Here is a 72,089-nt window from a genome sequence, read left to right as displayed (position 1 = left end):
GTACCATATGTATGTATGAATGACAGCGATGCCCAATTCTTCGTGTTCAAAAAGTTGTTGCATGTCCTCCTTTGCAATTATTTCGGAATGGGAAATTCCGAAAACACCTTCATCAAAATCTACACTACGGATGGCGCCGTGCATAATATCGGACTCTTCCACCATTTTCTCAAGACGCATCATAATTTGAGATTTTGTCCCGGACGTCGTTGGAGGAATATCGTTACCAGCTTTTTTCAACTTTTGACCGGGAACCTAAAAATTCATATAAATTAAATCATGACTTTTTGTGATGCAACAGAATCGTTGCGTATATAATTCAATGGGTATATATATTTGTACCTCTTTTTGAGATGCAACCGACTCGATGCGTCTTGAAATCCCTTTACCAGCTTTATGCGTGGGTCTTGTAGGAGTCTAACATTACCATGTAATAAGGATTGATTAAATATCATAATTGTAGCTGAATTGAAATGTGAATACTAAATATTCATAATCATTTAGAACATATATACCTCGGCATCTGGGAAAATTAGATCTGACGGCTATCCAACAAAGGATCTGACTGCTTCTCGCATCAACGTTGTCTCTGAAACAACGTCAAGTAATGGTAGAAGCGCGTCAGTATCTAATACAAGGTCAACCGAAACTTTCATATATCCCACCGGGAGGGGATTATGGTGAAGTAATTCACCCGAAGTGTTGTGCACTTTTCCCTTGCCAACCATGCGATAAGTTGGTGACGATAGATACAGCTGACAAGGTGAAATGCCCTAAACCAATAATAAATGTTATTGTTAACGTGTATATGTGTCAAGTAAAAAAGTGCTATTTTAATTTCATAATAACATATATAATTACCTCGGGAAATTTCGGTTGACAATTGATACTAGCTCGGTCACTAGTATCTTTTGCCTCGGAAGCGCACCTTTCCTCTCTATACCTTGCATTCTCGTTTTGCAGTTGGAGTACTTGTGCCCTTACCTCCGCCAAGGTCTCCATCACCTCTTTATTGGTAGGATTTTTTGTTTTTGGTTTTTTATAAAATGACGACGGAGTCACACCAAAACCCTTACCCCTCACACGACCGGAATACTCAGGAACATTTAGTACTCGACTAAGTACGCTCCTGCAATCCTGGACCTCGGTTGAAGGTAGGGTTTGGGATAAAGTCTCCTGAAATATTATTAGAGGAGATTAAAAATGAATTATATGTCTAACAAAATTTTCGATATAATTAAAGAAATAATGTTACATATACTTGCACATTCGTCATAAACATTTTGGACCGCTTCAACGACAACCTCATCCTTCCCAACCCGAGCAGCCTTCCATAATACGTGCTCCGGAAGAGATGTTGCGTCACTTTTCTCCTCGGCTAGCTACACATTGAATTAGATTATAAGATCATCAATTATAACATATTGTGACAATGTATAAGCTCATAGCATTTGAATATACTCACAATTCTTTGTTGTAACCGTGCATATCCCGTACGCCCTTTTTTGTACGGATACGCGGGTTTTGATGCCCTTTTCCGATTTTTGTCGCTTACTTCCTGGATAAAAAAGTTGAAGGCATATTAGAACCAAGTAACTTAACAATTGTATAATACCATAATTAATAGACATTACATGGAATTTTTCGTTTCTTCGTTTGGCGACAAAGTTATCCCATTCATCGGCTGAAATAATCTCGGCATACTTCATTGGCCGTTCTGCTTCAACAAATTTTCCTTCCTCATCCTTGAGAAATTTGTTGGACAAAAAGGATCGAAATCCTCGGAGTCTTTTTCCGGCCAATTGAATACAATATTTTTGCCGGCTTTCATCGATGTGAAAGGATCTCTAAAAAACATACACATGGAGTGTGTTATTATAAAATAATATTATAACAATATATGGTCAATAAATAGTCAACAAAAAAAACATATAACAATATATGGTAAGTACCTGTATCTCGGACCATATTTTTTCTTTGCCAACCTTCAAGTCCGGACTTCTCCAATTATCACATGTAATCGGAATATGTTGTCGAACAAGGAAACCAATGTAACTTGCCAACATTGAACCGTTAGGCTCAATTAGTTAGTCTTCAGCACTCCAATGTACTTCAAATTTTACACCCTTGTCTCTTGCACGAATGATTGACTTCATAACAGTCAATCCTCGTTTGATTTCTTTTTCAACATTGTTACGTGATCCATTCGCGTCATGGGTATCGTCTTGGTTAGCCATTTTATCTGTAATATAGAAATGATTCAATAAGACCCAAGTAAGACAATGACCATATTCGTGAAGCTACACAAAAAACACATTCATATACCTTCCATTTCTCTCATGTTACAACAATCTAAACTCTTTTTTTTATCATTATTGAATACAAACTCACACACACCTACTGCATGCAAAAGACCAATGCAAACTTATGGTGTTTGGAACATTAACAAACTTGCATCCATAATCATCAAACTTCCAAGCACAAGCTCAAACACACTTCAAATGATATCAGTTTTCAATCAGAAATAAAAAACTCAGTTTGCCCTAAACAACATTAATCAACATAATGCACAAAATGTAAAACTAAGTTTAGAAAATGCCCTAATCAAACACATGAAGAAAGTGAACGGTAATGGTGGAGAAGAGAAATACCTTCAAGGTGACGGTAACGATGGAGAAGAAAGTGAACAGTGACGGTGGACGCAGATAACTCAGTGAACGTGAACGCAGCAGCAGAAAAAGGCGACGGCGACGATGACGGTGAGGGAGGGAGAACGAACAGAGGACGAGAGTAATCGCAGTAGAGAGAAAGCCCAGTTACGTAAACGAAATAGCTTATAGAGAGGGAAAATAAAGAGACATGCAGTATATGTTATAATTTTAATGTTTACTAAAGGGGACCTTAGAGGGCGCTTTTGTAAAAAAAGCGCCCTCTAAAGGGGCCCTAAGAGGGCGCTTCTGAAAGCGCTCTCTAAGGCTTTCCAAAAGCGCCTTCTAAACTGGAAATGCACATGGACTTAGAGAGCGCTTTTTTAAAAGCGCCCTCTAAGGGTAACCTTATTGGGCGCTTTCACTAAAGCGCCCTCTATTGTTGTCCCTCCATTTCCTCATTATTTTTTTTTGGCTTCACTTTAGAGGGCGCTTTGTTACAAAAACGCCCTCTAAAGGGGTCCTAAGAGGGCGCTTCTAAAAGCGCTCTCTAAGGCTTTCCAAAAGCGCCTTATAAACTGGAAATGTACATGGACATAGAGAGCGCTTTTTTAAAAGCGCCCTCTAAGGTTACCCTTAGAGGGCGCTTTCAATAAAGCGTCCTCTATTGGTGTCCCTCCATTTCCTCATTATTTTTTCGCTTCACTTTAGAGTGCGCTTTGTTACAAAAGCGCCCTCTAAAGTGCGCTGTCTATTCCAATAGTATGCTCCTTATTTTTTCTCTTCACTTTAGAGTGCGCTTTTGTAATAAAGCGCCCTCTAAGGGGCGCTGTCTATTTCAGTTTTTGGCGTAGTGAGTGTTAAATGATGGCTTGCCTATAATATTTCTTCGAGTCTGTAGATGTCCGGTTATGAGTCCCTTATTTTGACTATCATTACTTGAATGTGTTGTGTAGTTTATTGGTCTAATGACAAAGTTGACTTGTGAATATAGTCATTTTGACTTCAATGTGTTTTTATATTCGTGTGAGCATCTTGGAGGATACATGACTCTTTAAGATTGTGCTTTGATATTTGTTTTTTTATCACGTTATTGACATCTCAACATTTATGAGAGTAAGTGACCAACCATAAAGTAAATGTTTTTTGTCCTTTTCAAATGTGGAATCCTCAAATCGAGGTAGAGTCATTACTTTAATAACTAATGAGCTAATTGGGAAGTGAGTGTACCCAAGAAATTTAGGAACAAAGTTCTCATTCACCTAAATGTAAGATTTTGGAAGGAAAATCTAATGGGATGAAACTGAAGTTCAAGATTTTCACTCAACCAACCCTAGGGGCTTTGAAGGGGGAGTCACACATGTTGAAGTTGAACATCGAAGTTTTCGTTGAACCATATGTAGGAGTTTAGAGAGAGTCCAACTTGATGAGGCTGAGGATCAAGATTCTCTCTCAATCGAACATGGAATCTTGGAAAAGGAATTTGGCATGCTTAGGTTAAGGTCTGAGATTTTTACTCAAGCAAGCGTGGGAACTTGAAGAAGGGATTCAACTTACTAAGGTTCGACGTCGATATTCTCAATCAATAGAGTGTATAGGCTTACAGGGGGAATTCAACTTATTGTCTTGCATTACATAAGCATGTACTCATTCCATATGAAAACTCATTAGTGTTCTAATCTTTAGTTTAAGTTCACAATGAAGATAATGGTATAATGTGTAAGATGAATCAACAATGGAGCTTGGTTGAATATCCATCTTCGACCTTGGCCCTAACGAACGAGGTGTACCTGCAAATAATCAAAGGCTTAAGTAAGTGGTGGTCGTGAATGTGATGTTTAAGGTTTAGATTATTGTGTACCTTGAGGTGATGATGTGAGACATTTATAGTCTTGAAGAAGTATTATTGAGCTCAGGTCAGTCCAAAAACTCAGTCTCAAACAACTCTATACACGTGAACATCAAATTGTTGTTAGTCTTTCGATTTTGCAAATTGTTCACCATATTTTTCCAAAAAAATTCATATTAACCCCTAATTTCTTATAAAAAAATTATAAATTAATCTATATGTTTCATATTTAATTGAAAACTTTTAAATCTTATAAAATATGGCCAAAAAATTGAAACATGTGAATAATATATATTTAAATTTCATAGAACTTTTAATTACCTCATTCAAACATAATATTATGTTTGATGTGCTTTTTTTTCATTAAATCATAAATATAATAGTGATCTCTCAAATAAATAAAAATATTATTGAAAACACTTATAATTGTTATAACTGCTGCTAGTACTAAAAGAAGTTTTTCATGTTAAAATTGTTTAAATTTTTATATATGAGATTAAAATGTTACAAAAGATAGATTGAATGGATTAGTCACTTTATCTAATGAAATTTAACTAGTATAGAATTTAAAATTTTAGAAAAATTATAATTACCACAGTTAAACATACTCATATATTACATTTTTTTGTTAAACAGTCTACGTGATATATAATTTCGAAATAGGACCAATTCATATTAATATAAATTCCCGTTTACACAAAAAAGCCTAATGTTGATGATCGGGATCACCTAACCGACTCCGGTCCCACATCCCCTAGCTACCCGAACCCGTGGCCCTAACCCACGTTGAGGATTCACCACTGGTGTTTGAGCATCTGAGGGGCCAGGAACATCACTATCAACTACAGGAGATGGCCTGTTGAGATAGTTAGACAAATCAACATAATCTTGAGTATACATCGAAGATGTACCGCCATAACTGAGTTCATGACCCATGCCAGAGTAGTTGGGTTGTGTTTGACTTATTGGTGGACGACCGAGACGGTTGAAGGGAGACATGGGTGTGAATCATGCATCGAGGAAAGGTAGGAAAGATTGTTGGGGTGTTTGGTAGAGATAGGGTTGTTGGAGGTTCAGTTTTGTGAGGTTTGGGCTTCTTGGCTATGGTAGGAGGAGGGACGGTTGGTGTTGAATGATCGTTGAGTGTTTTGGCTAAGGCAAATTTGGTAGGGTGATGTGTTGGATGCGAAGCGATATTGGGTCTCTGGTTGATGATCTATTTGTTGATGGTGGTATGGGGTATGCTCTTGGTATTGTGGTTGGGTGTATGGAATGTTTGGGTTGTATGTTTGTGTGTTTGTGGAACGAAAAGTTTGACGGACAGGGGGTTGTATGTATCCGATCTCACAATGTTATTGGGGGTTAGATGTTGAGGCACCTGGTGTGTAAGTTTATTGGCGTGGGTCGTATAGGTACATATCCTCGGCGATGAACTCAAAACCAACCGATTTGTACCAAGCCATATAAGTACGACTTGGTTTTTCTTCATTTGGCATCACTGCGTCAGTTAAGACATGGTCATGGCGGTGCTTCCATTTGCGACACTCAGATCTTGCGAAGCTTTGCCATGAATTGAAGTTCCATTGGTCGTTAACTTTGCGCAGATGCCATTCTCCTAGGCTTGTTGGGGGATCTGGGATGTGTTGAAGCATACCGAACTGCAACTTCATGCGATCACTATTATGCATCTCCATAATTGTGAATCTTATTATCAGTGTGTATGCAGTCCATACGGTTGCGTCTTCTTCGTTGACTTCATGGTCATGATCCAAATTTAGGTATGGACACCAAATGAACTAAAATGTGAAAGTAACTTGGATTATAAACTTGGTAGAAGAAGTTAACAAATTATAACAAAATAATGAGGTTATCATCCATACGAGTCTGAGTTATACAGATTTTGTTTTCGAAACACCGATACCATTCGACTTACGATCAAGAGAAATGCAAATTTCTTGCATTTGAAAAACAGAATACAATCCTGCATAGGATCTGGTATTGTGTCAAAGGTTACATATTAAAATCCAATATTTTTTTAGAACAGTCAATGCAAGTTTGTCCCGCTTAAGGTACGGGATGATGAAGATGTTGAATACATGTTTGTTAGTCATGAACATTCTGGCTGCAATTGTATTAAGTTGTATATTACTCTTCAACCATGTATACCATCTCAACAATCTTAAATAACCAGTCAGGATGAATTTGATGACGTCGATTCACAATACTCAGATGGCATCGACCCAGAAGCAGAAGCAGAAGTCAACGTCGTTGATAAAGAAGAAGAAGAAGAGACTGAGATACAGGTCGATCATATGTTGAACAACGACATTGAAGATGATGATGAACCAATGCCAATAGCTCCTAGTCATGTCTACAATCCGCCTCAACATATGACAAACATGGATCTGCATGACGATGAAACAACCAACAGTGTTTTCTATAACTCGTATCCATGATCAAAAGGCGAGTTAAAGGTGGGAGACATGTTCCGCACTAAATAATAATATGTGTGAGCTATCAAAAAATTCCACATGAAAAACTCTGCTGATTTTACAATGAAACACACTGATTCGAGAAGGAATGTCATCGAATGTCGTAACATCCTTTGTAAGTTTCAGTTGGCTACGTCTTACAAAAAGAAAATCGACTCATGGGAGACAACTTCAATAGACCCACCTCACAGCTGAATAATATACCAGTAGAGCAGTGGACAAGGGCATTTGACGGAGGCTGTCGATGGGCCACATGACAACAAACCTTGTGGAATGCATGAACGGCGTATTCAAAGGCATTAGAAATCTGCCAATAACCGCCTTGGTCAGATCAACCTACTATATGTTGGCTTCTAAATTCGTAACCAGAGGTGAAAGATGGAGTGCGGTGTTAATGTCTAGGCAAGTATCCAGTGAGTGTTGCATGAAAGTCATGAAAGAGGAAAGCATCAAAGCTAGCACACACGCTATAACAATATTTGACCATCATAGGCAAAAATTTAGCGTCAAGGAAACAATGGACCACAACTAGGGGAGACCAAATTTAGCCTATGCTGTCAAACTAAACAGAAGTTGGTATGACTGTGGAAAATTCCAAGCCTTCTGCATTCCTTGCTCTCATGTCATTGCAGCATGCGCACATACTCGCTAGGATGCTTACAACCATCTATCTGATGTGTACAAGGCCATCACCTCATGAGTGTCTATAATAAAAGCTTCTCGGTGCTACCAATGGAGGAATATTGGCCTCCATACGAAGGTGACATAGTTTGGCACAATGCCGAGATGTGTAGAAAGAAAAAGGGACGAGCAAACAGCACACGTATCAGGACAGAAATGGATACCACAGATAAAATGATCAGATTATGTAGTTTATGTCATCAAGCTGGACATGATAAGAGAACAACTGTCCCAATCGAGGAGCATCATCTAGGTCATAATCTTTTTGTAACATTGGATTTTTGTAACCTTTAATTTTTATATATCATTAAGTTTTTGTTAGTGATTACAGAATATTTCTAACTGAAAACATAAGTGATGTCACTACAACATAACAAAGCTGAAAACAAATATTTCTAACTGATTACAACAATCAAAGTGTTGTCATCTCGTTTGAACATCATTTCCCTAGCATCCTTATCAGTTTTCATTCGCACCCAACCAAAGATACTGTCGAGTCTCTCAATACTTCTAATTTTTTCCCTTCTGGTATTTTCCCATCTAACCAACGAACTAGCTCCCTCTTCAGTTGATCGAACGTAGTGATGTTCCAGAAGAGCATCAACATTTGAGGTTTGTCTCTCGCATAAATCACCTTTCCATAGCAGCGACGAACACCAAACATGATTACCAAATGATGAAATGAGATGTGGAAAAATGATTCACACAACACCTCTATTTATAACAAAAAAAACACAAAATATACTGAGGTGTCAATCCAATTGGCGCCTCCTTTGAGAAATTACACATGGGCGTCAATTGAATTGACTGCACCATGTGCCCTAGCCAATCCAATTGGTGCCTGCACTCTATTTTTAAGAGGAGACGCCAATTGGATTGGCGCCTCCTCCTAAAAGTGGGGTAGTTTGGGATTTTTTTTGAAAACAGGGTTATTTTGGAAAAAAAATTGAAAAATTGGGTTATTTTGGTAAAAATTTCGTAGGATGCTCTCTTTATCTTAAATCATAGTTGTAAAATAGTCAATCTCCACTGCGTTTATCAAACTATTGAAAATTCTATCTCTTTTCAAATATTGATTTCAAAACTATTTTGGGCCATCTTCACGGCCTTGAAGGCAAAAGCCCAATTACGAGGCAACAAAGCACTAAACAAGCAATCCTTCTCGCGAAGGTTTCATCAACCGTCCATACATTGTCACAAGAAATTCCCAATTATTTCTTATATTTAAATAAGAAAAAGTGTCATTATAAATTATTCAAATTCTTTCCTATTCAAACACTACTTTTCACTTTAGTATTGATTTGAGTATTTGAGAGATAATCTTGTAGGTCAACCCCCACTCCATCATACTAGAAGCTCAGAACCACCGCAACAAGCTCTAAATCCTTACTTTTCGATCAATCCTAGTTCTACTACGGAACACCAATGCCATTTATGTGAAACGGTTTCTGATTCCTACGATTTTCCATAATATAACTTCTTTTGATTCAATCGATTCTCCTCTGTTAAAACTACATATCTCCTTCATTTGAAGCGTAAATCTCCATTTTCTTATTGGTTCTACCGAATTTTAATTTCTTCTCCTTCATATCCTTCGTCAAATCCATCGACAATGGTAGCTTCCAAAGCTACTCGTTCCATTCTCCAACAACAAGCTCAATCCGTCGCCGCTGAGGCTGCGAGAGATTCATCACCCCCTCCCTCTCAGAGGATGAACGATCAAGTCTTGGTGGCTTCTCCTATTAGAACAAGATTTGTTCAAAATCCTAAAAGTTTTTTATGATAACAAAGTATTTAAATAACGAAAGGGTTTACTAAAGGTTATTCTAGTGTGCAGAATCAAAAGACATTAACCTTGATATTAATCAAGTTAATCACTCAGAAGAACCATTAAAGGGAAACAACATTGTTATGAATTTGAATTATCAGAACCAAGCTTCTAGACTCTGATGAGTCTTCCCAAGTCTTACAGATGTTGAACCTGAGCTTACCATGGAATCCAAAGATCAGCAAGATCTGAAGACTGGATTTTTTTGAAGCAAGCAATCATTGTCATGAGGAGTTGCCCTGTAACCTCTGAACGTGTTTTACCAACACTTCTGAAGGATCTGATTTAAAGGAATTTGTCTACATCAAGTCATCAACTCTACAAGTGTTCATCCAGACTAGTTCTGATCAAGACTCTGATGAAGACAAGCTTAGGACATATGCACTCTAGACTCTGAAGTCTCACTCCAACCATGTTTTGAAGACATACTTCAACTTATGATCAAGCTTTAACTAATTCTATAAAAATCCTATGGATCAAGAAGTTAATTATATGGATAGCAGTGACTTTGAACAAGCTTCAACAAACATCTACAAGAAGATTTCAAGTCTGAAGTTATCCATATAAGATCACGTGACAACAGTATAATACTTTATGTCTAATCAGCATAAAGATATGTTGTCAGGATCTTATCTTTCCAACTGCTCTGAACTCTACTCTCTTCTCCCACTGTCTTTATACTAGCTGAATTTTGACTCATTCTATTGTCCAACAACTAAAGACCTTCAACGACTACTTGTACCATGGTAGCTTCAACAACTATTTGTACCAAGGTAGTTTCAATCTTCAACGAGTATATTCCATAATCTATTTATAGATGAAGATTGAAAAACGTTCAAGAATTTTTTTTTGACCAAGATGAAAGTGATTTGAAGAATATGTGACTGTGTTAACAAAAATGTGATACCAATTTACTGTATTAGTTGAGAGAGAGATTGTGATTTATTCAGAAAACACAGACCTAAGAAACACACATTAAATAGAAAATAGAAATATATTCACATACATTCTAAAGATAGAATATGTGAATATGTTCATCAGAACAGAAAGGCACAACAAGATGAAAATCTGTGCAAGGAGGGAAGAAGAATGACCACTTCATTCTTCCATATTCAAGAGCAAACAACTCACATTTGCTCAAGAGTGTAAACCTTTGTGTATCTTCTTATCCAAGAAGCACACACATTAACACAAGGTTATGCCAGATTCTTATGGTTAAGAGAATCTGAAGACTCTAGCCTCTGAACTCATAGTAAGTCTCTTTTTGATTAGATTGAGCATTAAAGTCCTAATTTGATTAATTAAGAAAATAAGTATCTTTCAATGTGATTGAACAAAACTACTTAAGATGACCTTAAGGTGAAAAGTCATGAAAAGTTGTTTAGGCAAGGAAGCCTCGAGTTGGGTGCTTGAGCATTAAAGTCTCATGCTTGCGGGAAGAGCAGGAAGTCTCGGTATGAGTGACTGAGCAAGAAGTCTCGAGCTGGGTGCTTGAACAAGGAAGTCTTGATCTGAGTGATTGAGCATGAAGTCCTGAACGGGTAGTTTACGCAAGTAATTCCCATGCTTGAGGGCTTGAGCAGAAGTCTTGATCATGTGTGACTTAGCAGGAAGTCTTGAACTGGTGGCTTAAACAATTGCAATCAGTCTGATTATAGTTAAAAGCTCTTGTGTTGCAAGGGGATTGGACTACTATCGGTTTAAGAGGAAACAAGATATATTGTGTGTCTATTTACTTACTTCTGCATTTATATTTCGCTGTACAAATAAACTCTGAAGTCAGACTCAGTTCTAATTCAGCCTCTTACTCTTATCAGAATTTGGGCTCGAAACCTTAGGTTCTGAAACAGAGTTGAAGAAAAGGAAGTAAAACTTTTCACTATTGATATTTACTCTAGCATCAGACTATGATGTTCCAGAATCAGAAGTGGAAAGAAACTTTTATGCATACATAATTCAACCCATTTCTTGTGTATTTTTCTCACCTTAATCTTCATATGTTCCTTCATAGAAAGATCATGTCCATCCTAGGGTGGTTCAATGATCATTCCAACCTCTTCCATTCCTCATATTTGTTATATCATTCCACTAGGGTAAAGATCTGATCAGACCTACACCACTTCCTACGGTGCTCAGGTTAACTTTGGAGTCCAAGGAGCCACTGACCTATTGGAAAGAGTTTACCACATTGTACAACAACAAAACTCTTAGAACTTAGTAGAAATAATATTTCGGATTGAAGAAAGCTTACCTAACGCCAATCCGAGGAAGAAAAATGTACAATAGGTGGCTTTGCAAAAGAACCAATTCGTCATCCCTAAATTGAGAAGGGATGTAGAATAGATATATAAATCATTCAATCATAGAAGACACCTGACTCCTTCCCCTGATTCTGAAGGAGGAAGAGGTATCTATACTCCTCCAAGGTCCTCCCTCCTCGAAGGAGGGAAAGGTACGAAGAAGACCCTCTCGTCCAAGAAGAAGATAAAAATACCATATCCATCTATATCTTGGGTAGTAGGATCTCAAGGTCACTTGAAAAGATTCCAAAACTCTAGAGTTTTTGTGCAACTGAGAATCCAGACGAACATGTTAAGCATGTTGATGACCATTTATACTACTATCATGCCAGTAGGAATATGAAGTGTAAGATCTTTGCACTAATCCTGACTGGATCAAACGCGACCTGGTACAAATTGCTTCCAGATAGGAGTATAGACTCTTGGGCCTATTTGTGCTAAGCTTTCACCATCCACTTCAATACTCAGAGAAGGAAACCGTCAACCATGTTCGTGAAGGAAAATTGCAATCCAAAATGCAGCAGAAACTAAAAATTTTCCTTTAGTGATCCTTACCAATGGGCATGATCAATCATAGAAACCGTTACCTCTTGTGGCGATTGAAACCTTTCATGTAGATCTAAGGAGTGATCACGAGGGTTGAATGGTAACAACGCCTCTACTCAGTCCACAAGAACGGATTCCTTCAATCTCAATGCTAGTTGCTACAAATGAAGGCTTTGTGTGTGTGTGTGTGTGTGTGTGTGTGTGTGTGGGTGTGTGTGTGTGTGTGTGTGTGTGTGAGAGAGAGAGAGAGAGAGAGAGAGAGAGAAACGAAATTTCATCAAGTGAAGTGCTTTTTCATAATGGTTCTATTTATAGGCCCATATCTTATGGTATACCAAAAATTACTTAAGCGCGTGGTACCTTACCATATTTCGTATTCTTCTTAAGTGCATTGTATCTTACGATGTTCTATAATTCACTTAAGTGCATCGTACCTTACGGTGTTCCTTATTTACTCTGTCTCTCATCAATCCGTCCTTTTGTGTGTGACCCTGTAGGTTTTCTCGATATTGGCAACTACATTAAATCACATATTTAACATAATAAACAGTGAGCGGTATCTAGCAACATATCACCGCTACCCAAGCACGAAAATGTCATGTGATATGACAAATCTCTTTTTGTGATAATACTTGGGTGTATAATTACCCTTTTGTCCTTATGTCTATATTGAACATAAGACATAGACTGTGTCATCCTTGTCCAGTTCAATATTGGGCCCTTAGACATTTATCCTGTTATGCAGGATGGGCAAATTCCATCTAGGTCACTCATGTCCCTCAGCATGCTTCGTGGAGTACCCATCAACTGTCTTTATGCTCATTCAGTTACGAACAACGTTTAATCAGCAATAAAGCACTTGACTCTACATCTAGCGTCCATAGTGGTTTCAGGTCGAAGGGTGGTATACACCACTATCACCATGAGAATAACTAATGACACTTTTCATAACATTCTATGTAGTATTCTCATAGCGGGTCAATCCGGTCTAAATTTTACTCCTAATATTCATACTTATATTTAAGACTTGATAACTCCTTATCCATGATCCATGAGATGTGATCATCAGTCTATATGCATGATAGTCTTGATGCTTTAATGATATCCCACTTCAAAATAAAGCTCGACTACAGATACTTTAAGAATAATGTCCTTATATTTAATGAGATCTCATGATTATGTCACACTTGATACATTAAACGGACTAGCTATTCTAGGGGTTTTATTAAACAAACATAATAAAAGTATTGGCTTCTAGGGCTTACACCAACAGTTCGTGCTTAGCAAAATCATGCAAGGTAAGTTAGAAACCATGTGCAGACATTAACCACTTAACCAAAATGGATGTGGTTGTTCGAGGCTCAGAAGGAAGGGAGGCCTTCAAAGACATTGTAGCCCATTCTAGGGGATACATCGAGTTTATGGTCACCTTAGGATAAGAAAAGGATACTAGAACTATTGATTCATGATTCCTAGTATTTCCTTGCAAAAGTGTTTACAACTGCATCCTAGTACGACCCTTAGCAACAAGCTTGGACATGATAGCCTCCTAGTCAACCTCAAGTTGAAGTACCTCAAAGTTTATGAGGAGTCGATGACGATAATAATTTACCTTTATAAGAGAAAAAAGGATCTATAAGGCTTTGTAGGAGGACCAGAAAGAAGGCGAAAGCAAATCCATGTAGATCAACATGGCCTCCTTGATCTGACAGTTGGGGGATCTGGCTATCCAACCTCCTGGATATAAGGCAGATCGTTTCAGCGAAACAAGTAGAAGTGGTTGGTCTAGGAGAAGTCAAAAACAACTACCACATATCTTGTTGCCAACAAGCATTGGCATAACCACTTAGTTATTTTAATCCAAGTTTTATTTTTAAAAAAGAAGCGACACATTAACTTATGTATTATGATTGTTTGATTAAATAAAGAAGAAGTCCTCCTAAACTATCTTTTTATTTATGATTAGAAAAGGGAACGATGAGTCTAGGGTACGACTAGAGAGATCAAAGTCTCATCATAAAGAATCAGAGATGTTGTCACAAACGCCACATTTATATGACTAAAACAATCAAAACCTCATGATGTCAATGCACACACACACACACACACAGAAAGCAAGTAGAAAAGTGGTAAATAACTAGCTCACCCATATTGGTAGCTAGCCACATCAAAGGAAATGGTGAGTCTGCCATACATCGACCTCAAACTAGGTTTTGACCCGAGGTAGGAAAAGAGTATTAACCCTTAGGAAGGCACGGTCCCTAGAGATGTTCAATAAACCTTGAGCACAAACTTATAGGAAAATATGAGTTCCAAAGAACGAACCCAAACCCAAAATCAACACCACTAATCAAGTAAAACACAAGTAAGTAATAAAACAAAGTATATATATATATTATAAGATAAAAAAACATAGATTCGCATCGCCAGTTACAAGCATGTCGGTCCAAAAAACAAGATAGGGGCACACTAGTCCGCGAAAAAGATATCCTACACATCCACCAACATGGTAATATAAAAATATTACATCCATACACACTTGAATATCCTTTCCTTCCTTCTTGGTCAAAGGTGACATAATCGCCACAAGATCACTATCAAAGAAGAATGATGCAGAAAGTAAAAGGACTCTTTTGTAGGTTATTTGTAGCAGTAAAAGTAAAAATGACGCTTAAAAATTATTTTATACCATATTTTTTAGCATTAGGGATCATTCAGTCCACTATGCACCTCTAATGATTGAGATTTCCTTAAAATAATTACTATAAAAAATGCAGGTAGTCTAAAGAAGATAAGACATTATTACTTACCAACATAGGGAGGCGTGTCATTCACTCCAGATGAAACATTACTCTTTGCAAGAAAACATTTAATGTGCTTATTCCCATCAAAGGCATCCACGTCCACTGATTTCGTGGCTGATTAATGATACATGCCACTGTCCCTTGCCCTTCAAATAAAAACAAAGGGTTATATGGAAACTATTTCGGGCCGTCTGCAAGGTCTAGAAGGCAAAGACCTAATTATGAGGCAGTGAAGCATTGTATGCAAGACATGTAAAATATTTCCTTAAACTAAATATGTAACGCTTCTCGCAAAGTCCTCATCAACCGTCTAGTACAACTTGACGGATAACTGTAATCCACGTCTTGTCACGCGCATTCAATTGACAACCATTTCCCATATATAAAGAAGGAAGCGTGCCATTTCTTAGGTATTCAATTCCTTTCCCATTCAAACACCACTTTTCACTCTCATACTGATTTGAGCGTTAGAGTTCTAACCGTGTAGGTCATCCCCCTCTCCACCACATTGGAAGCTCATAACCACTGTAACAAACTCTAAATCCTTACTTTTCGATCTACTATTCTTCAGCTACAAAACAAAAATCAATCTTCTTCTTGTATCATCCTCCATATTAAGTACCCGTTATCTACCTGTTAACCAATACTCATTAGATTTCACTTTATCTTAGGGACATATGGAACCTTTTTTATCTTTGTTTTCATGCCATCTTGTGGATGAACAAGAACATTCTTCACGCCTTCTACTTCCATTGATTTTTTAAAGCTAGTTTCACCTTATTTATTTTTCTTTAATCAAACTCAATGAGAAGATTATTATTGTTTGTGATATTATTTGAGCACCTTGTATCAAAGTAATAACTCATTAAATCCATTGCATCTTCAATTATTGTCATTGTCAACACCAATGGTTTAGAATCAGATTTTGAGTCTTCTTGTGCCAGAGTTGCCTATTCTTGAATGTTTTGAGCCTTCTTTCCTTTTCCAGACCAGTATTCATCAATAAAATTTCAAATTTCTCACAATTGTAATAATGTGCTTTCTTCTTGTCAAAATGCTTCTTATTGTTTTGATTATTTTAATTCCAATCTTTTTTCCTATGAGATGATTCAGGTTTGTTTTCATGCTTGCCTTTTCCTTTCCAATTGGTATGGACCCTTTTCTTTTTCTATTTTTTCTTATAAGTCCCAATCTTCTTGAATATAGAAAAGGTGATTGTTCTTCTTCTTTGTCGTAGTTTCTTTCAATTACCTTTATTTCATAAGTTTTAAGAATGCTCTACAAGTCTCCAGTCTCGATGTCTTTCAATTCCACAAAATTTCTTCAATTGTCACAATAATATGATCAAACTATGTGGTCAGTATTCTCATAATTTTCTCTATCACCACCTCCTTTGTCATAGCATCACCATAAATCTTCATTTAGTTTGTGTGAATCATCAATCTTGTGAAGTAGTAAGGTAACTTCACTTTGTCATATCCATCAATCTAAATCTTAAATTTGTTGACATTTGCATCACCTTTATAGATCTTTATAAGTATATCACAAGGACTCTTGGAATTTACAAATTCATCAATCTTCTCAAACACATTGACATGAAAACAATTATGAATGACAAATAATGTTTTTATATCTTTTGTTTTTGCATCTTTCTGAGTTATCCTATGTGTTTTTATGATTGATTTGTAGGTAGTGATTTCTCACTAACGATCACTTGTTCATAAACCTCAAGAATTCTAAATATCATATTCGTTTGCCTAAGCCATATATTTCAGTTCTTTCTATCAAGATTGAAAAGGTAAGCATTATAGGTCCCAATTCCCCATGCGATTGTTTTTTTAACAATCTTTCTCACTTCTTGAAAGATCAAGGTTTCCTTTGAAATAATTAAATTACTTAGATACCAATATGTTGGATTGAAATCAAATGTTGTTAGTTGTGTTGAAACTCAAACAACTAATGAAAAAGAGATGATTTAAAAGAGAAATTTTGTGTAAAAATCTGTATTGAATTTTATGATCCCCAATACATATGGAATGTATTTTTATGCCATAGATACTACTTCTTAACCGATTTACTTGTTGAGCAAAATAAACCATTAAAATCAGTTTAAAACTCTACTACAAATAATACATGTTATGACAAAGCTTTCACATCATCCAACTAAGAACTCAGGTCAAATTCCTTGGAGTGCGACATTTTAATGTTTTTAATTAAATATATTCCCTCGGTTTTCCGGTTCACTCGATAGAAAATATCGCTCAAGGTCTAGCTTCGATTCTCAGTTCATACATTTTTCTGTTTTATTCAGAACCAAAATGTCGCCCTTATTTTATTTAATTTTTTAATTATAATATAAATCATCTATTCCCTCGATTTTTCGGTTCAACCGACAAGAAATGACACTCAGGGTTTGTGGTTCGAATCTCAGCTCCTACAATTTTATATTTTATTTAGAACCAAAATGGCGCCCTTATTTAATTTAATTTTTTTAATTACAATATAAATCATCTATTCCCTAGGTGTGTACTGCTAATTGAGATATAAACTCCAAACAATATTTTATTCCAACATCAGAATATATACTCTCATTCACTTTTGCATTTCTCATATACTTTTTGCGTCCAAGCGAATAAAGCACATTTTTCATCTTCTCCTCCTAACGAACAAAACACCATTATTCATCTTCTCCAATAAACCTTAAACCAAACTTCATGTTTCAAGTCAAACGAAATAAACAAAGAAGGAAGGAATCTCGAATATGAAAACTCGAAACTCAAACCAACACATTTATTTGTTAATTTGTGTTAAACAATTTGGAGAAATGTATGTTTTCCATTTTTTAAAAACATGTCTGGAATGTTTTTTATTAATCAAAATATATTCATTATATATTTTTATTATCAACTTAGCTATATTTTAAAAAGCTATTTTAAATTTGATAACAAATTTATACAATAAAGTTTACTTTTAACAATAAAAATAAAAATAATTTTCTCCTTGTCTTTTTTTTAAATCAACTAAATTATAAGTACTAGAGTAAAAAAATTACAATTAATTTTTTTTTTATTATAAGCTAATTTATAAAAACTAGATAATTTTTACTACAAATAATAAAATTGGGTATTAATAAATGTTTTAAACTAAAATATCAATTCTTTAACGGTTAATCAAAAATAGTAAAAGACATAAAACTAAAGCTAAAATAGTAATGAGAACTTACCAAGAGTTTAGTCGTGGGTAATTGCTTAAATCCATCGATGTATATAATAAATTTATCTTTTCTTTTTAAATGACACAGTTTTATAATTTTTACACGTAGTTTATTGACGGTTAAGCCGTCGATAAATAAAAAAATTCAATAACCAATAACCGTGGATAAACTTTGGTAGGTGTAGCACCTCAAATTTGCACCTCCCATTTGTACATTCATTTTATTTTTTTTAGGTCATTAAGATTGCATTAGCATTGCATAGCATGTTACATCTCATCAGTCAAGACTGGTCAGGAGATTCAACTGTGCAAGAGTGCAAGAGCATTTTCCATGAGATGAAAGCCCTATGAGTGTTCCAATGAGCTTACATGACCCAAGGATCATTTTGAGGTAATTTGGCCAAGTGTTGAAGGCTCAGAACTCATCAGTGCATGTGCAAGTCATCTGAGGCCCATAAAAGTCAACTGCAAGTCAACTGCAAAGTCAACTGTGAATTTGGAGGTGGGAAGTGATTAGAGATACTTCATTCATGTTCAAACAAGTCTCATTTGACATTTCAAACACTCACATTGAAGAATTTGAAGTCAAGTCAAGAATTTCCCAAAATAGAAAGTGACCCATAATTTGGAATTTCCAAAAATGGAAAGGTTTTGGACCAACTTCAACTCAATTTTACATCATCAAGAAAGCTTCAAATGAAATTTTGTCCAACATCAAAGTTGAAGATCTTTCTCTCCCATTTCCAAAAAGTCCAAGATCATGGATTTATGATGTGTGGTTGAGGAGATATGATGCAATCATGGCAAAGTGTGCTTAAAAATTCAAATGGCCATAACTTTTGAACCAAGACTCCAAATTTGGTGGTTCTTTTTGCATTTTGTTCCTCATAACATGTAGTTTCCAAAACATACATTACATGGCATGAATTTCCCTTGCATGATCATATGCTCATTCATGAAGTTTTTGAAGGAAAATTTCTAAAATCAATTTGGTTGATCATATGCATGAAATACCAATTCCAAAGTGTGCATGGGCTATTTTTAAGAGGATTTGGGCCAGCATAATGCACTGTTCACGCATGCACCTCATGCATGAGGTGAAAATCCAATTTTGTGCACACACCTTGCAACTTGCTAATCTCAATTGGTTTTGGCTTAAACATGTTTTCAGTATGATTAGCAAGGGATATATAAGGATATCACAATTGCATTTGCCATTAACAAGCTTTTCAGATCTAGATCTAGAAACTTTTCAAAATTCTTCTCTCACCAAGAACTTCGAATTTCTTCACACAAGGACCATTTCTCTTGATGGATTCATGATTAGGAAGTGTTTTTGAGGCAAATTGAACGTGGATTTGTAAGGATTCGTGCCAGTTTTGACCACACTTGAAGCTTGAAGGTTCAATGGAGTTTGCAAATTCTACTGGATTCGTGCTTGTTTGAGCTTCAATCTCACCATCAATCATCTCCACAAGCATCATAGAGGAGCTTTGGACCATTACAAGCCTTGGATAGTGCGGTTCAAAGGTTCTGTTCTTCAAAGAGGTCAGGTTTCGATCGCAATTATTCTTAAATTCATCATGATATTTGTGTAGATCTTTGCTTGGTGATGATTCTGGTATAAAAATTGAGCGAAATGGCGCATTATTCATGAAGATACATGTGTTTGAAGTTTTGATGTCATTTTTTATTTCCTTCGATCTGAGCGATGCATGATGATTTAGCGTGAATTGTGGTTTGATCTTGCATGTACATGAGACAAAGATTTGTTTGGTGTAATTGTTTTTGATTTCTGGAGTTTTCCGGATTTTCTGGAATTTCGTATGAAGTTCATCTTCATCTTCATCTTCAACCTCATGAAGAAGATGAAGATCATGAGCGTTTCCAGATTTGCTACGAATTTGCTACAAATGTTCATCATTAGCTACGGTTTATGGGATTAGCTACGAAATTCTGGGCGCCTTAGGGTTTTAGGTTGAAACGACACCGTTTGGTGAGGCGCGCAAATTCAAATTAGGACCAAGTTCGATCCTGGCCGAGCGCTGTTTTCAAATTTCAGTTCATTTTCACATGTTTCCCTCCTTATTTCATGCCATGTACATTTTTGAACTTCAAATTTTTTCCAAACTTCATAAAATCATAACAAATTGAAAAATCATCCAATTTAATCCCAATTTTTTGCAAAATGCTCCTCATTCTGTCTAGTTTTTTATGATCATAAATTGGAAAATTGTGCAAGGCTGGATTTTATTTGGTGCTAGGTTATGTGATCATATATCCATTTGTGACCTTGCCTTGCTTATCTTGTTGTGAAATGCTTGATTTTAATCCAATGAACTTGAAATTTTGCATGCTGATTCTAGACACATTGATGGACATTTTGGCTTTGGTTTGACATTTTTCTCATGTACCAATTCTGTTTTATACTTGTGTTAACATGGTGTGACAATTTGTGTCACACTTTTGGATGTCTAACTTGTACAATGTGATTTCCATGCCAAATGACCTCTAATGCTTCTGATTTTTTGTGTGATGGATGTTGTGGATGTCTTGATTGCTCATGAATTTTTCCAGAATTATTTGAATCATTTCTGTTTTGATTGAGAATTTTCATTCATGTTGACCATTTGGATGCCTTGAATTGGCCTTTGACTTCACTTGCTTGCTACATGAACTTTCTTATTGATTATGATTTGGTCCTTTTTAGGATTTGTTCTTGAGTGAATAAACATGCTTTGTGTTGAGTTTGAGGTTCTGTTTTGGATTTTTGATCTCCTTTTGACCCTAGGCTTTGACCTAGTGGTTTGGACTTACCATTTGGGTTGTGAATTTCAGGTTCAAGTCTACATTTCCATGATTGGAGTGGCTCCTTCATTTAAGCTTGATCAATTGTTGTTGTTGGCTAACATTTGCTTGTTTTGTAGGCTTTGAGGACAATGCACTTGTGTTTATGGCTTGCTCATTGTTGTGTGATTGGTTTTGTCTGTCTGTCTGATATTGACTATTGACTGTTTGTCTGAGTGTACTGATTGGTTTAGCTGTTTCCACGGGTACCTAAGTTGCTCTAAGTTCATTTGAACTTTTCTTTGCTAGCTTGTGGTTGACATACCACTGAGGTATAATTTCTTGATCTTCATGTAGTCTGGAAGACCTACTGTTACAGGTAGGCACCTGTCTGAAGCCCTCCTTAAGAGGCAATGCTTGTGATTGTTTACTTTTGTGCCAAGCAGGTAAAGTCCTCTTAAGAGGCAATTGGCAGATAAAAGGGATGTGCAATCCATCCCCTGCTATTCAGTTGTGTCATTCACTTTGCTCACACACCATGTGTTGATGCATTGTGAATAAGGACCCAAGATCTTATTGTGTCAGACATCTGTGGAGAAGAGTTCCTACATTCTGAACTCCCACACTTTCTATTTGATCCAAGCTCTCCCAGGCTAGGGATAAGAGCTGTGAGGTCTTACCCTCACTTCCTATTTCATCTGCTTCACCCTAACTCTCAATGTTAGGGTTAAAAGCTAAAAACACCCCATTCCAGTTGGCTTGTTTCTACAGCCTAGCCTTGTGTGAGCCAATTGTTTGCATATAGTGTGTGTGCTTGCTTTATTGTGCTTGTACTTGTTTGATTGTGCTGTTTAGGATAGCTTGCTTCCTGTGCAAGTTGGGATAGAGACCTCAACATAGGGATCGTATGCATGACAACTTCTAGGCTCGAGTCGTAGTCTCCCTAGTAGCTTGTTATCTCCATTTGTCTCTGGTTAGGATAGAAGTTCTTTCCTTGTTTAGGGGAACTACGTCGCCCTGATCCTCATACCAGATGAGGTACGTAGGCAGGAGATGAGCTGATCTCTCCGGACGCTTTTTTTTCTTTTTCAACCCCTTTGTGTGGGTTGGAGTCTGACATAAGTCCAGCGATTGGCAGTTGGTTTCCTGTGTCTTGTTTGCTTGTGGGAGTCTGACATAAGTCCAACGATTGGCAGTTGGTTTCCTCTGTGTTTGTTGGTTCGGAGTCTGATGTAAGTCCAGCGATTGGCATTCGGTTTCCATGTTTGCCTGTTTTGTGTGGAGTCTGACGTAAGTCCAGCGATTGGCAGTCAGTTTCCTGTGTGGGTTTTGTTTGGCGTGCGTTAGCCGAGCTATGAGTGCTCTGATTCTTCTCTGGTTAGAGAAGATACGTATGCATAGGATGCGACATCCTAGCGAGCACGTTTCCCCTGTCCCGAACTACGTCGACTCTGATGTCTGTGCTTGACAGACTACGTAGGCCCAGGATGCGATATCCTGCCGAGTTCCGTTTCTTCCGTCTTTTTTATGTTTGTTTCCAGTGTGTGTGCAATTTGTGAGCAATTTTAGCAACCTTTCTTCTATTCTTTTGTGAGTGGATCCCGTCGAGTACGACGGATGCGTAGGGGTGCTAATACCTTCCCTTCGCATAACCGACTCCCGATCCCATCTTTCTCTGGTCGCGAGACCATTCCTTTCCAGGTTTACTTCGAGCGTTTCCTTTCCCTCCTCTAGGATAAATAACGCACGGTGGCGGCTCTGTTGTTTCTTTTTCCCGCCGGTTTTTCGCGTAATGCGACAGTAGGTAGTTGTTGATTTTCTTGTAGTGCATCATGTTTCCAGCACGTAAAAATTTCTCCATTACTTTATTAGTAATGTTGTTGTTGTTTTTGTTTTTGTTTATGTTGTTGTTGTTGAGACTTAGGGTATAATGTTGTTGTTGTTTTTGTAGTATTTGTAGTTGTTACATTGAGATTGAAGGTTTAGTGTTATTGTTGTTTAGTTGAGATGAAATGTTCATTGTTGTTACTTGTGTGCGGTTTTTATTTTATTTTCAGAAGGTACGTAATTATGGTTCATAGTTGGATGAAAACCAATAGATGAAGTAAAGTGTATGAGAATTGAGTGATTCAATTTCTTGAATTTGCGGAAAAAAACCTTCTTGACGATAATGGGATTTTTTATTGTCCTTGTAAAAAATGTCGAAAAACGCACAAAAATATTCAAAAAATAAATATTCAATTATTTAGGCTGTGATGAAATTATTCAAAATTATATGAAATCGGTATGGCATGTTGAAGTGATAAGAAAATACCTACACCACATATAAATGAAGTTAATAAAGACATGAATAATAACCTAGAAGATATGATTCGTGATGTTGGAGTATATTATTTTAAGAAACCCCGTGCGTATGATACTTTACATAGTGACATGGAAGAGCCGTTATTTTCGGGGCGCAAAGTTTTACAAGATAGTCAGCTAATTTAGTACTATTTAATCTTAAGGAATAAAGTGGGTGGAGAATAGAGGTTTCACTAAATTGCTTGGATTGTTGCAAGAAATTCTTCCAGAATGTAACACGTTATCAAACCGTAATGAGGCCAAGAAGATATTGTGTCCAATGGGTTTAGACTATGTAAAAATACATACATGCTATAATGATTGAGCGTTCCTACCAAGGTGATATGATACCTACCTATAATTCAAAGATTCAAGATATTGTTTGCTAATGTAAATGATGCAAATAATATTAGATGTCATGCCGATGAAATAATATATAATGGAAAATTTCTCCAAGTAGTTGATTCATTACAATGGAAGAAAATTGATTTCTTGTTTCTAAATTTTGTCCTTGAGCCAAGGAACCTTAGGCTTGAATTTCCCACCATCAGAATCAACTCGTTTGATAATATGAGTACTAACCATACTTCATGCTTGTTATTCTCAAAATTTATAACCTATCTCATTGGTTGTGCATGCAGCGCAAATATATGATGTTATCAATGATGATTATGGGTCCAAAACAATCAGAAAATGACATATATGTTTATTTAACTCCATCGATGATGTCTATATGGGTGATAATTTTAAGATGCGTGCCATATAATTTTGCACAATTAATGACTTTTATGCATACATTAATTAGTTTGAGTAGAGTGTTAAGGGACATAAAGCGTGTCATATATGTGAAGATGATACATGCTCCCACCGGCTATAAAAAGGAAGAAAGATTGTTTACCTTAGGCATCAAAAATTTCTAAGACCCAATAATTCATATCGTAGATTGCAGAAGGATTTTAATGGAGAGTACGAGTTTTATATCACTCTAAATCCCTTAATCGGGCATGAAGTTTATAAAAGATAACAACAATGTTGTATTTGTAAAGAACCAAAAAGGTCTCCTAGGGAAAAGTATTTGGAAAAAGAGGTCAGTGTTCTTCGGTCTTCCATATTGGTCTAGCCTCGATGTAACACATTCTCTTGATGTGATGCATGTGGAGAAAAATGTGTGTGATATTTTGATTGGAACACTTCTCAACATAAAGGCAGGACAAAATATAGTAAGAATTCATGTCTAGATATGATGGTGACAGTTATACGACAAGAGTTGGCCCCAAGAGAAATAGGAAATAGAACAAATTTTCCCCCAACATGTCACACTTTGTCTAAAAAAGAAAAACAAGTTTTTGTGATTGTTTGCAAGGTATCAAAGTTCCCCAAGGGTACTTATCAAATGTGAAGAAACTTGTGTCAATGAAAGATTTCAAATTAGTTGGCTTAAACTCTCATGATTGTCAAGTCTTGATGCAACAACTTCTACCAATGGTTATCTATGGCATTTTACCAAAAAGTGTAAGGGTAACTATAACTAGATTGTGCGTATTCTTTAATGCTATATATAGTAAATCATCGATCCTGGAAATTTAGATGGGTTGGAACATAAGACTGCAATTATCTTGTGTCAATTAGAGATGTATTTCCCTCCACCATTTTTTGACATTATGGTTCACTTAATTATTCATTTAGTAAGGGAAATTAGATTTTATGTTTCGATTTATTTAAGGTGGATGTATCCAGTAGAGCAATACATGAAGATATTTAAAGGGTATATGAAGAATCATCATTGTCCAAAAGCATCAATCATTGAACGATACATCATAGACGAAGCTATTAAGTTTTGTCCAAACTATTTGTCAGAAGCAATCTCTATAGGAATTCCCTGGTCTTGTTATGATGGAAGCTATGGAGGTAGAGGTGCCCAAAGTTTAAATGTTAAGACAATGGACCAAAATGTAGTTCTTCTTGCACATTTTATATTTAGAATAACGTTGATGAAGTTCAACCTTACTTGTCCTCTCACAAAAGTCTTATCAAGGAAAAATTCTTCGGGATGGGTGAAAAGTGGATGTTGACAAGGCATAACAAAACTTTAATAAATTGGTTCAATGAAATGGTTTCTAAGGATAATAGTGCATTCTAGACAACTAAATGGATGTCATAAATGCCTAATTTTAATGTAATAACTTGGAGTGCATATGACATTACTAAATTTAATTCTATACAAAATCAAATGATGATCGTAGTACCATATAAAATATGGAGTTATGATTGAAGTTGAATCCATGTACTTCTCTAGTTCCAAAGATAAGTACTTGCATCTTAAGCGTAGTTTGGGGTCATTGAGGAGATTTTGGATATTTATTTTGTTATTTTTAAAGTGTATTTATTTAAGTTCAAGTGGATTGATAATAATACTGGTGTAGAAACTAATGAATTAGGATTCATACAGATTAATCTTCGAAAGATATCTTATATGAATGAACCATTCATCATGGCATCCCAAGCAAAAGAATTTTTTTATGTCACTGATCCTTTTAACAATAGATGACCAATTTTTCTACAAGGAAAATATATTCCGCATAGTGATGAAAATCAGGATTTAAATTTTGATACCCTTTTTTCGCAACACACATGTGTCTATCATCTGAAGAAAATGATTAAGATGATGTGCATGTTATTCGTTATGATCATCAAGAAGGAATATAAGAAAACTAATAAGTAAATATTTTATATAACTTAATAATATATATTTATTCATTTTATATTTGTTTACTTTTTATTTATTTTTTTCCAACATGTAGAGATGTCGAAAGACACCATATATTGCATGGTTTTAGAACTAAAAGGCTGAAAATTATCACATCTAAAGTAAGTGTTATTATTTGTGACATTCATATATGTTTATAAAATATTTATGTTAGTTGTTATTGTTGATCCATGATGTTGATATTAAAGTTTGAATGTTATTGTTGTTGGTGTTGGTGTTATTATTGTTTTGTTGTTGTTGTTGTTGATGATGTCGTTGTTGAGATTGAAGTTTGAATTTTGTTATTGTTACTGTTGTAGTTGTAGTTATGTTGTTATTGTTGTTGTTGTTGTTGTAGTTGTTGTTTTAGTTGTTGTTATTGTTGTTCTTGTTGTTGATATTATTGTTACTATTGTTGTTGTTATATTTGTTAATGTTGTTGTTGTTATCGTTGTTGTTGTTGTTGTTGTTGTTTTTGTTGTTGTTGTTGTTGTTATTATCGTTGTTGTTGCTTGTGTTATTGTTGTTGTTGTTGTTATTGTTGTTGATGTTTGCGTTGTTGTTGTTTCTGTTTGTGTTATTGTAGTTATTGTTATTTTTGTTTTTGTTGTTGTCGTTGTTGTTGTCATTGTCATTTTCGTTGTCGTTTTCGTTTTCACTATCGTTATCGTTGTCATTGTCTTTGTTGTTATTGTTGTTGTAGTCATCATTGTCGTCGTCGTTGTTGTTGCTGGTGTTGTTGTTGTTATTATTATTATTTTTATTTTTGTTGGTAGTGGTAGCGGTGGTGCTACTATCATTGTTGTTGTTGTTATTATTATTGTTTTTGTTGTTGGTGGTGGTGCAAGTGTTGTTGTTGTTATTATTATTATTATTATTATTGTTATTATTATTATTTTTGTTGGTGGTGGTGCTATTGTTGTTGTTGTTATTATTATTGTTGTTGTAAGCAAAGTTAATCTTGTTTTAACTTGTAAAAAGTTATTTTTGAGATCAATGATTTAAAGATTTAATGTTATTTTTGTTGTTGAGATCAATGATTAACAAATTTAATGTGAATCTTGTTGTTGATTATCCTAATTGATTTCAACATCAAAATATTTTATTCTTTTTTATGTTTTTCAAATTCACACATACTTCCATTCCCCCTAGACTTAGTTTATTTTAGAAAATGAAAAGTTAATTAGTCAAGTACATGTGTAAATTACTTAGGAGCCAAACGCAATATTAAATTCAGCGTGCAGTTGCCTTTGAAGAACATGTGTGCACGAGACCACCAGTGTAACCGATATATATAATCAAACATATGCATTTATAGTTTGTTAGCTAAATATACACTGTATTTTTTTAAATAATTTTTCATCTATCCGTTTCTAGCAACACACTCGATAGATCAATAACTTTGGAAGTACAGAAATGTCACAATACAATGTCGATGCCATAACTATGTTTATAGCATATGTTTGTTAAAACAAAGATAACAGAACACTGATGACTTTTTAATTTAATTTTTAAATTTTCAAAATAATATACTTTATTTAATTATTTAATTTTCTAAAATTATTTTTAAAAACTATCTTCTATTTCCTACGTACCAATCCTTTTAATGACAGGAAAAGAGTCAAATTACCTAGGACTTAAGGTTTAAATAAGTTTTAATTTTTAAGTTTTAAATTTTATTTTATAAATAAATTTAAAAAATAGTTTAAAGAAAAAATTAAAAAAATAATATATATATATATATATAGATAAATAATATATATATATATATATATATATATATATATATATATATATATATATATATATATTTGAAATAATCTTACTTTTAAAAATTATTTTAAAATTGTATAATATTACAAATTTATCATTAATAAAAAGTATATTATTTTTTCTTGTTTTTTTCTTATCAATTTTTAAAACTAAAAAACAAAATATCTAAAACCTATTTTAATTTTTTTAGTTTTCAAAATTCATAAATAGAGAATAATTTTTTAATAATTTTATAAAAAATTAAGTTATTAAACAAATTTTATTATTTTTCAATTTTAAAAACTAAAAAGCAATATTACAAAACTAGAATTTTTTTTTTAAATAACCAGATTTTTAAAAAAAAAATTCAAAAATACCCATTTTTTCCAAAAAATTACCAAAATGGGCAATTTTTGCCCTAGTTCTCTACATGGGCGCCACCCTAGTTGGCGCCTACCCTTAAAGGGTAGGGCAAGTCGCCACTAGGAGTGGCGCCTACCCTTAAATCTTTTTTTTTTTTTTTTTTTTAAATATGTTTTTTTTTTTTTAATTTTTTTTAATTTATGAATTTATATTTTTTATAAATTATATTAATTTATATTAACACATATATATAAATAAAATTATTTACAAGATATATATATATATATATATATATATATATATATATATATATATATATATTAATTTAATTTATAAGTAATTATTATTATTTAATTTTTTTGGAAGAATTAGGGTTAATCATGTTAAGGTTAATTTATCAATTATAATTAGGGTTTATTGATCGGTTATAATTAGAGTTTGGTAGTTATGACCTAATTGAAACCCTAATTCCCCATAAGATTAATTAGGGTTAAGTAGACTGGTGTACAACCCAGATCTTTTCCTATAAATAAAGTGTTATTTCCTTGCATTTTCTTCACCACTATTTCCTATCACCTTCTCTATCAAGTTGAGTTCATGGCATCCCCAAGACCGTCGTCATGGCAGCGAACATCATCAAGGCGCCCGGATCCTGAACCAGTAATCTTAAAAAGGGATGGGCATGTTATTTTCTCGCCTTTGAAACCTCCAATGGAGATGAAATTTTGGAACATCCGTTCGTTGGACCAACTAAAAAGGTCCTTGATGTCTTGGTTAGAGGGAGATTACCAACCTGGTGAAGTCATCAGAAGGATTCAGAGGCTTAGAACAAGGTTCTCATTTGAAACTGGAGAAACGATACGTTGGTGGGTTGAAGTTGAAAGCGACATTGATTGCATCCAAATGATGCATGGATCAGACGACATAGTGTTAACTGTTGTAATTTCTTAGATTTTAATGGTTGTTTGTCATGTTGTTGTTGTATTTGTTATTGTTCTAGTACTTGTTCTTGTTTTAGTACTTGTTTTTGTTCCAGTATTTGTTTTTGTTTTAGTAATTGGTGTTGTAATGTTAGATGTTTGTGTTTGTTGTTCAAGTGTCATCTTCTATTTGGAATAAAAAGTAAACTTTAATTTAAAATGATTTTGGTACACAGATTTATGAATATGAAAACTAAGTTGTGGAACTAGATCCACGATATGGACATTTGTTCTTATTATGCCCTAGTTGTCTACATATGCTACACTTCCTCTGCATTTTCTCTGCGACGTCCATTTCAGTTCTAATGCGCCTGCTATTTGGGCGACCACTTTTATTCCACCGCATCGATTCGTTGTGCCAAACAATTTCCCCGTCATACTCTGGCCAATACGCCTCCAATGCTACCACCGGAAAGGGATTGTCGTATACATTGAGCAATGTTGCAACTTTGTAGATTGGAGACACTAGCGATAATGCATCGAAGTGGCTGTGTGAACACGCTGCAATGACATGGGAACAAGGCATACGATAGGCCTGAAATTGACCACAGTCGCACCAACGGTCTGGTATTAGGACCCTATACTCTTGTCTGGACAGCCCTTGGTTGTGGTCAATTGTTTCCTTGACACTAAAAGTGTGGCCATGGCGGTCGAATTCCGTAACCCGATGGCTGCTGGCTTTGGCAGATTCCTGCCTCATAAACTTCATGCAGGCATCACTATATACTTGACTCGTCTGCAACACTTCATTCCAGCGCCTGCCTCTTGTTACGAACAACGTTGCCATCCGAAAATAGGTCGCACTCACCAATGCGGTTACCGGGAGGTTACGTATGCCCTTAAAGACGCCGTTCATTGATTCCACAAGATTTGTTGTCATGTGGCCCCACCTCACCCCATCGTCGTATGATCTAGTCCACCTCGCTCTGTCAATATTATCGATCCACCTCCCTGCATCAGAATTTGCCAATACTATTTCCCGGCGGTAGTATTGGAATCCAGGTTGGTTTAATGCATACCCCGCGTTTATCAAATGTTGCTTCAAGAAGTTATCCTTGAACTCCCGCATAAAATTTTGAGCAATATGCCTGATGCAGTAGACATGCATAGACGGGGGGTCATGCCAACCATTTGCTGGATTATTGTATGCACTGTCTATTGAAGCGTGCCTGTCAGAAATCACACAGATGCCAGCTTGTGGAGTCACGTGCGTTCGGAGATTCTTAAGGAAGAAACTCCAAGCAGCAGCCGTTTCTCCTTCTACCAATGCAAAGGCTATTGGGAAAATATTAGAATTGCCATCTTGTGCGACCGCCATCAGTAACGATCCTTTGTATTTCCCATATAGCCAAGTTCCATCGACTTGAACAAGTGGTTTGCAAAATGTGAACCCGATGATGCAGGGACGGAATGCCCAGAAAAGTCTATGGAAAATTCCATTACCTTCTAGACGAGTTCCGTCAGGGGATTGTGCCGGCAAGGTCTCCATTATAGAAACCGTCCCAGGTGAATACAATCGTAGTGCAGCCAGGTAGCGTGGTAGTTGTTTGTATGATTCCTCCCAGTTACCGTATACAAGTTCAATTGCCTTGGTTTTCGCTAACCAAGCCTTTCTGTATGACGGTGTATATTTGAAAACAGCCACACAATGGGAGATAATTGTTTTGACCTTCAGTGACGGGTCAGCCTCAACTAGAGGTAATATGGAATGGCAGATCATATCATGGCTAAGTTTGCGATGATCCTGTGCCATGTTGGTGTTGACGCAAATGTGAGCTTGAGATATGGACCCTATCACCCACGCATTATGTTTCTTCTTGTACGATGCCATCAACCTATACCCACACTCCGGATTTTTGCATACAATAACGTATCTTTCCGGATTTGATTTGATAACATCGTAGTCAACACAATTTTTCAAGTGCCAGTTCTTTATTGCTAACAGACACTCTTCCTTGGTCCGAAATTGGTCACCCTTCTTTAAGTCCTCATCAGACCTCATATATGGGTTGTAGAACATATCTGATGAGGGCTCATCCTCACCCAAGTTAAGTGTTGTGAAGTGCGCAGGCGGTGAGTAGCGTTGCGCTATAGGTATTTGAGCTTGGTCTTCGTCTTCAGAATGACGGTTCACCAAGTCATCAACCACGTCTTCAGCATCATCAACCACATCGTCTTCAACGTGGTGCTCAACATCTTGTTCGTCATCAATCACAGGATCAATAACCTGTGATTGAATATTCTGAGTTGGTTGAGGTTGTTCCAACACAATGTACAACACTATGTATTCGTAACCAGAGTACTCATGGTTACGAAGCATGTATTGTGTCTCCATGTCATTTTGTATCAATGACTTATAAAACTTGACAGAGTTATTTTCTAAAAAAAAAGGTTGTTGATAAAAAATTTGGGACACGGGTTGTCTTAGTTTGGACTCAATCTTCCTTTTCAGATAAGAGAAGTCAGCTCCTCTATTTAGACAAAACCGAGTGCATTCGGTGTTTCTAAATAGGAAGCCAGACATATCACATTCATAAGTCTCACCATTGACGTGAGCTTTGATTTTGTATTGTGAAGAAGATGACATGTTTTGTGAAGGTTTTGTGAAGATTGCTGTGAAGATATTGTGAATGTTTTGTGAAGATTGCTGTGAATATATTGTGAATGTTTTGTGAGGATTGCTGTGAAGATATTGTGAATGTTTTGTGAGGATTGCTGTGAAGATATTGTGAAAATGTGTGTGAATATTTATACTGCAAGATTCCCACACATCTTTGCATGCATGTCTTCAACCAAGTCTTCCCCAAGAGCAACGCATGCAAAACTTGGACACGTGTAAAGCATGCAAGAATCTTGCAGGCTAGGTGCAGCTGCATGCATGTAATAATTTTGACACGTCTACTGCCTATCCATGAAATGTATTCTCCACCTAGTCTGAACTTAGTCTGCAAGATTCCCACGCATGCCAACACTACCACCTAGCCTGCACCTATTCTGCAAGATTCCCACCTAGTCTGCACCAATGCATGCCAACACTACCACCTAGCCTGCACCTATTCTGCAAGATTCCCACGCATGCCTTCCACGTGTCACATTTTTGCATCAACCCAACCCAACCCAACCCCGAAGATGCATCATATTTGGGATTGGAACATCAACCCAACCCAACCCAACCCAACCCCGAAGATGCATCATATTTGCCTTCCACCATATTTGGGATTGGAACATCAACCCAACCCCGAAGATGCAGCTGTTTGGACAGCAAAAACGGCCATAATGCGGTTCACCACTGTGGAGATGCACCAAAGTGACCGTGTCAAGCTGCAATTCGGAATGCATCAAGAAATCCCAGGCCCCCCAATGTCTATGGAACCTTGGCATCTAAAAAAAGTCAGCCACCAGTGGTATGCCCAAAATTGGAAGGAATTTGCTAAGGAGTTTCGTAAAATGTGGAAAGACCGTGCCCACTATGTTCTACAATTTCCGGTGGCGCCCAACGAAATGAAGCCGACAAGGGAATATGTGGATTGGTATAGAGCAAATACAAATCCAGAAATGATTGTGTCTGACCCGTTCTATTTGGACGATCCCCGGATGCAACAGCCATATTTCCAACAACAACAACCACCACAGTATTCCCAACAACAACAACCACCACCTTATTACCAACAACAACCACCACCACCATTTTACCAACAACAACCACCACCACCTTATTACCAACAACAACCACCACCACCATATTACCAACAACAACCACCACAACACATGTCCACCCCCCAACCAAATCAACAATACATACCACAAACTCAACCCCAATACCATGAAGACTACCAACAACAAACTCAACATTCCCACCACCATCAACAGTCCCAACACCTACCACAATATCAATCCCCCCACTTCCACCAATCCCAACACTTCCATCACGACAATGTCCCGAGCTCTTCCAGTCCTCCACCTAGCCCCGACACGGGTATACAAGAGGACTACCAACAGGACTACTACACACCACAACAAACATTGTACTTTGGCCAACCCGATTCAACCCTAAACTACCAAAGACCACAATTCGAGGGCGCACCCAGCAGTAGTCAGTTTGTCCCACCGAGACAAAGCTTTGAGGGCGCAGAGGGGACCCGTCTTTCCTACAGCACTGAAGGGACTTCAACCCAACCACAACGGCAAACGGCAAGGGGACGCGTTAGGGCAAGGGGTGGTAATAGGGAAGCACCACCACCACGTGAACCGTCTAGGCGAGCAATTAGACCTCCCCCGTGCGGATCGTACAAGGGACCGCATCATATGTGATTAATCATATCTTTGTAATATTTGTCTTGTCAATTATTATAATAAAAATATTTTCTGTTTATTATCTTTATATCTTTATCTTTATCTTTAAAGATATTGTCTATCATATCTTTATATATATATATATATATATATATATATATATTATATATATATATATATATATATATATATATATATATATATATATATATATATATATATATATATATATATATATATATATATATATTAATTTACATGTGTATAAATATTTATTTACACGTATATAAATTATTATTTTTTTCCAAAAATTTACAAATAATATTAATTACTTATAAATTAAATTAATATATACATATATAAATTAATATATATATATATATATATATATATATATATATAAATAATATATATATTACTTGAAATGGCATGCTGTCAATGAACATGATTTTGAAAAGGAAAGGATCGAACATGATTTGAAAATTGAATTTTTTTTTTAATAACCAGATTTTTAAAAAAAAATTCAATGTCTAAAAATGAAACAGACTCTAATTATATTTTATTAAAATTATAAAAGAAAATTAGACTTTTTCTAGATTCTAAATAGAAATAAAACTTCTTGATATTTGTTACATTTATTTAATTATTAGTATTTATTTTTAAATTAATAAATGCATAATAATTGAATAGAATAAGAATTAATTAATGATTAATAGGATTCAATTAATAATTTATTAGATTATTTTTTTACTCTTATTCATGATGAATAAGAATTAATTCATAATTGATTAGATAATTTTGTTAATGCCATAATTTTGTATGAATTCAATGTGTTATAAACTACTATTATTATTTCCAATAAAACTATAGACAATATAACTCCTATCAATTATGGTGGCATGTTGTTGCATTTGATAATCTCTTACTAATTTTTTTAAATATATTTTTTAGTTCTGATTTGATTAATTTCAAAATTTTATATTTATTTTATTTTTAAGATAAAAACAAGATTTTAATCATATTATATAGATGTGAATAATCTTTATCACTCTATTATATAGTTATAAATATTTTTTAACACTCTAAATAAGGGTAACATGGTACAAATGTTTGAAATTCTAAAAAAAAAAAAAAAAAAATATATATATATATATATATATATTTAAAAAAAAAAAAAAAAAAAGATTTAAGGATAGGCGCCACTCCTAGTGGCGACTTGCCCTACCCTTTAAGGGTAGGCGCCAACTAGGGTGGCGCCTAGGTGTATATTAGGGCAAAAATTGTCCATTTTGGTAATTTTTTGAAAAAAATGGACATTTTTGAAATTTTTTTAAAAAATCTGGATATTAAAAAAAAAATTCACAAACTAAATCAAATTAGCCCTTAGCTTTTGATTTCGGCGCAGGGAAGGATATTGTCGTCACTCAGGTTACAAGCTTGACAAGGACCATGTCCCCAACTTGAATTTGCAAAAACCTTATTTTCATGTTAACACATTTTTTTCATAAAGGCTTGTGCTTTAGAAAAGTAAGTCTTAACTTGGTTTAAGACCATATCTCGTTTCTGCAATAAGTCTTGCAACGAGGGAAAGTCATTATCTGTTAGTGCATATTTTATCAAAATGTGAGCATTAAGTCTATATAGTGCCTTAAAAGAGTTATTCTTCTGATGTTGTAAAACGAGGTGTTATAACAACATCTAACCCATGACAATATTTTGTACTAGCCTTAGGTTTATCCGTCGTAAAACTGTTGAGATTAATTCAAGCCTCCTGTAGCTTAAAGTTTGGTTCTAAGTTAGTTATGAATAACTAGCTTTTCGGAAATGGAATCCTGCAGTGAAATAGTAACTGAAGGGTGACCTCCACCATTGATTTATTAGAATAATTTTGTATATGTTTGTTGAATATTAAGTCTATACCATTTGATTTTGATAACAAAACCTATGTGAATGTGTTATTCCTTGACCGCAGGGAGTCATGGTCTCTTTGTCAGATAGTTAAAGTTAGTTTTAAGCTTTTGAAATTTTGTATAAAACACATTCGTGTGTGCAAGTAACTGTTGATTATATATATATATATATATATATATATATATATATATATATATTGTAAGATCTTAAATTTATGATAATTTTTTTTCTTTCTTTGTAAATACATTACAGAATATAAACATATAAGACAATGGTGTTACACTAACATAATATTTAATTTTTTCTTTGAAATAAAAATTTAAATTTAAATCATAACAATAAGGTATGATTATTCGATTTAAGAGAAGGTAGAGAACATAGCAAAACTGGCACAACTCCGATGTTATAATATTATAGTTATTGTTCTAAAATAAACTAATAGTCGATTTAAGGTCCGACGAAACATAACTCAAGAAATCAGTTGAAGTGGCCATCTACCATCTTTTATAAACAAATAACGGCATTCACTCATCAATCTCAACCTCAACCTGAGAACCATTTGCGCAAAGGTTCATATAAAGGTAGATGGAAATAAAAGGGATGAGAATATATTCTATAAAATTATGAGGTATAATAATAGCAATGATAACATAGATGTAGGAGACACAATTCTCATGACACCATATATGGTCACGTAACATTTGACATAAATACATATAACATTGATTAACATATCACGACTTACATGTAACATCAATTCATAATCACACAATATTTTGAACACATATAAGAATAAATATGCAATGCTCATCTCATGTACTCTCATGCAAGTGATATCATCACCATATTCATATTTATTTTAATGAAATCCTAAAACACCAGACTGAAGTTCTAACCTAACTCTGAAATATATGATGCATGATGCTTCAAACAAATGCAATTTTCCACCCGAACCTCCAACACCAAAATTTAACACCGCCGACTATGGCTAACACCAATTCTTGAGAATCTAATAACACCGCCAATTAGGCTAAACATCGGTTCTTCCAAACCTAACATAATCAACTCCACTTCTTGCGAACCTAATAACACCACCAATTAGGCTTAAACACCGACTCTTCTGAACCTAACATAAACAACGGTGATTCTTATCGAACCTAACCAAAATCAACAACGATTCGTATCGAACCTTCACATAATCGCCATGTGTGGGAATCATAAATACTTTATCAAACACTGAACTTACGTCCTAAGGTTATTCACACGATCACTCATCATACCTAACTCGATTCAAAACAACACGTTATCAAAATAATGGACTTCGTCCTAAAACATTACACAATATTACAATGATTATTTTTATTCACATCATTATCCATGAACATAAACCTCTTAAAAATTATCAATAGGATAGGTCTTTGCATTAGCTTTCTAATGCATTTGATCGCGTCTCAAACGAAATTACGAAATATAAGTTACGTTATTTTCAAATCTGCGTTATTTCTTTCAGACATGTAGTCGAATATAGACAATTTAAAAGGCTACAAAAATATAAACTATTAGCAGTAAAAAAAATTAAAAATATAAATTACACTAAAAATCATGCCATTACTGAGTGTTATCACATTATGTAAATAATGTGAAATCAATGTTCTGTAAGAACATTAATACGAAATATCCCGGTGTTATCACCATGTTGAAGATATCTCTAAAAATTACAATTACTTTGACTTAAAATATGCTTCCACACCTTAACATTCAAGGTTTAAACTCTTTAAGAACATTGGTGAGAATGTAAGACAGTTTAAATATTCAAATATCATAGGTAGTCTCATGTATGCCACTAATTCTATTAGATCCTACATTGTCTGTCATTAGACTGTTGTGCAAGTTTATCACTAGACCTAGTATAAAGTATTGAGATGATATTGAAAGAGTCGTGTGGTACTTAAAAATGACGGTGAACTCATATTGCATTATCAAAAGTTTCTCTTTGTCTTTAAAGATACAATGATGTTGATTGGAACACCTTATCATATGATTCCAAATCCACAAGCGGTATCATATTTAGCATAGCTAGAGGAGCAATATATTAGAAATATAAGACATAAATAATTCTAGCTCAATAGACTATGGAATCATAAATGATATCCCTTACAACTACAATTGGAGAAGTAAGTTGATTAAGATGCTTGTTGGAAGAGATCCTTTTATAGGAAAAACAAATGTTAGTAGTATTGATCTACTATGATAGTACCAAAGCTATTACAAAAATTAAGAACTTTTACGATGTCATGTGGAGGCGACAAGTACGTCCTATGTACAATTTAGAGAGTTTTCTCTAAAGGAGTTGTTATAGTGGATCATATTCACATTAATAAAAATTTAGCTGATCATTTAAGAAAAATATTATTAGTGATAAACTAAACACATCCATTTGGATGAACTATTTTCTTAAAATTGAGTCACTGATTATGATAACTCTAACTAATAAACGGGAGATTTCAAGAACAATATTCAATGGATAATCAGAAGTGGTGAAGTAATACGAGAAAAACATGTTATAAAAAAATCAAAGAAACATGATTCCCAAAGCGATGAAAGGTTTATATCATAGAAACGCTTATTGATGTGTATACTCAATATGGAGTCATGTATCTAGGTACTAGAGTTCTCTTGATAAAATCAAATAATTGAGGATGCGGTGAAACGTGTGTCAAATTCATGCCGGTGTGTATGAAGTGGGTAACATGTCAAATCCAAAATTTATTTTCATTTTGGAGATACGAATAGTATTCATGTCATATTTAATAATGTATTTTTAAAACAATTCATTCAATATAATATTGTGTCGATACATTTTATTCTAAAAAGTTTGTAATCAATAGTCTGTTTGCATAATTTTAACCATTGTCGTAAAACATCTTTAAAAAAGTAACTTAGTATTCTACTCAACTCAATAATTTCTTTGATAGTAAAATATTTTTAAAAACTATTTTATTAAAAAAAATAACACAAAATTTAAGAGAGTAATATACTCAAGGGCAGATGTAGCATAAATTGTAGGATAATATAGTTAGTTTGACAAGTGTAAGTTAACAGTTTTACCATATGAAGATCTATTTATCCAATACTTTTAGATTTTGATTAATGGTGTGGTGGTCAATTTGTTTAGTTGCTTTTAAATCATAATTTCTTTGACTCCTTTGTCTATCTCACAAGGCAAATATTAAAACTCATGTAATACATATAGTATATGGACAGAACCAATACACAATGCTATAGATATAATAATGAGTTTTACACCATTTTTGTAAATATATTATAGATGCAGATGCCCAATCTGTAGAATATAAATCTCCCCAGCATGGCAAGCATATGAGTCAATCTTTTTGCGCTCAAAACTTAACTTCTTTCTTCACAATAATTGTTCTAGTCAACAACACACGAGGTGTAAGTGCAACATAATTTATTTTATTAGTACTATTGTAACATTATTAAATCTTCTGTTAGGAGGGAAAAAAACATTATTAAAACTTTACACGTGATTCAGTTGCGCAGACAACATGGTTTTGAACTTTGACTGTTGACCACCGATTTGCTAGCATGTCTTAATTATGAATCAAATGTACTTGAATCCTAGATAGTCATGTCAGTGTCTGAATTTGTTTGAACGAGATTTGTACCGTTACAACATTAGTCTGGGAGGAAAAGGATAGAAAGAAGTTGAAGTAAAAATTCTCCATGCTCTTTTCAAATAGAAACAATGAAAAATCCACATGATTGGTACACCTTAAAATTGGAGGAGCAAAAGGCCAAGTTATGATCGTAGTAGGTTTGCATAAGTACATACTATATCCATTAATGCTCTTATAAAGAAAGCATATTCTTGGGATAATTACTTCATAGCTAAAAAAACATACTACATAATATAATAAAATGTTCGAGGATTATTTATATATAGAAATGTGAATTTGAATTCACAGTATTTCTCTTCACCACAATAGTTTAAATAGTTTGAATTGGTGAATCGAACAAAATTCGGAAGAGTAAGTCTAGAAGATGATGAACAAACTAAAGGATTAATACGTCGCAAGTGTACGGCAGATGTAGAGCAGTAAACAAGTATCGATCTTTAGAGATCAATGGTTAAGTACGGATTTCTATCATATCAGTGTAAAATTAAAGCGACCGAAAATGGATTTTAATGAGTAACTTAAATGAAAAAACACTTTTGGAAAAATAATTTAAAAGAGAATTTTTTGAAAATAATAATAAAACAAACAGAACCTATGGTTATGACCTATATCTTAGATTTCTCCATATGACTTTAGCATTTCTATTACGAGAATTCTGATTCAGTTTATAGAAAAATATATTATTATGGCAATACCTATTTTCGTCAGCCTATTGCCCTACCTCTAACGAACGGGAGGTTCGTCGGTCTTCGCTTGCGCAACTATTAAAAATTGGAACATTCCCAATTTCATCTGATCACTTTCGTGACTTTGGACTTGAATGTTTAAAAATTTGTTTTTCGGCGTTGTCTCTACCCTTTCAGCGTAAGGGAAACGCCTAAAGACAACATTCCTACTCTCGTAGCGAGTTTTGAATAAAACTCAGACTCTTAAAATAAAAAGGGTGAAATTCCCATAACTAGCTTAAGTCATGCAAATAATCATATGTTAAGGTTTATAATCCTTAGTCCTTAGAGGACTACTCACTCATGGTGAGGAATGATCCAAACAAAACGATTATGATAGATGAAACGATAAATAAGAACCTGAATAATGAACAAGAAGAACTTGAATTGATAACTTGATCCAGTTGCTCCAATGGACACTTTTACAAAATGCGGTAAAAAGAAGCGTAAAACTAAAAACTGGAATAAAATCTGGATAAAAAGTCAAGACTACCTATGAGATTTTATATTATACTCTAAACATGGTAAGAATATCCTAATATTCAATGTCAATTACACACAATGAAGATCAGATCCAAGCAATCAAAAGTCTTAAAGTGGGAGGAATCAGACCGAAAAAGGAAACAAATCGGAAGAAAGCGTGTCTTCCTGTTACAGGCCGTTAGAGCCATTACGGATGCCCGTAACAGGCCTCTAGTTTTAGTACTAGGGCGCTTCAAAGTAGGGTTAGAGGAGAAAGCTTGTTACGACCCGTAATAGCCATTACGGTGTCTGTAATAGGCCTCTGGTTTTTGTATCGAGACTTTTCGATTCTTCGTTTTTTTCCATATTTTGTCTACTTTTCATTAATCTTTCGCTTGAAATGCATATTATGACCTGAAAAGAAAGGAGACACAATACTAAAACGTAAAACATGGTAAAATGAAAGGAAAGCAAACGAAAACGGTAAAATAAGAAGGAAAAATGACTAGTAAAAATGATATAAAAACCACTTATCAAACTCCTCCAAGCTTAGATTGTTGCTTGTCGTCAAGTAACAAAGGTTGCGTAGCAAATATTTGGATCAAACGGTTTAATTCAAATGAAAGTACTTATGAAAATAAAGCATGTCGGTATTCATACGTGAGCTTTCGTTCCGATTGGCTAGTCCTAGTTCTCTTGGTAGTTATCCATCAACGAAAATATTACAAGAACACACACCGCGGAAAAACCACTGACCTAAATCTCCCTTCGAACACCTCTCTAACTATGCTTTGGGCTTAAGCCTCTTTTTTATTTTATTCCCCTTTCATTCGGTTAATCAATTAAGACATTTACAATTATTTTTCCCTCACATGCACAAGATTGATTCGAGAATTTCCTACTAGGCACCTTTTTATTATATATTTTTTTACGGTTTTACACACATTTGCATTTGTTAGTCCACTTTGGGACAACAATTGAGACTCAATCGCCATTAGGCTAAATAACCGGGTGAGGGTTACCCAACTTAGAAGGACTAGTCGTCTTTATTACCTTTTTATTTCATCATTTTGTTGGGTGCCTAAATTATTTATTTCTCAACCAACCATGGGTACATGCAAGTCTTTTTAATTATGTCGGACTGTCAATATAAACTAATCGGGAAATACTTCTCAGAGTCGAGTACTATGACATAAATCTACACGTTGGACTCGCGTCCTTACTCCGGGAGACCTAGGGTGTTCGGGTCATATCTAAGTTTTCAAACTTTCTCAATGTCCCTAGTCTTAGCCTCTCTCTCCTCAAACTCTATATACTTTCTCAACTTCCTTAAAATCAAAGCTTTCAAAAGAAAAATAATAATTTACAGTCCAAATTTATGAGAGAATTCGAGAGTCATTTTTATCTATTTTAGGGAAAATAACTAACAGAAGCAAATAAATAAATGACAAGAAAATAATGAAAATAGGTAAAACCCCTCCAAATATGAACCAAACTTCAATGTTTTAGCACAAGAAAAGTGGGGTGGACTCATAGGTGTCCTCACTGAGGAGGGGGGAAACACAACATCGGCTGCTGCAACATTGTTTGGATATCATCCAAAATTGTGCCTTGTCGGATCTGCTTTACCCATATGTCCCGGAGTTCATTCTGAACCCAACCCCACCTATCCTGATTTTCTGTGGATGTTTCGGCTTCATTATAGGTAGGTCGGAGGGTGGTGCAATATCATCTTCCATAGTTGTACCTGCATTAATGTTAGTAAAATCGGGATCGCCTCCTCCTCGGATGAGACATCCGGAGAGTCAATGATTGTCATATACAACCAATTACTATCAATATCAACCCTTACTTTTCTTGGGTTGGGAAGTCAAGTATGGCAATGTTATTCATCATAATCGAATAAGTGTTTCCTTCCCAATGGAACATGCCTTGGTGGATAAGGGATTCCATGTCGACTTTCGAGTTCCCTTTAATAATTTGATCGGCTCAATGGTTAAACTCAAGACCTAAATTCTCGGCGATGAGGGTAATCATTCCTCCCACCGAGATCTCACCGGATGCGGCACGTGCAACTCGTCCTAAGTAATTAGCCATAATAGAAGCGGGATTAAGGATGCAACGCGTGCAACTCGTCCTAAGTAATTATCCGTGCAAGAAGAAAAGTTTCCTTTGGGAGGCAACGTCGGTGCTATCTCCTTGGCCAAACATATTGTAGGCCAAGGCTTTTTGGATATACCTGAAAATCGGGTTTTGGATTTTGGAGGCCTTAGAATTTCCAGCCGTGTAATCATGATGCCCAGAGATGGAAGCCAAAAAATTAGAAAAATTGAATCCATGTGGGACTTCACCAGGGCCAAAGACGGGTAGTCGGAGCATTTCCCCTAAATCCTCAACATTTAATATAACGTCTTAGATGAATAGCTGGAATTTTTAGGGTACTACAATAGTTTCTCACACCAACAACCCATTTCCTCTCTAATTTGAATTTTGGATGCTCAAAAATTCAAGGGTGATACGCTCATAAGTGGGAGTGTCCCTTTGCATAAAATCAAGCAAACCAATATTGTTAAGCAACCTATCAACTTCACTTTTCAATCCTAAAGTAGAGAGAGTTTGTTCACACATGTACCTTGTTGGAGTGAGCTTTCGCTTGATCAAGACCGAATATCTCTTTGCTTCCTCGTGATTCGTAAATACAATGTTGTGAGAATTTGGTGCTCTCATGCTTCCTATTTTCATTGGTCTAGATTGCTCTGGTGCATCCCCTTTTGTAGATCTCTTTTCGTGGAGAATTTGAACTTTTGGTTTTTGCCGAAACCAAACCCGAAATATGGTTTAGGGTGAGGAGTTAGAAATTTATTGTGAAGTGAGTTTGTCGTTTTGGGTTGTTATGTGGGTAAAGGTGAAGGTTTTAAAGTTAGGTTTTATGGAGTTTATGGGAGTTTGAGGAAGTTTTGGAGAGAGAGAGAGAGAGAGAGAGAGAGAGAGAGAGAGTGTGTTTTAAGGGATGGAGATGGTAAGATTAGAGAGATAAAGGTAATTATGAGATGCGGTTAGAAATCAGATTTAGTTTATTTAATGGATATTAAAAGGAATTGATTGGGTGAGAGAGAGGTCGTGGAATGATGAGTAGGAGATAGGGTTTTAAAAAATATTGAAAATTTTCACGTTGGGCTCTGTTACGGGCTGTAACAGCTCTTACGGGTACCCGTAACAGGTCTATGCTTTTTCTAGGGGGCATGGCTTTTGGGGAGGTTGGGGTATGGCAGCTATTACGGCCCGTAATGGCCATTACAGGTGCCTGTAATAGCTTGTTGGTTCCATGGTTATTTTTTTTTGTTTTTCTTGGTGTAGGCTTGGGTTTTCCAGGCAGGGTTTCGATCTTGATCTTTTTCTCAACTTTTCAATTGTACAAATTTCTTTACCTTCTCCCGCGGGTACCTATTACCTGAAAATAAAAATAGTGCAAACAAACAATAAAATAGATTAGTATGAAAAAATGTAGGTTTCCTCCCACGTAGTGCTCCATTTAACGTTGCATGGCTCGACGATTCTCTAGTGTTTCCACTCAAGAGGGTCCCCTCTTCAATCTTGGATCCTTAACATTTCATCTTGCTAGCTTAGGACCCCAACCAATCCTCTTCATCCAAGTCATACATCCATTATTTTTCTTCCTTTGCGGAGGTTCATACATTGAATCCTCTTCCTCACAAATATCCTATTTCTCTCTTTCTTTCTTTTTAGCCCCCCCCCCCCCCCATGTGGTCATCTCTTGTATAAGTTTAATGTTTTAATGGTAGTTTTAGGCATCAAAGAATCCTGATCATTAGGGAAGTAAAATCCTAACATAGCTTTGAAGGAGAATTGCGGTGCAAAACGCAGCGGAAATTAAAGTTTTCTCCTTTAGAGATCCTTACGAATGGTCATGATCAGTGATAGAATATTTACCTCTTGTGACGATTAAAACATTTGGTGCAGATCTCTTGTGACAATCAAAACCTTTGATACAGATCCACGGAGCGATCACGAACGTTGAACGATGACAACGTCTCTACTCAGTCCACACGAACGGATTCCTTCAATCTCAGTGCTAGCTGGTATGAATGAAGGCTTTGAGTGAGAGAGAGAGAGAGAGAGAGAGAGAGAGAGAGAGAGAGAGAGAGAGAGAAAACGAAAATAATGCAACCGCAATGAATGCTTCTGCACAAGGGTTCTATTTATAGAACCACTTGTGTGGGCTTCAAGCTAAAAGCCCACTTAAGTGTATTTTGGCCCATATCTTATAATATGCCCAAAATCACTTAAGCCCATGGTACCTTACCATATTTCGTATTCTACTCAAGTACACCGTACCTTACGATGTTCTATAATTCACTTAAGGGCACCGTACCTTACGATGTTCTATAATCCGTCCTTTGTGTGTGACCCTGTAGGTTTTCGTGACGTTGGCAATTATATTAAATCACGTATTTAACATAATAAACAGTGAGCGGTATCTAGCAACACATCACTGCTACCCAAGACACGAAAATGTCATGTGATCTGACAATTCCTTCTGTGATAATACTTATGTATATAATTACCCTTTTGCCCTTATGTCTATATTGAACACAAGGCATAGACTGTGTCATCCTTGTCCAGTTCAATATTGGGCCCATAGACATTTATCCTGTTATGCAGGATGGGCAAATTCCATCTAGGTCACTCATGTCCCTCAGCATGCTTCGTGGAGTACCCATCAAATGTCTTTATGGTTATCCAGTTACGGACAACGTTTGATCAGCAATAAAGCACTCGACTCTACATCTAGGGTCCATAGTGGTTTCAGGTCGAAGAGTGGTATACACCATTATCACCATGAGAATAACTTATGACACTTTGCATAACTTTCTATATAGTATTCTCATAGCGGGTCAATCCGGTATAAATATTACTCCTAATATTCATACCTATGTTTAAGACTTGATAACTCTTTATCCATGATCCATGAGATGTGATCATCAGTCTACAAACATAATAGTCTTAATGCTTTAATGTTATCCCACTTCACACTAAAGCTCAACTACGGATACTTCAAGAATAGTGTCCTTATGTTTGATGTGTTCTCATGATTAAGTCACACTTAATACATTAAACGGACTATCTATTCCAGGGACTTTATTAATCAACCATAATAAAGAAAATGCCTTTTATAATTAATAAATAATTCGATACAAGTACCAAAAGGTATTGGCCTCTAGGGCTTACACCAACAAGCTTCCCCTATCTCAATGGTTAACATTTCCTGCTTAACATAAATAACTGTTTCGGTTGTGGCCATGAAGGGTCTCCCTAGGATAACATGTATACTATGATTTTCCTTTACATTCATTACCATAAAATCGGTGGGTATGTATAGGTTTCCAACTTTGATGGGTACATCCTCTAGAATTCCTAACACAGGTTTTACCGTCCCATCGGCAAGATGTAGACATAAGTTAGAAGCTTTCATCTCTCCTAGGTTAAGCCTCCTATGAATGGATATGGGTATCATGCTAACACTCGCACCAAGATCATAAAGGGCGTTAGTAAATTTCAACTCTTCTATCTCACAGAGGATTGAGAAGTCTCTAGGGTCTTCTAACTTAGGGGGTGTTCCATGTTGGATCAAAGCACTACATTTAGTTGTAAGTTTTATGGTTCCATGATCCTTCAATTTTTCTTTCTTGGAAAGGATCCTCTTTAGGATTTACTCAAAGGTGGGCATTTGAGATAGAGTCTCTAAAAAAGGGATATTATCATCGAGTTTTTTCAGTAGCTCTACGAATCTTCTAAAACGGCCTTCTTTCCTAGTCTTGGCGGTTTCTTTCCGAGACAAAATATGGACTTTATAGGAGGATGAAGCAGTGAAAGCCGCTTTCTTCCCTTCCTCTTTAATGACCTCCTTTTCATGTGGTGTTGGGTGGCTCCTCTTAATTTCACCAATTCTCATCCTAAAACATTCCTTAACCTTTATTTCACTCTCTTTTAGATCAACCAACTTCTCATTACTTAGGGTGGTTATATCATTTAAGTGTTCCCTAGGTTTTTGCTCGGGCTGTCCTGGGAAAGCTCATGGAAAGATGGAGATGGATGCTTGTTGCTAAGAAACTTGAGAGATTTGGGTTTCTAGCATCTTAGAATGTGTATCTATTTCATCAACTTTGGTATTCAACTGCCTAAGAACGTCGTTGATGTAGAGGTTTTGATTTTTGAACTCTTCATTTAGGTGAGTTTGAGTAGCCATGAAGTTTTCCACCATTAACTCAAGATTAGATTTCTTTTGGGTAACTGGGGTAGCATTTTGGAAACCAGGTGGTCACATAGCTTGATGAAGTTGGTTGTTTTTGTAGGGAAAATTTTAGTGGTCTCGCCAACCGAGGTTGTAGGTATTATAGTAAGGATTGTTGCTCTGATTATTCAAAAAATTGACATATTCTAGGGTCGATCCTCTGGTGAGAAACATTTGGCAATCATTTCCAATATATCTATTCACACCGCAAATCTCACAACTGAAAGTAGCGGAGGTGACAGAAGCAACAGGGCTAGGTGGGGTGGAAGTTGGAGGGGCGATGCTTAAATTTTCAATCTTTTGAAAAAGAGCATCGAATTTGGAATTCATGTGATCAAGTTGACTCACTTCATACATCCCTCCAGTTTTAGGGGTGGTTTTATCGGCGACTTATCGCGCGCTTCCCTAAGAATGATGGTTTTCAGCCATGTCCTCTATAAGTTTGAGGACCACAACTATGAATTATTCATAAAGGCTCCGCTAGAATCCGCATCGAGGGTCATCTTTGTGGAGTAAAGGAGATCGTTATAAAAAGTGTGGATTATCATCCATTTCTCAAGCCCATGGAAAGGGCAGAGTCTTAACAAGTCCTTGAAACGTTCTCATGCATCAAATAAGAATTCCCTCTCTTCTTGTCTAAAATTATTTATCTCATTCCTAAATTGGGTTGTCTTACTCGGAGGAAAATACCGTTCGAGTAAAGCGGTTTTCAATTGAGGCCAAGAAGTTATCAAATTTGCAGGCAAGGATTGAAGTCAAGCTCGTGCTCGATCTCTCAGAGAAAAGGGAAAAAGTCTTAGGAAAATAGCATTTTGGTCAACGTCGTTCGCCTTAACAGTACCACATTTATCGACAAAAATAGATAGGTGCAAGTTCAGGTTTTCCAATGGTAAACTTGAAAATTGATCTTGTTGGACCATACATATCAATGATGGTTTAAATTCAAAATTGTTTGCCCCAATAGACGGGTGCATGATACTGCAGTGTGGTTCCTCTTCCGTTGGAACCGCATAATATTTCAAAGGTTTCGTATCAACAACGGGGTCAGCCATAGCAAGTTGTCTTTGAGTTCGGCGCCATTCTAGCAAAAAGCGCCCGATCTCGTCAACGGGTTCAACTAAAGTATTAGCATAACGCATTCTTCGCATACAAAGGTAGCGGTAGAATTAAAGCAGAAAAACAAAACTCTAGTATCTACGATGATCAAATAGAAATTTAATATTAACGCAATTGGTCCCCAACAACGGCGCCAAAAACATGACACGCCGCAAGTGTGCAACAGATGTTAGAGTAGTACAAAAGTAACGATCCTCAGAGATATTTGGTTAAGTATCGATTTTTATCCTATCGGTGTAAAGCTAGAGCATCCGAAAATGGGTTTGAATGAGTAGCTTAAGTGAAAAATCACTTTTGGAAAAATAGCTTAAAAGAGAATTTCTTAAAAATAACAATAAAACAAGCAGGGCCTAGGGTTATGACTCTTGTCTTAGATTTCTCCATATGGCTTAAGCATTTCTATTACGATATTTCCGACTCAATTTATAGAAAAATAGATTATTATGGCAATTCCTACTTTCGCCGGCATATTGCCCTACCTCTAACGAACGGGGCGTTCGTCGGCTTTCGCTCGCGCAGAAACATTCGTTAGTGGTCTTTACATTTTCACAGCTATTAAAAATTGAAACTTTCCCAATTTCATTCGATCACTTTTGTGACTTCGGACTTGTCTGTTTAAAAACCTGCTTTCTGACGTTTTCTCTACCCTTTCAGCATCAGGCAAATGCCTAAAGACAACACTCATACTCTCGTAGCGAGTTTTAATAAAACTTAGACTCTTGAAATAAAAAGGGTGGAATTCCCCTAACTAGCTTAAGTCATGTAAATAATCATATGATAGGGTTCATAATTCTTAGTCCCTAGAGGACAACTCACTCATGATGAGGAATGACCCAAACAAAATGATTATGACAGATGAAAACATAATCGATAAATAGATAAATAAAGCGATAAATAAGAACCTGAATAATGAAAAAGAAGAACTTGAATTGATAACTTGATCCAGTTGCTCTAATGGAGACTTTTATAAAATGCGGTAAAAAGAAGCGTCAAACTAAAACTGGAATAAAATCTCGATAAAAACTCAAGACTACCTATGAGTTTTTATATTAAATTCTAAACATGGTAAGAATCTCCTAATATTCAATGTCAATTACACACAATGAAGATCAGATCCAAGCAAACAAAAGCCTTAAAGTGGAAGGAATCGGGCCGAAAAAGGAAACAAATTGGGAGAAAGGTCCCTTCATGTTATGGGTCGTAATAGCTATTACGGGTGTCAGTAACAGGCCTCTGATTTTAGTATTATGGCATTTCAAAGTAGAGGTTGGAGGAGCAAACATATTACGGTCCGTAATAGCCATTACGGGTGCCCGTAACAGGCCTCTGGTTTTTTTATGGAGACTTTCTGATTCTTTGCCTTTTTCCGTGTTTTGTCCACTTTTCAGCCCTCTTTCGCTTGAAATGCATATTATGACCTGAAAATAAAAGAAACACAATACCAAAGCGTAAAACATGGTAAAATGAAAGGAAAGCAAACGAAAACGGTAAAATAAGAAGAAAAAATGACTAATAAAAACGCTATAAAAACCACTTATCAAGGATGTGTTAGGTTGGATGTCAACAGAAATATTATAAGCAAATATTCTTTGACGTTCAAATTAGTAAGCAAAGACGATGTGAGAGATAAAGATAAAAAAGTGTATATTTTCAACTTTGATTTAGAGGCTTTATGCGTCAATTTTATAGAGATATAAGTTATGAGGAGAATAATGATCATTATTGCTCCTTCAAAATTCGTGTTGTCTAGTTCGTTGTTGTTTGTACCCATGCTTTGAATTAGCAGTTGAAGATTGGTCTAGTGACCAGTGCATGAAGAATTGGGTTGGCCTTGTCCAAAAGAGCTTACTTTCAAGTCGTTTGTATGAGAGAGTGGGGACTCAACTTTAATGGCGAAGAGCCGGTATGAGGTTCAACTCGTGAAGGCATATTCAATGGAGTTAAGTACAATCTAGGAATTTGGCTAATTTGAATATGGTTAATATGAGATTAGAACTCTTTTAAGTTTTTGAATATTTAAAGAATATTTATGTGGAGACTGTAGCGAGGTGTCTTTTAAGTCATGGATGATTCAAAGAGGATTTTTGTGACGACATATATGAGATACGGATGATCCAAAAAGTATTTGTGAAGAGTCCTTGATATGAGTTTAGTTGTTCTACTTATTCCTTTGGTTGATTTTGGGTTGACCGGTGTAGATTTTTTTCATTTTAAGTAAGGGTGGTTTATGCACCTTAATCATGATGTGAACCTATAATCTCAAACATCTTTTGAGGATATTGATGTGACATTGAAGAGGTTCAAACGATTGATTTCATCCTCTATCTCGATGAACGATTCCCTCAAAGGTGAAAATATATTAAGATTATATAATAAATAGAAGTTTAAATTTGAAATTATAATCTTTCTAATCTCTACATTTAATACATATAAATTTTATTAAAGGGTATTTAAAATAAAAAATATAAACGGGTTATTGGAGCTGAATCTAAATGAATAACTTTGATTGGTGATGGACATATTGATACATACTTTAGATTGAGTGTCGGCGAAAAATGATACATGCAAATACTCTTGACGTTTGAGTTATTAAGAAAATATGAAGTTTAAAGTATTAATATAAGACTTGTATTTTTTACTTTGCAAGATGTTTCAAAAGGACCATTATGACATCCAAGATTTTCACTCTTGTAAATTTATAAATCGACTCGGGTAATTAAAAATAATTATATAGAATCAACTAACCCATCAAAAAAAACTCAAATGAATTTAGTTGTTTGAATCTCACAATAAAAAAGAAAGAGACATATAATCATTTTTCACAACAAGAACATCCTAATATGCCCTAAATATCAGTCTATGATCAACAATACTCCTACTCTACCACCATTTGCCCATATGGCTATTTTAATTTTAGGCTCACTTTTATCCTACTTAGTAGCATTATTTGCTTAGACATTTAGACAAAGATGTTTTGTGATTTGTAGATATTCCTAAGACCAAACAACAATTCAACGTTCCTATTTCTTGAAAGCTATAAGCTCTACACTTTCTCATCTATCTTTTTCAATCAACCACTGATTCAGTGAATGCTTAAATTGAGTCTTGTCCTTAAATGCTACTACAAAAGGAAAAGGAAAAGTATACACACTAACAAGAACGTCTAGTCATCCATAAATAGTGTAAACTTGACCATATCTGGTGAATGGTCTTCCACTCTTCTACCCTAAAAAAATTCACTTTGTTCCCTTCTCTCATAAGGTCATTTCAACAACAGCATCACCAAAGAGACACTTCTTTGTTTTAACCCTCTAATTCTCGAGGAACGATACCTAGATACTCAAGAGATCGGTCAAGAGTAAAGTCATCTCAAGTTTTTGAAGGCTCTATAAAAATTAACTGCAAAAGTTAACCGCAATTGAATCATGATGAAACAAATAGTGGTCTTATTCGACCACGATTTAACTCAGACTATATTTTGAATCATGTGTTGTAGCCCGGACTTTGCAGTTTGCACGCCTCAAAAACAACCCTCACATGGCTTAGGATTGAAACTTAAGACACTTTAAAGAAAAACAATGAATGCCAAGGAATTGGTAAAACAAAATCAATATCACAAATTGAGATGTTGAAGTGCAAAATAATTAAATAAAATGAAATAGTTGGTTTTCAATTCCATTGTACACATAAAAATTGAAGGTTTTCACAGGCTCTCCAGTGTCTCTCTACACATGTTTTTTTTTTGAGATCAAAAGCAAAATTCCCAATATTTCTTTAATGGAAAATTGGAGGCCTCTAAAAAGACCAAAAGTGGAAGAAGAAGATACAATGAAAATGTAAGGGCTTGGAGCAATGCAACTCCTCAACAATTACAATTGAAATTGCAAGCTCCATCTTTGATTCATGTGTGATGATAACTCTCCTAACAAGTATCTTTATCCAACAATCCAACAACAACAACAACAGCATAACTTCAACATCCATATAACCAAACCCCAAAAGCAGTATAAAGAATTCAAGTATCTTCTTGATGGGGCTTATTGTAACTTCCACATTATGATTCTTCTTCATTCATCAATCAAATCAATTGTTGGAATCAAAATACTAAAAAATATATACAGGAGAGACTTGCACCTCAATCCCATTTTCACATCTTGGGGGAGTTATTGAAGTTCTGTGATCTGAGAAGCTGTGCTAACCTTTACTATCTTGCTCCTTTGGAATATACAAAATTATCGGCACCGCCGCCGAGTTTAATAATCCAGTGTCATTGGATGGTTCTTGTAAGCTTGCACTTGGAAATGAAGATAGTATCTGAATAATTCAAACTACACAGTTTCAAAAGCTCGGCGGATTGTTGTTTTAGTATTGGATTGCAACCACTTTGAATCACTAGAAGAAGTTTCGCAGCAAGCCCTGCGTCGATGGCAATCGCCGAACACTCCTCCGGCGCAAGCTTGCAAACAGACCACAGAATCGACAACGCGTACTGAGTGCATGTTTCTGAGATCCTCATCAAAAACCTCACCATGATAGGTATCGTGTTGACACAATCCCTCAAAGCGACTCTGCCTTCGGGTATGGACGACAACGAATCCAAAACACAAAGCGCTAATTCCAAACAATCATGGTCCATACCAGACAACAATTCGACTAATTGAGAAACAGCACCAATGCTAACTAACAAAATCTTAACTTCTTTATAGAAACACACTGTTTTGAGGAGGCTTAATCCAGGACAGATTCCATTGCTATGTCTCTTATCCTTGACAAGCCTCATCAAACCAACCAATAGACTATGGCTGGAGATAATCTCGGACCGAAAATCTTTCTCCTCGATTAACGATTCAATCAACCGCGTGCAATTGATTTTGGTCTCAATTGAACCCTCATTCAAGATATCAACCATCAACGAAATCTTAGCAGGTTGCATAAGATTCTTTTTGGATTCAGAATCAAGTGTCAAACTAACAAGAATACCAATAACTTCGGAACCAACAGCATATGAAGTAAAAGGACCAAGTAAAGAACACAAAACAGAAACACCACCTTCATCAATGACAGACTTACGAGCAGTGGCATGAAAAGCCACAACTTGATGAAGCTCCTTCAAAGCATGAACACGAGCTTGACCCTTGACCTTCTTGAGTGTATCCACAAGCTCAGAAGCTCTTCCTTGAACATCTTCAGAGCGTTTCTTCATCAACAAATACTTCTGAGAGAACCAAGTGTAAATGAGTCTGTAAAGCGTTGTGTTTGGAGTGATGGAATCATCCCAAAGCTCTTGCATAGTAGTGGGACATGTCAAGTGTCCTAGGTTAAACCATTTAAGAATGTTGTTCCTCTCGTAGGTTTGTCCAGTGCAAAGTGTAACAGGGTCTTGCATTGGTTCAAGAGAGATTGGACAAATGAAAACACTTGGTACTTCACATAACTCAAGCTCTTGAATCATTTTTCTCAGATCTAATTTCTCACCACCAACACCAACACCACCACTTCCCACAACCCCACCACCCAAAACACCATCTTTCACGGCGGTGTCCAGATCTAGAATCTGACCATCACCACCACCCTCAAAACCCACAACCATAGAAGGCTGATACATAGGCATTTTTGCTAACAAAATAAAATAAAATAACTTTTTTAACCTAGAAAGCTAGCCAAGAGTCTGGAATGAGTTGAATGAGAAGAAGTCTTGAAAGGGTAATGACACTACATTAGAAGGTGTGAGAAAAAAGTGAAAATGAAAAGAGAGAGAGAAAACGAACATGGTATAAAAAGAAAATAATGAAAATCACATCTCAAATGATGAAGATATAATCAAAAAAAAGAAAAGAATATGGAGAGAAGAAACAGTGTAGAAAACACAAAGAAGAAAAAAACCTGACAAATAGTTGAAACGAGATGGGTGAGTGGATTGAAGAGAAATAATTGAGAATGAACAGTTATGGATTAATGGAAATAATGGTAAATTAATGAAGGAAAGAGGAGAAAGAAAAGAAGCGTAAATGAATGAAGGAAAGAGGAGAAACCTATTTTTGTTTTCTCAAACGCGAATGGTTATGTTTTTGTATGGTTGTTCTGGGTCGACAACAAAGCAGAAGAAAATAAAATAAAATAAATGTTTTGTTGGAAAAATGGATAACCGGAAAAGTATGGGCTGTAGCCGGTCAATGAGAGTCTCTTGGCTCGCGCACCACACGTGCATTCATCTTATCTGTCGCCGTAAACTTTCCCTTTCTATGTTTATACTAATCAACCACTACTCTCTTTTTTATTTACATACTTTTCAGATTTTTATCATTTCATAATATATTTACTATTTTTATCTATTTCTTTTTAATAAAAATTATTTTTAAATCTTACAAATTAGGAATTAATGGTAGATTAACATTTTTAAATCTTAGACTTCCACCTCTTAAGTGGTATTAGAGAATTATTCCGCCCTTATGCTATTCATATTTAAAAGATTATATATATTTTATCTCTTAATTGATCTTAAAAAACACATTTCATTCATATTTTATTTATGTTTTTTCCTACGTGACTGGTAGTTAGAAAATTATATTAATTTTGACCTCTTAGTATGAAGATTTAGAAGACAGTTGAATAGATGATATATATTTAGAATCATAAGTACGAATTTAGTTCGCCCATGTAAAAAAGTTTAAATTTATTGGCACCAATTGGAGTATTTGACAACAGACCAAATACAATGTTCCAAGAGCTTGACATCTATTACTTTAACATAATGCGCTTCATACCACAACTAGAAGATCTTAGAGGAAAAAGCAGCACCTTCAATCGGGATAAAAGTATAAACACGGTTGACAAAATCTATATACTTTGCTACGCAATTCCAAAAACTCCTTGACAAGCATAAGACCGTAACAAAACTCCGCAGACTAAACAGATCTCTCCCAATGATAACAATAATATATCAATACTTGTATAGGCGACATATGGTGTCTGAAGCACTAATGTCCTACGAGTACTAGCTCTTTAAGTTTGTCTTGACACACACACTTTTACCTTGAACAGATGGCTCCATAGATTACAAGTATATAACCAATGTCCAACACTAGCTAGCAACCCAAACTACAACTAAACATCTAATAAGGAAACTCATCAGCTTCTTCTCTATTATCTGTAAAATAAACTCCAACCACTGCAAAATAACCTCTTATAACCATCACCTTAAAATTTTCAATGTCTGCACTAGTACAAGCATGAATCCCGTATTGAATTTGATGGAAAACACATGAACTGTACATACCCATGATAGAAAATAGAGTAATACCACTGCATAACTAGACCATATCCCTGCTTAAAATAGGGACACCAACTTGCATGAACAAAGCGTCCCGATATAGCTATAACAACCAAACATGTTCCACAAAATTGTCCAAAAAATATCGAGGCAACACCTATAGCCAAACAGAAACCTGGATGATTTATATACCTAGCCTATTAGCACGTACTCAGTCCAAAATATTTTCACCCAAGAAATTATTTCTAAACATTCATGATACTGATACAAGCCTTCGGATTCATATACAATTGAGATATGTCATCAGATATCAATATCAATTTTAATTTCAGCCATTTAAAACAACACATTTTTGCCTCATTTACCACTTTTTCAATGATGATTTTCTCATTTCGAAAAACTTTGTCGGTCTTTGACTTCCAAATACACCAAACGCAAGCGAACCAAATCACTGCTAGCTTATTTGATATTGATTTTCCTCCGCATAAGATGTTTTCAAATTGTTCCATATGTTGCCATTCATCATTATGCATGACATAATATATGTTGATCCATTTTCACATGGTGCTCAGACACTTGCAAAAATTGGACACTCGAAAAAAATGAGAAATTGTCTCCTCCCTCCCACACTCTCCCGCGCTTAGATAGACTTTTGTTGGAATTATATTTCTGGACATTCTTCACACCAAACAAGATTTTTTTATAGAATCACCTTATTTCAAACCTTCGACCAATAAGGACCATGTGAAGATATGACTATCGATGATAAGTTCTTATAAGCCTCTTTCACCGAATATTTATTTGTGACCTCAATTTCTCCTAAATTCAAATTACTAATATCCTTCGACCAACTTGAGTTTCCGTTAGCCCTCGAGTTCAAGTCCTCTAAATTAATCCCATATATACTGACTGAAGCATCATACCAAATACTTTTTTTCTATTTTAATTTTCCACATCCATTTTCCTAATAAAGTTATGTTGAATAACCTCAAATTCTTAATCCTAAAACCTCATTCTTCGATTCGTCTACACACATTTTCTCATTTAACCTAGTTAATTTTTCTCTCTTCCACCCAACCCCCGTACAAACTTAATAAAGTATTTCGTCCATATCATGTTTCGAAGACTGTAACTTTAGATTTGTTCAGTGTAAGGGAACTTGATAGCACGTGTGTTAGAGTTAATAATGAAACTTCATTGATTCACAAGAAGAATACGAGGAACGTTGATAGAATTGGCGAGAGAGAGAGAGAGAGAGAGATTTTATAACTAACTCAATCTTAAATCTTTTTTTATTTTTTTACAATTAATTGTAACTAAATTTTGGTTTATATATACTAATCCAAACTCAAATATAAATCAAATGAAACTGAAACTAAACAACTTGAATTTGAACTACATTTAACATCATCCCTTAATTCATATTCAAGATTAAAAATTAGCAACACCAACTTCATCCCTCAAATTGATGAAGTGTTCAATTTTGATTGCTTTAGTCAGCACTTCTGCAAATTGCTTATGAGTGTTGTAGTGAATAACCTCAAGCACTCCATTTTGAACTTGATTGTGCAGAAAATGACACTCAGTATCAATGTGCTTGCTTCTTCCATGTGACACTGGATTCTTGGCAAGACTTATGGCTGATTTGTTGTCTATCATAAACCTGACTGGTTTACTCACCTTGAACTTCAGTTCCTGCAGCAAATTCATAAGCCAAACAACCTGACATGCTGACAAAGCATCAGTTATGTATTATGCCTCACAGGTTGACAATGCAACCACTTGTTACTTTTTGGAGCACCATGAAATGGGATCTCCTAAATATATAAACATATATCTCGTAGTGTTTCTTTTGTCTACTTTATCCCCGCACCAGTTTGATTCTGAATAGCATATTAGCTCAACATCATCTGACACTCCAGATGGAAACAAACTAACATACCTCAAAGTCCCTTTTACATACCTTAGTATCCTGACTGCAGCTTGATAATGTGACCATTTTTGCTTACTTATAAACCTACTTACCATTCCAATTGCATAACATATGTCAGGATTGGTATTACAAAGATATCTTAGAGAGCCAACCAACTGTTGGAAGGTTGTAGCATCCACATCCTCACCATCAACATCATAATCCAGTTTATGGTTTGTCTATGCAAGTGTGACTGCAGACTTACAATTCATTAGCTCAAATCTCTTCAGCAACTCAAGCTCATACTTCAGTTGGTGCAATATAATCCCCTTAGTAGAGTATAAAATCTCCATCCATATAAAATATACCATCTTTCAAAGGTCATTCATATCAAATGCATTCATTAAACTTGTTTATCTCAGAAGTGCAGCTCTTGTCAGCAATATGTCATCTACATAAGAACACACCAGAATCACATCGCCATTAGAGGTATGATGTGCATACATACTCTACTCCATTTCACATTTTTTTGAATCCATGATGTTGGGAAAGTGATTCAATTTCTAGATTTCAAGCCATTGAATCTTGTTTAAGCCCTTGCAAGGCCTTATGCAGCTTGTACACCATCCCTTCTTTATTCTCTTTCACAAATCTAGAAGATTGTAACACATAAACTTCTTCTTGCAATAGACCATTCATAAAAGATTATTTTACATCTAAATGTATCAGAGGCTAATTCATACTTGCAGCTATAAAAATAACCAATATTATGGTTTCATGTCTAGCTATAGGTGCAAACACTTCAAAATAGTCTAAACCAGACTTTTGTAGGATCTTGAAGTTATTAACCTTGCTCTATGCTTGACAAATGAACCATCTTACTTCACCTTTATCTTGAAAACCCATCTCACACTGATGGCTTTCGTGATAATAGGTAAAATAGTTAATTCCCATGTCTTGTTTCGTTCGATTGCCTCAAGTTCTTCTTTCATGGATTTCACTCACAGCCTCTTCTTGAGTGCCTCATTAATGCTGACAAGTTTAGAGTCCATCATCATGGCACACTAGATGACTTCTCCTTCATATTCAATCTTAGTATCATGCAGTAACTCAAAGTTTGCAAGTCTCCTTTGTAACTGTCTAATTCTTTGTGGCCTCTAAAACTACGCAAGTTCAACTTTAGAGGCAGGTCCGCCGTTAGAGGCATGGCCACCTTCATAAGGTCCACCTTTAGAGGTTGGATTGCCTTCAGAGTCATACTCACCTTCAGAGTCAGAGTCACCTTCAGAGGTTGGATCACCTTTAGAGTCAGAATCACCTTTAGAGTCAGACTCATCTTCAGAGTCATAATCAACTTCAGAGTCAGAGTCTCCTTTAGAGTCGGAATCAGACTTTAGTGTTGACACTACACTAAAGTTGGATTAAGACTTGTTCCAATCCCATGTTTCGGATTCTTTCACTATGACATCTCTGTTGACTTCAACTTTGTTGGTGACTGGACAATAGAGCTTATATGCACTTGTACATTGGTAACCTATAAGCAACATAATTATGCTCCTGTCATCCAATTTCCTTATAGTACCTCTGATATATATTTATAACATACATAACTAAACACCTCGTAATGTCACACTTTTCTTTCTTCCAATCCACTTCCCAGTAGGAATAACTTCCTTTAATTTCTTCGTTGGACATCTACTAAGCACATATGCTGATGTGGTAATGACTTCACCATAATGTGTGAGGTAAACTCTTTTCTTTCGACATGCTCATTATCATGTCAAGCAGAGTTCTATATCTCCTTTCAGCAAGGCCATTGTGATATGGAGTGTATGGAGCAGTCACATCATGCTCAATTACATGCTCCTCATATAACTTCTTGAACTCTATTGAATTGAACTCACCCTCACCATCGATTATGAGGATCTTAACCTTTGTTCACTTTGATTTTCAGCCTTCACTTTGAACTTCTTGAACTCAGCAAACACCTCGTGTTTAAACTTTATGAGTTCTACCCATGTCATTCTTGTGAACTCGTCCACAAATGACACAAAATACTTGTTTCCTCAAAGCGAAGGTACCTCAAATGGCCCACATACATCGTAATGCATCACACCCAAAGCATGAGTTGCTCTTTAGGGCATTTATGATGAGAATGGAAATCTTGGTTGCTTGTCTCTCATGCATATATCACATGATTTCTCTAGTGCTCAAATATTTGGAATTTCAGGATACTCTTTAAACTCATATGCCCTAAGCTTCTAAAGTTCATATGTCCCAATCTCTTATGCAAAAACTCACTTTTCCCTGCAGGACTTGTCGCACTAAAGTATTGAGTTTCTGTTGTTGTAACATTCACATTGAATATCCTATTTCTTCCCAGCTCATACTGCATAATCAACTTATGATTACATTTATACAACTTCAAAAGATTGTCATTCATGGTTACTGAAAAACCTTTTTCAAGCAGATGACCTACACTCATCGGATTACTATTCATACCAGGAACATACCATGCATCCTTAATCAATACAGTTTTTCCATTCTTCAATTTTACTTTGACATTTCTCATTCCTTCAGCATTCAAATACTCATCATCAACACATCTTATCTTAGTCTTTCTACTATAGTCAAAATCAACCAGTCATTGCTTGTTTCTAGTTAGGTGATTTGAGCAGCCGGTGTCTATATACCATTAGTCCACCATTTTTTCACCTTCATTCTCAGATGTCATCAATAGCACGAGTTCATCCTTAGAATCTCTTATGGCTATGTTGACTTCTTCACCCTTGCTAACATTATTTGACCAGCAATCAGCAACAAAATGACCAAACTTATTGCAATTGTAGCACTGAACTTTTCTCTTATCAAATTTCTAATTTCCCTTCTGAATATTTTTATGTTTCTTCTTATATGGATTAGAGAGTTCTTTCTTCTAAGTACCACCACCATTCTTTTTCTTCTTATCTAGCCATGCTTGCTTCTTGTTATTCCTAACAAAAGAAGCTTTCAAAGCATATTTTGTTTCCCTTTCAGATTTTCTTTCAGTCAGACGTAATTCTTGTGCCTCTAAACTACTATAAATCTCTTAAACTCCCATGGTGATGAGTGTCTTTCGAATGTTCTATAGCTACAACTATGTAATCAAACTGAGGAGTAAGTGATCTTAGTACCTTTTCAATGATTACTAGTTCAAAGAGCATTTCTCCACAAGACTTCATCTCGTTCATGACCACAATCACTTTCGAGATGTAATCAAGCATCTTTTCATTGTTCTTATGTTGAGATTCTCGTATTGCTTACGTATGGACTACAACTTTACTTTTTTCACTGATGCGTCGCCACCATAGCACTACACAAGTGTATCCCATGTCGCCTTCACCGTTGTCGAGTCAACAATCTTCTCAAACACCTTCGTATCCACACACTGATGGATATATAATAATGTCTTCTGATTCTTCTTCCCCGTTTCACGTTACGAATTTCTTTGCGTTTTTGTTGCATTTTTCGCGAACGACTTGTAACCATCATTGACGAGATCAATAACATATTAAGCGGCAAAAAACACACACATTTGAATCGACCACCGATTCCAATTATTTTCGTCGAATATTGTGAGCTTTGTATTCAAGCTACGTTTCCCCATTCATCTTCCTTCTTGTGGAAATCGCTTAATTCTCACCAAGACTTGTATTTTCCATTCCCTCAGAATCAATATTGTGATTCTCTTTGATTTTGATCTTTAATTCATTGTGAATTTGAGGAACAAAATCAATCACACACTTCATGTACACTCGTTTTTTTCTGTGAATTAGAACTGGAACTCTGGATACTAATTATTAGAGTTAACAATGAAACTCCATTGATGCACAAGAAGAATAAGAAGAAGAACGATGAGAGAGAGAGAGAGATATTATGTAACTAACTCAATCTCAAATTTGTTTTTTCTTTTTCTTTTACAATCAATTGTAACTAACTTAGGGTTTATATACACTAACTCAAACTCAAATATAAACCAAATGAAACTGAAACTAAACAATTTGAATTTGAATTATATTTAATAACGTGAAGAGCACACACTATCGGAGTAGACTAAGTGGATTGGAATGTGTGACGAGGTCGGAAGATACACCCTAGATTAACAAAAGTTTGCTCCAAGATTAGAATTAAAGTTTGAACTTAATTATTTACTACAAAAACTGGTTTGTAAAGTGATAAGATAATTTATATAAACTCTTTAGAGACTTTATGTCTGACCAATACGATATTTGAGATCTTTTTAATATATTTTTTTATATTTAATATTGTTAGTCTTAGTGTGGATATAAACGATAAATGTTTCATAATTCAATCGAAGAATCATATATTATATTAAAATTAAAATTAAAATTTGATCCAATTCATATTTACAAAATTAATTATATGATTAAGAATATTTCTCTATATAAACTCTTTAAAACCTCTCTATTGATTAATAATACTATATTTATGAATTAATGTATAAAGTAAATTATAAACTACATCTCTATTTTCCATCCAATAAAGCATAAGTATCAATTTGTTTGTGCGTGTAGATCACAGCTCATGGACGTCTTTTTTGACTATGAAAATGTGAAGTTTTGTAACTTGCACAGTACAATTGAATTGTTGTCGGAATTTCGTTCTTCTCTAAACATACTCTAAATCTATTTGTTTTTCAGGTAATTAAATTGAATCTTATAAATATATTTTTAGTCTCCTTTCTTATTTATAAAATTCCTTAATTCTCATATTTCATAGCGTTGCAACAAATTATATCATTACTACTATTATTTAATTTCCATTTCTTATTACTTTAATTGCTATCCAGCTAGGAGTTTAATGTGGTTTTTTTTTTTTTTGGTGAAAGTTTAATGTGCCATTACTATTTTTACTTATACTGAGTAATAGTTTTAAATACTTCTGTAAAACTAGATGAATATTAGTAATGTATAATAATGTAGTTGTATTTATCACCCACACAGGTAAAATACAACCACTTTGAACAAACAAGTAGTTGAAGAGCATAAAATCTTTGAACGAATAAGTAAATTACTTTATTTAATGCTTTATTTTCTGAGAATCACTTTTGCTCTTTCAAAACACAAAGCAATTTTAGTCAAAAAGAAAATTTCCAACATAGGGAAAGGTTTGATTTCATACTAATTAGTGTAGGAGTATAGTATAATAATGGCTTTCCTTTATTGATAAAAGGTGAAAAAGGGATAAAATGGTCTTTGAAATGTGTAATTAAATAAAGAAAAAAAAGAATAGGTTATTGCGCACGAAGCAAGAAAGGCACAAAAGTCCATGGAAACCCCACGAGGATGTGTGAATGAATCAATAAAAGGTGCGGCACACGATACAACTAACGTAAAATAAAAAAATAAAAAATTATAAAAAACATAAATAATATATAAAAAGGTGTATAAGTATAAATTTTTTATATTCCAATTATTTATTGCAAAAAAAAACATAAAATAAATAAAAAAAAATAGAGAGAAACGACAATCCGTGGTCTCCCAGAAAACCCAAACATGTGATTAAGAAACTCAAAAAAATTGAAAAGAGGGGCCACCTACCTTTAAATTATAGGAAAAAATGCCAGCAAAGCATTGGACTATGACACTTTTTTTGCTTTGACTGTACGCATCCATCCCGTCTTTGCTTTGACTGCCTTTGCTCTTTTCTCTTCGCTTCAAACCAATCATACACTGACACGTCACTCTGCTAACTCTGTTTTTCATGGCTTCTTAACCTTGTACAATTTACACTTTAATAATCCTTTAATCTCTTACTTTTAGTTTTATCACTATGCTTATTTAGAGCAGTGTTATCAGACACTGTCGCACGCTGGAAGGAAGACAGGGTTTTGTACTAGTACTACATAAATAACCTCTTCAATCCAAACACTCATAAATTAATAAACATAAATTACTAGGTTGATTGGGTATGTTTTTTTTTGTTTTGTTTAACTTGATGGATAAACATGATTTCTAATTTATTTTGTATTTTTCGAAATTCATATAAACTCTACTAATCTTATGTGAAATTCAGTCAAAATCGTTTAAATTTAATTAATAACAAAAAATTGTTTAAATTGATTTGTGTAATTGTGTTGTAAAGTATTTCACTGTGACACTAGAGATTCAAATTTCCAATCTTTTCTTCACTTGTAGAAAAAATTAAATCTTAACCACTATGGTTGACAAAAAAAATTGTAGGCTTAATAATTTGTTATTAGTTTTTTTCTTATAATTTAATTTGAGTTTCCTTATTTTTTTTGGCATCAAAATATCGATCATCGATATTCTACAACAATCATCGAAAAGTCTTTTTAAAACATAAATAGTATTTATTAGAATATTAGTCTATTTCTTTTAATACGCACCACAGGGGAAAATAAATGCGTGTTTTTTTTATGAGATTTTTATTATACATTATATTAAAAATAATATTATTATATTTTAATAATGATAAATAAAGATATTCAAAATTATATTTAACATTTAAAATATTATTGATACCGTGTAATCAATGACGTTTTTTAAGAGGAATGTCGAACTTGAAATCTTTATTCGAAATATTTTCTTTTTTCCTGCAATTGTTTTCCGTAGTAAAGAAAAAAATGTAAGATTCTCAAATTATAAGTTTTTTTAGAAAAAAAGATAGTAAAATTAATAGTAAGTAGTATAATATAATTTTTTTTACCGTATAAAAATTCAAATCAATTCTTCATACATTCAAAATATTTAATTCGTTTGAATATAATATGGTTTATTGTTACATAAATAAATGTATACCAGAAAAATGAAAATACTTTATTTTAGTTTAGATTTGGTAGAACAACAATTCTGATTTATTTTTAAATTACTTGGATTTCTAGTAAAAAAGGAAAATAATTGACTTGGTAAATATATATGATTTTATTTACATAAACCACTAATAGAAATTAAATTAGCGCATTCAAAAATATTGTAGAGTCAAAATATTCTTAAATGAATAAAATAAAAACCTATCCATCCTTTGAGATATTATTTCTCTTTTCACCATTTTCCAAAGTTGTGTTTTATCTGTTATCATTGTGGAGCTCTAACCAACAAAGTAAATTTTTAGACGTTTGATGTGTTTCAATAAGGATGATAAAAATATTAGTGAAAGAGTGGTGAAAATGCAAGAAACTGTTTTTTTATACGTATTGCAAAAAAGGTAAATACACCTTATTGTCGAGTTTGTCGATGGATGAAATTGTTTGTCCATCCTTCCATGTGTATTATTTATCTTCAAAGTCTCATGTCTAAAATTTATTGCATAAGAATAGTGAGAATAAGTATGACCCGGTTTATATATAACATAAAAGTATAAAAGAAATGATTAAGTATAACTTACTTTTATATCGAAGCAAGTTTCAACATTTTTCCGTCTCAACTCCTTACATAATTGGAAGATTTCACTGTGTTCTAGTTTGACAGTATATTAAAGCAAAAGAATATTATATTTATTTATGATATAAAGAATACAATATATTCTTGGTATTTCGTGTAACCAAAATGGAAATCAATGTGTGAGTAATTTTTTGATGTACTTAATGAATACCTACGGGTGCGATACAAGAATTTGTTTAAAGACTATATTTTTTGTGTAGTCACCATCTTCCCCTTTCAATTATCCTTCCCTAGTTAAAACTTTTGTTCTAACATGTGAAACACCTCTGGATAAAGCCACATATAACTGTCCATGACTAAAAACATGTTGTGGAAGATATATTTCAACATTTGGAATGGTTTGTCCTTGTGATTTATTTATTGTAATTGCAAAACTTAGTCGCACAAGAAATTGCTTTCTACTAAGGACAAAAGGCAACCCATCACTTGCAGATGTTTTTATTTTAATTTTGGACAAGAAATATCGTTTTCCTGTGTTGTTTCCTATCAAGATTTCCACATCCAACATATTCATAAATAAACCATGACATAATAACCGCATCTCGTTACACAATCCATATCTAGGATCTAGATTTCGTAACAACATCAATGGTGCACCCTTTTTTATCTTTAGAATATATTGTGGCAATTTACCTTGTGCAATTGAGTTTAAGAATTCTTGCTGGTATAAATTAGGATTATCCCCTTCAACCTCGTCAAACGACAACAAATTATGTTATTCTCCTGGAAACTGGTAGATAATCATATCATTCAATGTTTGGACATCATCATTTATTGGTGTTAAAATAGTTACTTGTACCATATATGGAGCATCCCAACCATGCAATTATAAATCAGGAAAAATATGTTGGATAAGTACTTGTATGGAATGTTCACCTTCCCGTGGGATTACAATCTGTGAAGGTAACCTCACCATGTCATCTGATTTGGTAGGTTCAATACCATCACCAATGCGCATAAGAAATTCTGCAAACTTTTGGTCATGCAATGATCAACATTTTGACGCAAACGCAAAATCTTGGTATGAGCCCATAAATGAGACTGAACAATACACACTTAAATCATTTGTGCCTTAGTATATTTTCTCACAACAGGAAGAACTTGACAAAAATCTCCCCTCATGATAAGAACTTTTCCACCAAATGGAGCATTGTTGCTACAAATATCTTGTAATGATCGATCTAAGGCTTACAAACAATTTTTGTTTGTCATTGGGGTTTCATCCCAAATTATTACGGCATCAACTCTAATGAGATTGGCAAGATCTTTTTGCTTTTGAATACCACAAATGAAACTCGGTTATATATTAATAGGTATCTTAAATTGAAAGTATGCAGTCCTACCACCGGGTAACAATGTTGCAGCAATACCAGATGATGTAGTTGCTAAGATAATTTCTCCTCTACTTCTTAAAATTGTCATTAATGTTCGATAAAGGAATGTTTACCCGTTCCTCCTGGACCATCAACAAAAAATATCCCACTGTGTTTTTGACCAATTACATTCATAATGATTTTGAATGCCACCATTTGACCATTATTTAACTTAGCAACAAATTGAATATCTTTATTGGGGATATCAACCGCTAACTCCTCTTGTATGACACTTGGAATTACATCTTCGTCTACTCTATTAGGGGGTAAAGATGGGAGATCATAATCTTCAATTTTTTTACCGTGCAGGTTCAAGAGTTCATTCAAGTCCTTCAACAACATGTTAGTCAAGTCTGATTCCATAACATTGTTTGTTGTTTGATAATCCTCTGTCATATGTGTAAAAAAAACTCATTCCAAAGGCCTCTAATGTAACACCCCGATAAAAATAAGATAATTATTTAATTTAAGTTAATATTATATTTATTAATTTAATTAAATAATTGGAATTATTGGATTATTATTATTATTATTGGAATAATAATTATTGGAAAGTATATAAGTTGGAAATAAGAAAAGAGTTCCATTTTGGTAAAAGGGTTTTTTACGTGAAAAGCAGAGAAGCGGCTGAAAAGAGGAAAAGGGCAAAGAGACAGAGCAAGAGGAAGAAGGTTGGAGAAGAGAAAAGCTTGGAGCTTAAAGATTGCCGGATTAATTCAGGTAAGGGGGGTTTATCGTCGTTTAATGGGTATTATGGGTTAACATGTAATGGGTAGTGATAAGCCATTGATTTGACCCTAATTGGGATGTTGAATGCTGAAAAATTGTGATGAATAAACTATGTTAAAGCTGTAATTGACTCTGTAATTGGATGAGTCTTGATTTCCCGAAAGTGTAGCTTTTTACGGAATTGAAATCGGAGGTCCGGAAGTCCTCCAACGGCGGAAAATGCGGAGAATTCTGCTTCGTGTTAGCGCAGGAACAACTTTCTGTCTTGCGTTAACCGGTTAACCCAGGGTGTTAACCGGTTAACACTGTTAGGAATTGTGAGGTATTGCTGTTTTGCTTGCGTTAACCGGTTAACCCAGGGCGTTAACCGGTTAACACTGTTGCGATTTCTGAGAAATTGCTGTTCTGTCTGCGTTAACCGGTTAACCCAGGGCGTTAACCGGTTAACACTGTTAAATTGGCCAGGAAGCGTGTTCTGTCCTGCGTTAACCGGTTAACCCAGGGCGTTAACCGGTTAACACTGTTGGAAATTGGAAAAATTGATATTTTAATGTTGTGAACATAATTGGTGATTGGCCTATATCGGTGTGTGATATAGTAGGGATTATTCCCGTTGTTTTGAGTAGGATAGGTATTAGTAGAGTGTGCTAATACTGTGATTAAATTATTTGGCATGACATGATATAATTATGTGATAAATATGCTGATGATGTGTGAAAATATGCATAATGTTGTGAATGTATATATTATGTATGTAATTGTGGATGGACTGTTTTATGGCTCAGAGTGTGAGCATATGTCCATTGTGGATTGTTGTTGATGTTGCATGCTAGGTGATTTGGTATAGCATAATGTGGCCTTTATGGTGGTAGCTAATTCCCATGGTGAGGAATTAGTGATGTTAGTCATTTTGGACTGTTGTTGATGTTTGCATGCTAGGTGATTAGCGTGCATAGCATGGCCCTTGGGGTGGTAGCTAATTCCCATGGTGAGGAATTAGTGATGTGAGTCACTAGGTCTCAAATGAGTGGGACTAGTGAGCTTGGTAGCCGTACCTGGATTTGGTCGGTGAAGTTGAACTATATGTTCACGAATAGTCGGTACCGCATGCATGGAGTCTCATTGCATAATGTATGTATGGCGTATAATACGAATGGATGTATTCCAATATTATACGTGTGTTTTGTGTTGGTGTTGAGTATGAATTGAGATTATAAGTGTGCTTTATGTTGGTGTTGAGTATGATGTTTGAGTTGATGTGCCGTTACTGAATGTGTGTTATGATTAGGGTGATGAAATGTGTTAAATTACTTAACATTGCATGATATTTTATAATGCTTATTATATCGATTGAGGAACTCACCCTTACAACTATTTTTCAGGTAATGAGCAGTGATTGAGTAGGAGCTAGTGCTTGGAGTCTAGTGTAGTTCCTTAGTGGGTCATTCTCTGGTAGATGTAACATCGGGATGGGATGTTTTAAATGTTTATTGTTGGTTGTGAACCAGTTTACATGTAATATGCTACATGTTTTGAATGATCGATTTGATCTCTATCCGCTGCGTATTGTGCAATGCTTTATGTTTTGAATTAAATAATGAGCATGACTAAATATTATGGTGAATGGTGTGAAGTGTTTGTGTGACACCCTTAATTGCATATTTACTCTGATTGATATATGTTGTTATTTTAATTAAATATTTGGGGTAATTTAGAAGGGTGTTACATTAGTGGTATCAGAGCATAGTCGGTCGAGTCGAGTCGTAATTATTCTGTTTCCCCTGTACGGGATAGGTGTTGTGTAACCCTATCAGTACTTATTGTTTTAGCTTGTTGGGTTTCAGAATAGAGATGGCTGGAAGAGGTAGAGATGATGCTGCGATTGCTGAGGCTCTGGGTATGCTAGCTGGAGTACTTGGGGGAAATCCGAATGTGGTGGGAATGGGAGCTGCTCGTCAACTGAGTGAGTTCCAGAAAAACAATCCTCCAATGTTCAAGGGAGCATACGATCCAGATGGCGCTCAGAAGTGGTTGAAGGAGATCGAGAGGATCTTCCGAGTGACTGAGTGTGCCGATAACCAGAAGGTCAGGTTCGGTACGCATATGCTGTCAGAGGAAGCAGATGATTGGTGGGTTGCTACCCGCACTGAGTTGGAATCTGCTGGGAGTGCTGAGATCACTTGGGCTGTGTTCAGAGAGAGATTCCTGAGGAAGTACTTTCCAGAGGATGTCAGAGGAAAGAAAGAGATAGAGTTCTTGGAATTGAAGCAGGGCAACCGGTCTGTTACTGAGTATGCTGCTAAGTTCACAGAGCTGTCGAAGTATTACACTCCCTATGATGAGGCTACTGGAGAATTCTCGAAATGTGTGAAGTTTGAGAACGGGTTACGTCCCGAGATTAAGCAGGCTATTGGGTATCAACGGATTAGAGTGTTTTCTGATTTGGTTGACTGTTGCAGGATTTTTGAACAGGATACCAAGGCCAGAGCGGAGAGCTATCAGCAGAGGGTTGATAGGAAAGGCAAGAATCAGAATGATCGTGGGAAACCGTATGCAGCTGGCAAAGGTTTCCAGAGACAGAGTGGGATGAAGAGGCCTAGTGGGGGACACTCCAGTGCCCCTGCTAAGTGTTACAGATGTGGTCAGGCTGGACATCGTTTCCATGAGTGTACCAGTGCTGAGAAGAAGTGTTTCAAGTGTGGCAAGGGTGGTCACTTGGCTGCAGAGTGCCGGTTGAAGACTATGACTTGTTTCAACTGTGGAGAGGTGGGTCATATTAGCCCACAGTGTCCTAAGCCGAAGAAAGAGAACCAGTCGGGAGGCAAGGTCTTTGCTTTATCGGGTTCTGAGACTTCTGCAGATGATCGTTTGATCCGAGGTACGTGTTATATTAATGGCTTTCCTCTTGTAGCTATTATTGACACAGGTGCGACTCATTCCTTTATATCTTTGGATTGTGCTGTGAAACTTAAGTTAGAGATATCTGAGATGCATGGAAGTATGGTGATTGATACTCCTGCGAAGGGTTCAGTGACTACTACTTCAGTTTGTTTAAATTGTCCTTTGAGTATTTTTGGTAGAGACTTTGGGATGGACCTAGTGTGTCTTCCACTAGTGCAGATTGATATTATTCTGGGTATGAACTGGTTGGTGTTTAACCGAGTTTATATCAACTGTTTTGATAAGACTGTGATTTTTCCTGAGAATGAGGAAGGAAAGAGTTTGTTTCTATCAGCAAGGCAGGTGAATGAGGCAGTAGTAGATGAGGCAGAGTTGTTTATGCTGTTAGCGACTTTGGAGGCTAAAGATAAACTGGTGATTTGCGATCTAGCTGTGGTGTGTGATTTTCCTGATGTGTTTCCTGAAGAAGTGAATGAATTACCGCCAGAGCGTGAAGTTGAGTTCTCGATTGATTTGGTACCTGGTACTAGGCCGGTGTCGATGGCTCCGTACCGTATGTCTGCTGTTGAGTTAACTGAATTGAAGAGTCAGTTGGAAAATCTGTTGGATAAGAAATTTATTCGTCCGAGTGTGTCACCGTGGGGTGCACCAGTGTTATTGGTTAAGAAGAAAGAAGGTACTATGAGGTTGTGTGTGGACTACAGGCAACTGAATAAAGTGACGATCAAGAATCGGTATCCTTTGCCGAGGATTGATGATTTGATGGATCAGTTAGTTGGTGCGAGTGTGTTCAGCAAAATAGATTTGAGGTCGGGATATCATCAGATACGTGTGAAAACTGAGGATATTCAGAAGACTGCTTTCAGAACAAGGTATGGACATTATGAGTATTCTGTAATGCCTTTTGGTGTGACTAATGCGCCTGGAGTATTTATGGAGTATATGAATAGGATTTTCCATCCGCACCTAGATCAGTTTGTTGTGGTGTTTATTGATGATATTTTGGTGTATTCGAAATCTGAAGAAGAGCTGAATATGAGACAGAGGAGATGGTTAGAGTTTCTGAAGGATTATGACTTTGGTTTGAATTACCATCCGGGTAAAGCAAACGTAGTGGCTGATGCATTGAGTCGGAAATCATTGCATATGTCTATGTTAATGGTTAAGGAATTGGATTTAATTGAGCAGTTTAGAGACTTGAGTTTGGTGTGTGAGAGTACTCACAATAGTGTTAAATTGGGAATGTTGAAGTTAACGAGTAGTATTCTGGATGAGATCAGAGAGGGTCAGAAATCCGATGTGCTTTTGGTTGATAAGTTGACTCTAGTGAATCAAGGTCAAGGTGGTGAATTCAGAGTGGATGAGAATGGTATTTTGAAATTTGGTAATCGGGTGTCTATTCCGGATGTTACCGAACTTAAGAAGAGTATTCTTGAGGAAGGACATCGTAGTGGCCTGAGTATTCATCCTGGGGCTACGAAGATGTATCATGATTTGAAAAAGTTATTTTGGTGGCCGGGAATGAAAAGAGAAATTGCGAGTTTTGTTTATTCCTGCTTGACTTGTCAGAAGTCAAAGATTGAGCATCAGAAGCCGTCTGGGCTAATGCAACCGTTGGCAATTCCAGAGTGGAAGTGGGATAGTATCAGTATGGATTTTGTTTCTGGTTTACCGAGGACAAGTAAGAATTTTGAAGCTATTTGGGTGATTGTAGACAGATTGACAAAATCGGCTCATTTCATTCCGATCAGAATGGATTATCCGTTAGAGAGATTAGCCGAGTTGTATATTGAGAAAATTGTAAGTTTGCATGGCATTCCGTCGAGTATTGTTTCGGACAGAGATCCTAGATTTACATCAAAGTTTTGGGAAGGTTTGCAGAGGGCTTTGGGAACTAAGCTGAGATTGAGTTCTGCATATCATCCGCAGACTGATGGTCAGACGGAGAGGACGATTCAGTCACTAGAGGATCTTTTGAGGGCTTGTGTTTTGGAAAAGGGAGGTGCTTGGGATTGTTATTTACCTTTGATTGAGTTTACCTACAACAATAGTTTTCATTCAAGCATTGGTATGGCACCGTTTGAAGCTTTGTATGGTAGGAGATGTCGGACGCCTTTATGTTGGTATGAGTCCGGTGAGAGTGTTGTGGTTGGACCGGAGATTGTTCAACAAACTACGGAAAAGATTAAGATGATTCAGGAGAAGATGAGAATTGCTCAGAGTCGTCAGAAGAGTTATCACGACAAGAGGAGGAAGTCACTTGAGTTCCAAGAGGGAGATCATGTGTTTCTTCGCGTTACTCCGATAACTGGGGTTGGTCGAGCTTTGAAGTCGAAGAAGTTGACACCTCGATTTATTGGTCCTTATCAGATTTTGGAGAGGATAGGGGAGGTAGCCTATCGTATCTCTTTACCGCCGTCACTTGCGAATTTGCATGAGGTTTTTCATGTGTCTCAGTTGAGGAGGTACATTCCTGATCCGTCACATGTAGTCCAAGTAGATGATGTACAGGTGAGAGATAACCTGACTGTTGAAACATCACCTATGAGGATCGAGGATCGAGAGTTGAAGCAGTTGCGGGGTAAAGAGAT

General features: G+C 35.5%; 1 protein-coding gene and 1 non-coding gene across 2 annotated transcripts; one reads left to right on the top strand and one right to left on the bottom strand.

The window, feature by feature from the left end:
* Positions 1-47,292: 47,292 nt before the first annotated feature.
* LOC127124826 (small nucleolar RNA R71) lies at positions 47,293-47,402 on the top strand. Its single transcript, XR_007804301.1, has one exon. It is a non-coding gene; the product is annotated as a small nucleolar RNA R71 (small nucleolar RNA).
* A 4,092-nt stretch (positions 47,403-51,494) lies between these two features.
* LOC127120498 (U-box domain-containing protein 30) lies at positions 51,495-53,957 on the bottom strand. Its single transcript, XM_051050946.1, has one exon. It carries the CDS (start codon positions 53,459-53,461, stop codon positions 52,118-52,120), a length of 1,344 nt encoding a protein of 447 aa, XP_050906903.1. The 5' UTR covers positions 53,462-53,957; the 3' UTR covers positions 51,495-52,117.
* Between the last annotated feature and the right edge of the window lie 18,132 nt (positions 53,958-72,089).

This window comes from Lathyrus oleraceus, chromosome 2, assembly GCF_024323335.1.
Source record: "Lathyrus oleraceus cultivar Zhongwan6 chromosome 2, CAAS_Psat_ZW6_1.0, whole genome shotgun sequence".
Taxonomy (NCBI): Eukaryota; Viridiplantae; Streptophyta; class Magnoliopsida; order Fabales; family Fabaceae; genus Lathyrus; species Lathyrus oleraceus.
This window is presented reverse-complemented; position numbering and strand designations above follow the sequence as displayed.

Excerpts from the sequence above, each read along its gene's own strand:
- LOC127120498 (XM_051050946.1), bottom strand. The coding sequence starts at position 53,461 with ATGCCTATGTATCAGCCTTCTATGGTTGTGGGTTTTGAGGGTGGTGGT.